At 31.0% G+C, this 72089-nt stretch overlaps 4 protein-coding genes across 4 annotated transcripts; all 4 read right to left on the bottom strand.

Moving 5' to 3' along the window:
* Nucleotides 1–4111: 4111 nt before the first annotated feature.
* Nucleotides 4112–6621, bottom strand: LOC114370375 (glutaredoxin-C5, chloroplastic-like). The gene is made up of 4 exons (XM_028327697.1): nucleotides 6233–6621; nucleotides 5913–5987; nucleotides 4867–4893; nucleotides 4112–4580 (listed from the first exon to the last, which is right to left on the bottom strand). Exons 1-4 carry the CDS (start codon nucleotides 6552–6554, stop codon nucleotides 4504–4506), a joined length of 501 nt encoding a protein of 166 aa, XP_028183498.1. The 5' UTR covers nucleotides 6555–6621; the 3' UTR covers nucleotides 4112–4503.
* Nucleotides 6622–14429: 7808 nt separating this feature from the next.
* Nucleotides 14430–16798, bottom strand: LOC114370372 (probable indole-3-pyruvate monooxygenase YUCCA5). Its single transcript, XM_028327692.1, has 3 exons — nucleotides 16010–16798; nucleotides 15327–15698; nucleotides 14430–14998 (listed from the first exon to the last, which is right to left on the bottom strand). The coding sequence occupies exons 1-3, from the start codon at nucleotides 16679–16681 to the stop codon at nucleotides 14771–14773; spliced, it is 1272 nt and encodes a 423-aa protein (XP_028183493.1). The 5' UTR covers nucleotides 16682–16798; the 3' UTR covers nucleotides 14430–14770.
* Nucleotides 16799–33361: 16563 nt separating this feature from the next.
* Nucleotides 33362–35166, bottom strand: LOC114370242. The gene is made up of 2 exons (XM_028327538.1): nucleotides 35013–35166; nucleotides 33362–34731 (listed from the first exon to the last, which is right to left on the bottom strand). Exons 1-2 carry the CDS (start codon nucleotides 35164–35166, stop codon nucleotides 33362–33364), a joined length of 1524 nt encoding a protein of 507 aa, XP_028183339.1.
* Nucleotides 35167–44069: 8903 nt separating this feature from the next.
* On the bottom strand, nucleotides 44070–62293 carry LOC114370370 (myosin-6-like). Its single transcript, XM_028327688.1, has 39 exons — nucleotides 61947–62293; nucleotides 59402–59530; nucleotides 58980–59123; nucleotides 58737–58882; nucleotides 58498–58660; nucleotides 58278–58336; nucleotides 58024–58183; nucleotides 57502–57651; nucleotides 57264–57400; nucleotides 57012–57158; nucleotides 56795–56896; nucleotides 56401–56458; nucleotides 56161–56262; nucleotides 54967–55004; nucleotides 54689–54815; nucleotides 54382–54552; nucleotides 54161–54292; nucleotides 53935–54044; nucleotides 53792–53852; nucleotides 53043–53220; nucleotides 52740–52945; nucleotides 52386–52505; nucleotides 50883–50981; nucleotides 50403–50615; nucleotides 50118–50257; nucleotides 49842–49956; nucleotides 49711–49755; nucleotides 49540–49623; nucleotides 49287–49457; nucleotides 48131–48286; nucleotides 47854–48042; nucleotides 47506–47631; nucleotides 47251–47321; nucleotides 46851–46950; nucleotides 46641–46697; nucleotides 45698–45754; nucleotides 45062–45142; nucleotides 44894–44976; nucleotides 44070–44651 (listed from the first exon to the last, which is right to left on the bottom strand). The coding sequence occupies exons 1-39, from the start codon at nucleotides 61947–61949 to the stop codon at nucleotides 44537–44539; spliced, it is 4545 nt and encodes a 1514-aa protein (XP_028183489.1). The 5' UTR covers nucleotides 61950–62293; the 3' UTR covers nucleotides 44070–44536.
* Between the last annotated feature and the right edge of the window lie 9796 nt (nucleotides 62294–72089).

Raw genomic sequence — 72089 nt, 5'->3', positions numbered from 1 at the left:
ATCAGATGTCTTTTGATTAAATTGAAATTAGCGTGTTAATTTTAAAAATGGTTATTTGGTAACCATGGAATTGAATCAAATATATATGCAAATTGTATTTAAAATTCTTCAACAAATATAAAATAACCCATCAAATATAATCAATAATCAATAATTAACATTGATTTATGACTATCTATAGTAACTACGGAATTCTTACTGTAAAAAAAACTACGGAATTCTTCCATCAAATATAAACATAAATGTTAAAAAAAAATTTGCTTAAATTGAAATTAACATTGATTTTAAAAACTGATATTTGGTATCCACATTGAATCAAATAAAAATGTAAATTGAATCTTAACTTCAATAAAATATAAAATGCCCTTATGTTCCAATGTCACATCCTATCAAAACATTGTGTCTCAACGTCCTTAGCACAAGGTTCATTAAAGCAATTCACCTAGTCATTTGCTCCCTCGAACACAGAGTTCAAGATCATCACAGGATCCAAACACAAATAACCCACAGGGAGTGACTTATTACATTCCTAATTAATGGAGAGAACAAGATAACATGTAGGTATAAATATCTTATAAACAAAATAAAACTTACTCAAACATAACTCACGTCATTTCACCATTTTGCCGCCCAACATCACATCACAACACAACACATCTCATTCATTTTCACAACATTCACGTACTCAAGGATTAAAACACAATATCACCAAGTCAATCAATCAATATCGATCAATACACAAGCGTTATGCAACAGTTATGCTAAGACTCAATCATATATGCAATGTGGTACCATGTGAGTGAAAAACCATGTCGGGCGCCTAGGAGTACATGACAAGACAAACCACACACTAGTAAATCAGGTCACTCTCACTAGGTAAAATCATAAGGAGACCAGTCAGGATCACAGTGTTTTGCAAAAATGCTCCAACTATATGGAATCAACATAGGCTTAAAGGAGCACTCAAACCTGATGACCCCCAAGACCTACACTCCTAAGAGTCCGTCAGGGTCTCTCCCTCCTGATTCAGGTCCAACCCAGAAAACATTTTAACATACAGACTCTATCTATGAACTGTACAAAACACACCACTTTTCGATTGTTCTCAAAATAGTTTATCTCGTCGCCCGTAAAAGGACTTAGTATTAACTCGTTGCCCTTAAAGGGACTTAGCATTAACTCGTCACCCTTAAAGGGTCTTATAGTCGTGCGATTGTATAATTCATAGTTCACAACTCAATGCACATATATATCTCAATCACATACATACTCAATTTATCACATACACTCGATCTCAATCACAATGGTATAATCTCAATTTAACACGTTATCACACCTCATGAATCATATACACTTTACCTATGAACTATGCAATACACACGATTACTCAATTGTTTTTAAAATCATTTTAACTCGTCGGGTTCCAACAGTGAATCTCATCACAATACTCGTCGCCCTTAAAGGGTCTTACAATTGTGTGATTGCACAGTTCATAGCTTACAACTCAATACACACATCTCATCTCAATACACATGTATTTCATCATTCATCACATGTTCAATTTATCACATACTCACAATTTGAATCATCATTTCATAATCTTAACATAGCAATTTATACAAAAGATTTATCACAACATGGGGAGTAAAATCCTTCAAATAGTTTTTCACAATTATATCAAAATCATGGGTCAAAACACAAAAACATCAAGAGCACTCAAGTTTATCAATCAATTCTCATCAGAACCTCAATTGGTACGTAAAAAACAACAATATTGTATTTATAATCATAAAGGAAAAATTGTAATTCAATAAACATCTCAAAATAAACCCCAATTTAATTCTCAAAGATCCCTACACATGTTCATTCTAATCCCAAATGCGATAAACGCATCCCTTACTTCTAAACAGACTCACGTGTCTTCCAACAATGATAGCGGGATCTCTAGCAAGTTCCTGAGATTCCTCAATTTTTTTCTCTGATTGCTCTGATAGAGTTCCCAAACGTTAGAGAGAAAGAGAAGGGTTTGAAGCCTCCATTTTATATTCTCTTTGTGAGATTCTGTTTCCTCTCTCCATGGATATTATTTTGCAAATTCCAACGGTGAAGGTGTGCAAAATTGAATCATGAATCACATATTAAAATTTTACGGCAATCCAACGGTTAAAGAATTCGGGATCATAATTTTACTGAGACAGTTTTGGGTTTCTAAGGGAAAAGAAAAGGCTACGATGCGAAGTGTATTTATCTCAGCTCCGACATGATTTTGAAATTCCCAACGGTGAGAATGCTAGGAATTGGGTTGCAAACCTGATGCTTAAATTTCACGATGATCCAACAGTGAATGAGTCTTAAATCGTCGTTTTTCTGAGACAGGTTTGGTGGTCTGTGAGAAAAAGAGAGGGTTTTGGAAAGAAAAGGAAGAAAAACGAAAATGAAGGAAAGAGGAGGCATCGTCGGTGTGAAAACTGACTTAACACGTCTCTACTTATACCTAGGGTATTTACAACTTATTATTTACTCTATTTATTTATTTTTATTATTTTATAAAAATAAATTATATTTTATTCCCTATCAAATGAATAAATAAAATACTCTCTTTATTTTTAAAATCATTATTTTAATTAATAAAATTATTTATCCTTATTTATTTAATTATAAAAACCTTATCATTTTTTTAAAACTCTATTTATTTATAAATATAATTCTTTTTAAATTAATTTATGAAAAATGAGATGTTACACTGTGATTTCCGGCCCAAACCTGTAGCCCATTTATTTTCTGTAATTAGAAGTTATTGTTATTTTGAAAATAGAAAAAATGAAGAAAAAAATTAATTTTAGAGGTTAATCACGCTTGGGTTATGAAAAGAGAAAACAAGAGCTGTGATGAGTTATGTGACGAAAAAAGGAAATAAAAATGTCTAAGTATAAACATTAGGATGTTTAAATTGAAGTAAAAATGTGCATTTTTCTTGAGTATTGTCATAGCAATTAACAATGAATGAGGTACATGTATAGCATTCTAGACGTGGACTCATCCAATCCAAAACCAAACACTTGCACCTCCTTGAAGTTTAACAAAATTTCACTTTCCTTCCCTTTTTAATCCTACACAACTACACAAACCTCCTTTAATTTATATAACAACATAATCCTTTCCAATAACACGGACTTCCCTTGATTTTTTTACAGAGTTTTATAGATCTTGGAAGGTCAAAGTAATGTAAAAAAGAGAGAGAGGATATCATGTGCAATTTTATTAAACCTTGAGGCTTGTGAGTGTAATTTGTCCAAAATATAAATAGTCCTCATTTGACCTAGAGCCACTAAAGCATAGCTAAACATGTCAACAAGAAGATCAAAGAAAAAATAATAATAAAATAAATAAATAATAAAATTAAAAACAAATCATAAAAGTTTAATGGAATGTCCACTATAGGAAACAAAACCAGAAAAATAAAATGAAGAAACAGGGCTGAACTTTTTGCTTTGTGGGGGAGGGGGTATGTATGAGAGTTCAACCTTCAGAACTAGAAAAAAAACACTAGCTCTTCTAAACTTGGACATAAACTTGGGATGGATAGCCTTGTTTTTTGGAGTCAATGAAGATGTTGGTGTTAATGTGTTAGTTGTGGATGATTTCCCTCGCTTGTTTACTTGGATTCAGAAACTCAAGGAGCACCCCACTGTCAAAACAAACTTTCCAAGTCATCAAGAGTTTGATTATTACAAGCAAAACAGGGAGACTATTGGTCCATCCAAAATAGAATGGATAATGGCCAGAACTGATATCTGTATGATATAGTAGTAGCATTTTTTAGGCTTTTAGTAAACTTCCTCGAGCTAGGATAATTGGATTACATAATGTTCTTGTATCAATGATGCAACTTCACATATCACCTTATTTTTCAAGTTAAATTTACAAGCTAGAGATAGATGGAGTCAATAAGCCAATAGTTGCTTCAGTGTCTCTTTCAAGAAAATTAAGAGATCTATGGTTCACAATTCTGATAAAATTGGAAAATTCTGATTCCACCCAATAATAATTTTTTGCGGGCTCAGTCTCAAACTAGCAATTACAAGCAAGTGAATTCTTGATTGATTGGAAATACAACATATGAACTTCGAAGAATGATTTAGATTGTGCCTTATTGTATTATGAATTAATTGTACTTTGGCTTGAGCATGACAATGGTGCCAATGCATCTAAAGCAAATGGCCAAGTAGAATCATTACCCAACTAAGAAGAAAAATAGAAATACATAAAATACAATTATTCCAGGTACAATCCTAAGTTGCAACTTTAGTTCTGTAAACCATTCAACTGCATATTTGTAACCATAAGTTCCTGACTAAACGCCAATGTTTGAAGTTATCAGTGCGCTCTGGTTTCTTTCAACCAGCATTTGTGAATAACAATAACATTGAGAGAACTGCATTGACCTACAAAGTAACAAATTGGTAAGGGGATCAGGTTCCCTTTAGAATGCCAGTCAACAGCTTAGCTCTCAGTTTTTTTAGCATTCGCTTCTGATAGCAAAGGTTCTAGTTCTCCTTTCCGGTACAGCTTCAGTGTATCTGCAGGAGTAAAAAAACAAATGTTAGCCAAAAGGAGAAAACAAAGAAATTGCACTTTTAGATTTTTATTAAACTGTAGGGTCAAACTTCTTGAAACTTTCTAAGCTCATATATGCAGACAATTTACATCTGCAGTCATAGATATTGTGAAATAAATGTAAAATGGTAATTGATAAGAATGCAAAATTAAATATCACAGAGGAAAAAAAAAAAATCTTTGAACTGTGGAGACATCCTTACTCGGACAATCAATAATATAAATGACAATAAAAGAAGAATAATATACCTGTACAGCCGCCAATGTGTTTGCCACCTGCAACGAAGAACAATTTTAGGATTGGCTATAAACTGTCATTCAAACGATTAACTTAAAAGCAAGGTAATAGAATGTAGTGCTTTATAGTAGACAGTCTAAGGATGCAATACATTGTTCAGGCATGAAAATAAATGAAATAGTATATCGGGACCTTCTTGCTTTCAGGTATTGTGAATGGTCAATGTGGCATAGTTTTCAAGTTGGGTTACAAAGCTTATGGTTGAATGCATCGGAGTTTCAAATGTAGCGTTCTTCACAGAAAGGGCCTCGGAGTTAGATGGAAAAACTGGATATCTGACTGTCTCTCAAATTGTGTAATGTGTGCACACAATAACCTTCTGTAGAAGATTTGTAACAAACCTACAATTAGGGGGGATTGGGCTAGAGAAATTTGGGTGTCTGGATAGACTACTCCTTCTGGCACTAAGTTGTCTAAACTTTAGATATGTATGGTTTAGATGAAAATGGATGTGACCCCAGCTTAATCTGAGTTTATCTAATGGTAATCTCTGGAAGTTGAGATTCAACTTCAAGTAACTAATGGTCTAATGCTAATCTTGGGGAGTTTATCTTTCTAGGTTAGAATCCTTTTAGATTTTCTTATTTCTATTAGTTTGGGTGACAACAGTCATTTCAAATTTGCGGAGGATAATTGGGTTGGAAATGTCTCCTTCTTGGAGGTTTTCCTCAGGGTCCCCACAAAAACTGAGAATTCCTGTTTAGTAAAAACTTGGATCATAGAGAAACTGTAGGATGAAATGAACAATTATAGTAAGATTTCATTCTTGAACAAAAATCGAGGTTTCAGGATGTACTAAGGGGAAATGATCCAGAGGGAAGGGCAAGTCAAATAAGTGGCTTATCAACAGAAAAAATAAATATCCACCAGTCAGGCAGCTTCTCTTAGCATCCAATCCACCAAACAGTAACAAGGAACCAATATTGTAGATGGTGATGGCATAGTATGATTAAGTATTAATAATGCATCCAAGATGGTACAACTACTTAGAACTTACCAATAAATACATTTGGCACAGTGTGTTGCCCTGTGATCCTTTCCAATACCTTCTGCAACTGTGGCCCTTGAGGACCTAACATTTAAGATACAAACCAAATAAACAAATGATAAGTGTAGAATGATTTCCCCCTTAATATAGTACCATAAAGCAACAACTAAACATCAAGAGAGATTTGGCAACCAACATCTGAGCTTTTTTATTTGAATTGCCCAATGTGAAGAAGAGAAAATCAGGAATAGACATAGTAAATAATATAAGTTAGGGTTTGAGAGTACTGATTAATAATTGAAGAAAGAGAGTTGAATTGGAATACCCACCCATTTCGTCTAATTCGAATACGAGAGGGTCGACGCCGAGTTTTTTGAAGAGGATTTTGACCTCGGAAGAATAGGTGCACCAGGTTTTGGAATAAACGACGACTGGGTTCTCAGCTACGGTCTTCTTGATGGTGTCTTCGAGGCGAGACCCGAAAGAGGATGAGGAAGAGGCTCGAACTAATACCGAGGTGGGAGAGACATTGATGCGGGAAATGGGGAAGAGTTTGGTGATACAACAAGAGGATGAAGAAGAAGATAACTTTAGAGAAGGTTTCAAGTTTGAGAGAGGAAGAGCAACAATGTTACCCAATGCCAATGCCATTCTTCTCTTCTTGATTCTGCTCAGTTCCACTTCTTTGGTGTATATGCCTATGCCACGCTATCCCCGTCCTTACTTTTTGCCACACTTATCATTTCTTTTTTCTTTTTTCACACTCTCCTTCTTTCTTTCTTTTTTTTTTATACTATTTTCTTTTCTCCCTAATTTAAGTATTTATAAATTATAAATATGATTTTAGTTTACACGAGTTCGTCTTTAGGACCAAAATTATAAAAAAGAAACTTACATAAACTAAAAAAAAATAGTAAAGTAGTCAATTTTTTTTTAAAAAAAAGATAAAATCTATTTTAGTCCCTAAAAGTGAGACATGATTATGGATTGGTCTCACAAACTTAATGGTACAATCAATTTATTGCATTTTTTTGTGTATTTAGTAACTAAAATTTTCAAGAGATGTAGCTTAGTTGAATGAACATGATGCGTAAGATATTATAAAATCTTGACTCTGTCTTGGTTATTGTATTTAGAAAGTAAATTTATATCTCAGAATAAGCTTTATAAAATGCAATGAGAGGTATGTGATACAATAGTGAGAATACAAAATATAAATACCCACATTATCTTCGATCAAATGAATATTTACTATTTACCCTTAAAAAAACATAAACTTACAAAAAAACTAAAAATAAACATATAACATTAAAGTTGAAAAACACAAACTTATAATAACTAAATTCATATCTACTTTTATAATTTATCTGCTCCTATATTCTCATTTTTTTAATTAGACGTATTTTATATTTTTTCTTAAATATATTTCACATACTATTTTTGTAATTAAAGAAATATTTTATAACCATTTCAAATATACTTAAAGTTTTTAATTATTTATCTATTTCAATTAAAAAATAATCTTATATTATCATTTAATTTTTATTATAATTTTTAATTATAGAAAATAAACATTTATTCTATTTCTATATAATATGCATGTTAAAATATCAATACCGTGTCACTATGTAAAAGTTTCTATTATGGGAGAAACATTTGTTCACCTAGTTGGTTGGGTAGTGTAGGAAGGAAGTATGAATTGCATTGGATGCAGTTTGTGTCTATGTGAAACATTTCCATAAACAGAGGCATCATCCATCCAAATGTAAACATAGGGTAAATCCAAAGCATAATAAGAGTGTATATGCATTGGAAATTTAGGGTATTATTTAACTTTTCTGCAACTCTACGCTAGTATGGAGGGGTTTTTTGCTATTGTATTAACTTAAGTACCCTTTCTTTTCTCCAAGCAAAGTGTTGATGTTTCATTGACTTTCCTAAATATTATTGTAGTGGCGTATACTAACCACGAATATGGCCGTGGATTTAGATAGTACTAGTTTATTTCACGTTTACCACTTTATATAACTTGTAATTTTAAAGGTATATTTTAAAAAACAGAGTATTAAATTAAACACGTAAAAAGATGATCAAATCAAACTAAAATAATAAATTAGAGAATAAAAAATTAATTTAACCTTAAGATTTCCAACTCCCCATACTCCCAATTTCGTTTCATTTCTTCTTCTCCTCACACCCTATCACTCTAGCTTTCTTATGCCACCAATTGTCACCAAAGTCATCACAGTAAAGTAATTTTTTTAGCATTTTGATTTAACAAATTTATGATTTTGTTATGTCAAAATATATTATGAAATTATAATTTTATTGTGTACTTTATCCAACAAAAACATAATATTATTGTGTTAAGAGACACAATATCATTACACAATAAAAACATATTTTCGTTTGGATAAAATACACAATAGAAACACATTTTCTTTGTGTATTGATTTTGCAACCCCTTCAACACAATAATTCGTTGTGTTTTGGCTAACTGAAACGGGCTTCCATCTGGGGTATTTATCAAACAAACCATGGGATGGAAAAAGCCGAAATCCAGATGCAAATAGCAACTTTTCAAGATACTTAAACGAATTTTTCTTGTTGCACCTCACAAATTTCTTCATACACCCAGTAGTGAGAGGAAAAAACCAAAAATATCCTTAACATATAGCTTATACAGATTGAAAATCCATAAGACCTAGACAATGTTGGAATTAAAGAATAAATGAATGGTGTATATGAGATTTACTGGGTGCAAGAAGAAAATCCCCTAACAAGCCAGAACAACCCCCAAATTTCAGAAGAAACCCAAAGCCCATGTCTATGCAAACCTCTAAAAAGCCCAACACAAATTGCTTTCTAACCCACAACAACACTGACCCATCAACATTGCCTTTCACACAACATCAGGATTTTCTTTTGATGCACAGTTATAGTGTCTCACAATATTGTTCAGTAAGGGTACAAAAGTTTTATCTTTGATGATATTAAATATAAATTTAAGAAGAAAAAAAAAATATCTTGAGCATACTTCAGTATTTATTTTCATGAAAATATATACGTTTAGCATAATTCCGGAATTGCATTTCCAGTATGCAACATGCATAATTCCAGAAATGCTTTTCTGGAAGTGAATTTTTTTTATACATTCTGAAAATGAATTTTTGGAATTATGTTAGCATAGTTCTGGAATTGCATTTCCGAAATGTAACATGCATATACATCAAGGGCATTTTTGTCCATTCATCTTGTTTTAAAATTCTAATGGGTGCAGGAAGCAATTGCATATAAATCAATGTATCTTTTGGACTTCCTCATCCATAGTACATCATGCATGTTGTAGCATAAAAGCCGACACATGCTAAATCTAAGGGTCCATTGTAGCTTGCATCTTCCACAAGCTATTTTGATCCAACAAAGAGACACCAATTCTCTCTCCTCTTTGTTTTATAGTATATCCTTGTCTTGTTACCATCCAAGGATCGCTCTTATGAGATCCACTCTTGCCACTAGCTTTTGTTTGGTACGCAAAAAAAGAAAAGAAAAGTGTAAAGTCCAAATGAACTTTTGAGGTACATTGTCCAAATGAACTTGGACATGATATACTTGGGCAAGAACCAACATGACCCCAAAAGATTAAACTTGTGGATAAGAGGTCATTCATATGCATACATCACAAGTAACTCCTCCTATTATTTTTATATGTCCAATCTAGACTTCTTTCGTCCAAATTGTCATGCATTCACCTTTCACCCACTCAAATATGAACAATCCTAACAGGCCACAACTATGGTCTAGACCTGTATAGTCATTTCAAACGAGTTGGTGTTTCACATGCCACTGTTTTGGTGCTATCAATTCTTTGTTTGTTCTTTTGAGAATTTCCTTGTGATACCATTAATGCTGTCCCGAGAAAAAGGTTAAGTGATGAGGTTGATTGTCCATGGAACAAATTAAAAGTGATCAAGGTGCTGGTCCTCATAATGGACAACAAACTGAGATTATTGTTGGTCAACCAAAAATGCAAGTAGCTAGCTCACTAAGTAATTGCTACATCCATTGGATTTTTATATATATTTTTGGTTTCCTAAGGCAATTATGTTCGAGGTATGATCGAATCGTAAATGTAAGTCCCCCTGCAGCAGGGATTCAAATCATGGTTTGCCATGGCTACATCCGTTGGATTAATCATCATTTTTCTCCCTCTTATATATTTTCCCAAACTATAACATCCATAGTCACATTCAAAGTTGTTATGTTGTAGCTTTTTCTCTACAACGGCTTGATTATTTCAATTTTCAACAATTTGAAATGGGTTTAAATGTCAGTCTTGTGTCCTTGTCAACCAAGGCACATCTCATAGCTGGTTGGTTTTGGAATCAGATTTCAATTTTGCATTCAATCATGAATTCTCTGCTTGTGTATGGTCCACTCTTGCGCAACTTCATTGGAGATAACACTTCATAGTGATGGCAATGTGGTATCATTGTCCTCTAGTGAACAAGAGGGTGGAATGACAACTAGGCCTGCTTGACTGGAGGTGGCAGCCTTGGGATCAAGAGTATGGCTATTGTCTACCCAACATGCCATGAGACCATGTCTTTGTTGCTTACAGTGTCTCTGATATTTAAGGATGTTTGGTTTGATCTGTCACATGAGGTAAGTAGAACAAGTCACACTCATACTCTAGCTACTGACCACTTCCATCTGACAAAAAACATGTCGTCGTCTCAATTTATCTTTCGGTTGTAATTGTGGAAGAGATCATACGAAGGCAATCGAAAGTATGGTTTGAGTGGTGAAAATCAACTCATGGAAACATTCTTGATTTGGTACCAAAAAATAAAAGAGCATTCTCGATGTACATATTCTCAGTATATCATATATTTGAAAACCTTTCTAATTAACAATATGCATATTGTGGATGTTGTTATAAGTTTGCTGCCATTTAGTTGTAGAAAAAGTTGCAATGCACAATGCTACCGATAACAAGGGCATATATACTAGTGTAATGGAGCAATAGGTAGGTGAGCATAATCATTCATATTTTTGGCAATAACTTCATAGAAAACACTTCAATATATTATTCGAGTAGTAATCATGAGAAGAATGGATCAAATAGTTTCTTTATATTAGTAATTAAAAGTGTGCTACAAAGAACGTCTTCCAGCAAAACCAAATAAGTATAAGTAGTACTTCAACAGTACTAAAGAGTACATGACATGAATGTAGACGAACAATTACTTAAAAATTGTAGATGATATTGTGCTGCAATGTTCTTTCATGAAGTATACTACATAGATCATCAAAGTTGTGTAAGAAATTGATTTTTCTAATACATATAGTCCTCACTCCGCAGTCCCTTACCCATAAGGGTATGTTTTTCGTGGATTTTCTTAGGTCCACCTGCTCAAATCCATAGTGGACATTAGCATGTGAAGAGAACAAGTTTTGTTTCTCACATTAGCAGCTAGTATAATCTGAGTAAGCAGGTGAATGATGGGCCCTTGTGGTGAAGAATAATAGTGATCATCCCATGTGTGTATTTTAAATGCTATTATCAGTGAATGTCTCTAATGAGAAGAGGTCAGAAAACATGTAATAAAGCCAATAGAAACAAGACAAATTGGAGCTGTTAAATGCAGCCGGGTTTGGAGAAAACTGAAAGTCTAACTGATTTGGGGGGTTGGTGAGGTGAAGAATTTGGATGGGCCATTCAGTTCAAAATCTCACATAAATTATTTTTTGAATAAGTTAGCATGGGCACTCATATGGGCTGTTTCTGCTTGTTGAGTCCAGTTTGAGAAGGTGAACTAGGTCATATATAAGCACTGTCAAGCTTCTACACTCAAGAGTGAAGATTCTGTTTGTGGGGACAAATACTGGTAGTATTTTAGTGTCTAAACATAGTAACCGTTAGTCGAGGCTAATCTTACACATTTATGTATGTGCCCGTGGTCCATGCCAATGTAATTTGTTATGTTGTGATGTCAATGTTGGTTTCTAACATATTCTCTAATGAGTTCATGACCAAAATTGTCCAAGGAAACTTACTCAAGTTTCAATTAATTTATCAACATTTTAATATTTGGCAAAATCGTAATTTCTTAGTTGGATTCTCTAGGTAGGTTGACAACATTTTCTAGATGATTTTGAACTAAGTGAGAGAGATAGGTTTCATTTGATGTTTATAGAATAAAAAATAAGTCTTGGGAGTGTTTTGTCACTTCTTGTAATTGAACTGTCAAGTGAATTCTTAACAAGCATGGGCAGCGCAGGGAGTCCTTGTGCATGAAGGACCCTTGGCTCCCAATTAATGGTATTATTTCTCTTTGGCCTTTTTAGACAAAATTTTGGAACTCTGTCCTTGTTAACAGCGTGGATATGTGAGTGTTAATCACTTAAAAGCATAATTATTCATTTGATTAGTATAATGGTTCTTATCTGTTCCACTTTTGGTATTTTAAGATCTTAAAAACCGGACATAAATACCTTTTCTTTGATTGATTGATGCAACACCAGCTTAGTTTCTAAAGGCTCATATTTTTCCAAAAATAAATAAGTTTCTAAAGGCTTAGGTCCAGTAGAATCCTAAAGGTAATTCTAATGCCCCTTCCTCAATAGTTGCTAACTTTGGTTTAATAAGAAAGTGGAGTTATTAAATTGGTATACTCAATTTCTCTCCCATGTCATTTTTCTTTTTATCACTTTCTTTATTTTCTATCATATCATTTGTCACATCTTTTATTTTTCTTTTTCTTTATTTTTTTCTCTCAATCTCTCTCTTCTTTTATTCATACACTCCAAAATTAAAATTGAGATGTATGTTTAACTTTTATAAAAAATTAATGCTAGGTATAAGTACAATCCTTTATAGAAGTAATGCTGCTTAAATTGGAACAAGGCCATGTAGCAAAGATAGGAAAAGACATAAGATGAGTCCCAATCAAGTGTCTTTGTTTCCTTGATACAGGTGCATTGTTCGAGAGAGACCAGGGTCTTAATCTACTTTTTTATTTGTTTGGTCTAGGTGGATAGTAAGAGAGAAAAATCAATGTTTTAACGATACAGTGCTTATAAAGTTGCTCTAATAAGATAGGATCCTTCAATAGCGCCTTGAAGGTAAGGAAGTTTTTGATGAAATGCATGATTGGGGAGAATTATTAGACCCTTTTGTGAAATGCATGATTGTGGAAGGTTTCGATGAAAATATAGCAATGAGTATGACCAGGTTCGAGGAAGTTTCAAGACAAAAATATTTATAGGACATAAGGTCTTGTACAAATTAAAGCAATCCTTAACATCCCATCCTTAATATCCCAGTAAGCTCAAATTTATAGCTGGTTTTTAAGTCCAGTTCAAAATCCTTCAAGTTGATGGGTTTTGATCTTGGAAAAAGCTACTTTGATTTTACAAAATTTTGCTCCAGAACCTGGAATGTGAAAAACTTGTTTGATTAGTGAAAAAAAAAACCCACATAAATCTCATCAAACTGCTCCTATTGAAAGTTGTACTCTTGAATTTTAAATTCGATAACGAGCCTTAAGATTAATTAATATTTATTTAATAAAAATTAAACAACTCGCTCTTTTCATATGACTTAATAATTAGGTCCTAAATTATGTGAACTGGATTCTAGTAAGGAATTATGCTTTACAGAAATGATTTGGGTGCAATTTATATTAAGGGTTTGATTCTTCTAATTAAGCTTTGAGCATGTGCAGTGCAACAATTGTTTGAATAACTTCATAGTTCTATATGTGGGTCAAACCCAATATATCAATGTATCTGTTTTATAAGAGTATTGTTAATGTTATGTAGCCATCTTGAAATTGGCTTTAATTTCTAAGGAAGAGAGAGAAAGAGAGAAGTGATGGGGGCGATGGAGTTGAGCCCTACAAGTTGTCACAAACATCACACCATTGAAGTTGTTGTCCACTAATTATAGGATATATAATCTCTCTACTATTTAGAGAAAAGACAACGTAAGTTAGAACATCTTATTCTCCAATGTGTTTATATCAACATGATAAATAACTTTACATCACATGAAGATCCATCATAAGATACTCAACCCGGGATTAGGAAATTTGCATCAATTTGTTGGCTAGCTGCTTTAGATCTACTCCCAACAAGTTGAGAAAGTCTATCGTGAAAATCTTCAGTTAGATTAATCCTAGTCCCAATCTTATCGGAGAAAGTCTAATCGATGGAAGCAAAGAAGGAAAGGACTCAAAAATCTAAGATGAAGCCTAAAAATGGAAACTTTTTTCAGTGCCCTTTTTCTCCTTTTCTTTTCATCAAGTTTTTTGGGGTTTCCATATTTGAGCAATAAATGTTGGCTACGACCAAATTTGAGCTCAACAACCCTTATATTCGTCCTTGTTGACAAAGTTTGTGAGTGAAAGAAAAAAAAAACTTTCACTTCTTATCACCAACATAAGCTTCTTTGCTAAAAGAAATGAGTAAACAGACAAAAATTGCCTATAAATCTTGAGAAAATATATTGAAGACAAGGTAGAGATTGAAATGAAATTGAAATTGTGTCATTTAACTTGATCAACGAAATATGGTTACATGTATAAGCCGTATGAATATAGGAAAACGAATCCTAAACAATAAAAAGCCTCATCATCCTTGGTTTCCTAAAGAAAAAGGCCCAAAAAACAAGTCAAAAACTTGGGCCATGGGAGAGGGCTATGGCCTATATTTCTCTGCTATTCGTTATTCGTGTATTTTTCATTTTGTTTTCTGTATTCTTACAAAAGATATTGTTACTTTGTTTATACACCAACAAATTCCTAGCTAAAAGAAACAGCACTGCTTGTATATTGTTGTATGTGATTTTGAGTTAGAGTGATTTAGAACTGAGAAATGCAACGTCTATGACAAGCATTGGTGCGTTGTTTCTTTTGCCTAGTCTCTTGTTTCCAAACTTGGCCAATATCCTGAGCAATTTTCATAGCATCAGATGAGGCACCAGAGAGCCCTCTCCTTGTGAACCCAACAGCATAAAGTCCACCATTTCCTTTCCAACCATTAGGGAATGGAGATTTTGGGAATCCATTTTTGGAGAAAAATTCACCTTCCTGCATATAACATAACCAAAATCACATTATTTTGCTGCCCCATTAACCAAAAAATAAAATAAAATAAAATACTACCAGTTACTATTCAAAAAGGGTCCAAAACAAAGAAGCTTCTAAAAAAATATATTGGGGTTGGAAAAAAGGACAAAACAAATCTGCCCCAAAAAGTTTTCATGACTGATAATCTTCTATAGCCATGAATATAAATATATAATAGTAATGATCATAAGACAAAAAAATCTATTTTCTATTGACACTAGTGACTAGACAATAGACATTGGACACTTTTCTTTCTTTGTAAGAATAGAAAGTAGAAACAATTTCTCACCTGAAGCCAAGAAGGGACATTGCTACGGTACCCGGTTGCAAGCACAACTGCATCAACATCTTGCTTTTCACCATTAACAAACTCAACGCAGCCATTGGTGAACCTCTTAATCTCTGGCACAACTTTGATATCACCGGATCTAATTTTCTCCAAGGTACCAATGTCCAAAACAGGGGTCTTCCCCTTTGTGTTCTTCAGCAACAATGGACCCTCCGAAGGCCTTTTGAGCCCGAATCTCTCCATGTTACCCAGCACCAACCATGCCAGCACCAATAGAATCTTGTCAACCAACCAAAGTGGCACCCATTGCAGCATCAAAACCGCCAATTCGAACGTTGACTTCCCAAACACCTCTCTAGGCAACACATGAACCTGTCCAACCAAAAACAGAACAACACCATTTAATCACCACCCTCAAAATTCCTCTCTCTCTCTCTCTCTCTCTCTCTAATATTAAAAACATTAAAAAAATGTAGGAAAAAAACTTATAAGCAGTTAAGTGTTTCTGACTATACTTTCCTATCAGAATTGAAGTTTCACTCGATGACACGCATAATAAGGTGAAACTTCAATTCTGATTAGGAAAACAACACCAAAAACACTTCAAAGTAAGTCATCTGCTCACTACAGAGGATTCAGATCTTTATATGAAAAGAAAAGAAAGAAACATGTTAGAAACTTACCGAGCTACGAACAACCATGGAAGGAGAAGCATTGTGGTTACACAAGTCAAGCGAGAGCTCCATGCCAGAGTTGCCACAACCAACAACAACTACTTTCTTCCCCTTGAAGCTTTCTCCAGACTTGTACTCACAGGCATGGATAACATCACCTTTGAATTCACCAAGCCCTTCAATCTCAGGGATCACACACTCCGCATTCTCGCCGGTGGCCACCACGAGCCACCGGCAAATGTACTCAAACTCGCTCTTCGCGGCGCCACACGTGGCAACGGTCTTCACCCTCCACAGCCCGCTGGTCTCATCGTACCTAGCACACTGGACACACTCGTTGAAACGTGGGTTGATCTCGAATTTTTGAGCATAGGATTCGAGGTAGTCTATGAAGTGTTTCTTGGTGGGGTATTCGGGGAAGTCTTTGGGGAATGGAAGGTTAGGGAGCTGGCAGAACTGTTTTGGAAGGTGGAGTTTTAATCTGTCGTAGGCGCGTTTTTGCCATAGGGAAGCTATGCATTCTGCTCTTTCGAGAACCATGAAGGGTACCCCTTGTTGTTTCAGGCATGCTGCTGTGGCTAGCCCTGAAGGACCTGCTCCTACTATAACTGGACCGTTCACCCAAATGCAACGTTTTGAGAACATGTCCTCATAGTCAACTAGGCGAAACAAGTTCTCCATTTTCCCACTTGTTTTTCTGAGTTTAATTGGCCTTTTGGGTTTGCTGAGAAAGATTGTTTGAAAGAAGCAGTTTTGGAAGTTGAGAGAGAGAGAGAGAAAGAGTTGGTTTTTTTGAGGTTTGAGTTTGGATTGAAGGGAGAGAGGGGGGTTGGAGGGGCTTAAATAGAAGATTTGGAAAACCATGTAAATGACTGTGATATTGGTCCATGTCTAAGGGTTCGATTTGTGTAAAATACACTTTTGTTGAAGATGAAATGAAAGTTTTAAATATGATTAAATTTTGATTAAGAATTAATCGATAGTCACTATAAATTGAAGCTTATAAAAATACTTCAAGTGTTATTAGGGAGTCTAAGACAGTGCTATTAAATAAATAAATAATTGGAAACGAGAAGTGCTTGTGAATGAAGTGGAGAGTTAATGCGTTTTTCTCTTTCTTGTTATCATGTCACTTGTTTTTTTTTTTTTTGGTAAGTGAATATTTTATGACATTATAGAATGTGACATTATTATATTAGATCATATTAAGTTATGCATAAAATATTGTGCTAAGATTAGCATATAATTTGGTGAGAATTTATTCTATCCTTGGAAAGTTTTCTTTCATCATCACAACAAAGGGCTTATATATATAATTTTTTTTCGCGGTGTGCAAAATAATTAATTAGGTAGCAATTGCGACGCAGATAGAGGCATGGGATTTTGATGCACTCAATGTCCCAGCATGACATCTGTTACATACCGGCAATAATCAATAACGATCTTCTTACTGAGAATTGGGGTGGACAGGGGTCGTTGTTTAAACCACAAAAAACAGAAGGGTCAATTTGCAAGGATAAGGATAACTAACCACTAAACTGTAATGACTAATGTTATGTATTAGGATTCAATTACAGAATTTGCAGTTGTCTCAACAATAAAAGGTTTCATATTGAAAGTATGGAATATCGGTGTGGAATTTATAAGGCTTTTAACTGTTTAACTACAATGATTAGCTTTTGTGATATTATTTCTCAAGGTTCTTATCAATAGATGTCAAATCTTTTTTTCATGTCTCTTAGGCAGGGTTTACTACAGAGTTCCACATTGAAAATAAGGAATTCTGGTGTGTGCTTTATGAAGTTTTGAATTCTCTAATTATATTGGCTAACTTTAGTAACGAGGGTTTTCCAAAATTCTTATCACTGCCCTTTAGGCAAGATTTATTATGAGATTCTTTTGATAAGGAACGCATATAAAATTGAACAAGCTAAATAATAAATTTAAAATATATTTCTGAAATGACATAAACTGAATAAAAAAATGTTTTTTAAAAACAATTATATTCATAATGATATGAATGGAAAAAGGAAAAGATAAATATGATTAACACAAATAAATCTAAAAGACCAAATTAAAAAGCATCCGAGGCTGACAAATAAATAAAATGAAGAGAGAATAACAATAATGAATCATTAATATGCCTCAAAGTCCTATTGGGAAGCTAAAAATTCTAATTATGATGATTATAAAAATATTAATATCTAGTTATATGAGATTCAAAAAAAAGTGAAATAAGTTTTTTTTATCATATTATAGGTTTAAAATATCTTCTAGTTTTCTTATGAATAATTTCTACTAAAATATCTAGTTGATCACCTTAATGAAAGTGTCTCTAATAATATTTTTTTTATTCACTAAACTCAAATACGAAATATTACTTAAAAGATTTGAGTTCAAAATTCAGTTGAACTACTGTAATGTTGGTAAAGTAAAATAAGTTTAAAACATGAAGAAAAAAAAAACTCTAATGCAATTTGTTGATTAGTTGGCAGGCAGAAATTAAGTTGATGATGTGGATAATTCAAAGTGAGCTGAAATAGAGAAGAGAAATTTAGATTCCATCTTCTTGTTACGTGGTGTAGTATAGGCTTTATTTGAATAAATGTTTTCAATAAGCACTTGCAGAAAAATAAAATATAAAGATGAAATTAATTAATTTTTTCATAAGTTAAAATTAATTCATGCATATGTTAAAATCAGCTCTTAGAAAAGCTAATTGAGAGATATTTTATAAATTAGCTTGTACATCAGTGAATTTTAACTTATAGAAATAACTTATTTAATTTTAATTTCTTATTTTTCTCTTATTATTACTTATTAAAAAATTTATGAAAATAGGAGCATGGTCAGGTCAGAAAAACCTCAATTTTTATCAAATAATCACATTTTGTTACTCAAATAATAAATCTACCTAGAATCAACTTGCTCTAAGAGGCTCATGTGAGGATGTGACGCAAGTGTGGTAGGCCCCAAAATAATTGGTATGCGAGTTGTAGGGTTGTTTATTTAGGCCCACAAAGCCCATTCTGCCAACCCAATTTTCACACCACGGGGGGTGCCATGTGTCAGTCCCACGTTGGCCAACTTTATTTGTTCATTAACTTCCATACTTGCTTTCTACCTTCCAACCAAATACAAAAACAAAACTCTCCCTAACCCACTTTTAGAAACCTTTAACTAAATAATCTACAATATACAAATATATAATACAAAATCTTATAACTCATTATTATTAGTTTATTATTACCAATAGTGTAAGAGGCTCGTTAAATCCCATTGCAATAAAATTAGATATTGCTTCAATACGATCAAAGAAAAAGAAATTCTAGCTACAAATAGTACTACAATATCAAGCTAATATATAGTCCTTCAGTTTGGACCATTAGCTTCAGAACACGATCAAATTATCTTATAGCAAAGTAGCACGATCGTTTCACCTTCTTGTACTTTGATTGGAAGGGCATGTGAATCTACAAAGTTAGTGTGATTTGGTTTACTTCATTGGTATGTGGAGGGCTAAGAAATTATTGAAGCATACATAATCCTAATTATGTACTTTAACATGCATGATAATGAATAATGATAAAGGATACCAAATTAATTAGGTACGGCTTAATAGTCTTCTTTGATGAATTGATAATGACTTTTTCTAGGTGTTATTTAAGTCGATCCCAAGTCGACCACAAAAATATATATACATGCACTACTACTACTACTTTAATTTGTGACTCTACATATGAATTCCTTGGTTTGAAAATTCACGTTGTACCCCACTTACCCCACTTTAGAAGTGGTTAAAATTTCATGGAAGGAGGGAAGCATGTGCATGAGGCCTCGAACTTCATAGGAGTCTCTCCTTTTCATGAAAATATTGTAATCTACGAGCTTGGCGTTTCTCTAAAGGTTGTGTGTGCGTATTATTAAATTTGATTTGGAATGGATGAATGAATATGAATGATAGTATTGCATAGCTAGCAACTATCATTCCAATCTTGCTCCATAGTAGTACTGTATCGTTTCAAATGCTCCAAAAAGCAATCCTCCAAATGCTTACACCACAAAGATATATGAGAGAGGAATACACTTAGATATATGTTCCTTTTAGCTAGTCATGTCCCATATTCTTGATATGATAGGATATATGTGATTGATTTCTCTTATCTTTAAGCTTCCCCCACCAGCCTTGCACTGCTCCACAGCCAGCTTGGGAATCACCCCCAATATTTCACTTAAGACCTTTTCTGCTTTTAGGATGATAATTCAAATTAAAATTTCAAATACTACTTTTTCCTCATGTGTGCAGCAAATTATTAATGTCGGCGATAATTATTGGCTTGATACTTTTTAACAAACAACTATATCATCAACTAAACAAACACGTTTTGGAGCATATGTGTGCGTTAGGATTGACTGATAGATGATAGATAATCCAATAAAGTGGACCTAATAATGAGTTTGAGTAGTCTATATAAATTTTATGTTAAAACTTCGTTGTTGTTATTATACATAAAGAAGAATTAACTGATAGACAATAAAAACTAGAGTTAATGTTATACTAAGCAATTGTTTTAAATATTTACAAGAACTTTATCTTTCATAATAAATAATTTTACTTGATCAAACAACATTACTTCCCATGAAAAATATGTAATAAGAAATTATTGCATTAGTGATAAAAAAAAATTATTACTAACAATAATTTTTGTCATTAATACTAGTATCACTAAAATTTCAGTGATGAATTTTTAAAAATTACATGTAAATTACCAACAATAATTGATACAAGTAGTAAGTGATAGTGACTTAAGTTTCTTAACATAATGATTCAAGATTTGAATCCCGATTGATTTTTAGGTATAGAATAAACATATTAGGAGATAAATACATATTTTTTATATATAATGTGTGTGAGCTAGGTAACTCTTATACTTGTTATCTAATATATTTATTTATCTTGATAAAAATTGTTATTTTTTAAAACTTATATTGCCATTTTTTTTTTGTTTTTAAAATCTTACTATCCCATTACTTTCTTTAATTTTATTTTTATTCGAAAAAAATTGAAATGTGTTTTTTTAAGAAATATAAGAATTATTTTTCTAACAATAAAATAAATATATGATCATGTTTGTATTTTTTATTTTTAATTTATATATAATAGAAATGTAAATACACATGTGTAACAATGTCTATATTTTCACTAATGTATAAATTGTTATTTTTTTAAACTTGCATTCTCTATTAAAAAAAATGTTGCATAGAACATAACATAGTACATGATGAATATTAATTTCAAAGAATTTAAATATTCTTCCCCTTTTACCTCTCAAGCAAAATAGTATATATTTTGATTGACAAAAAGATGATAGATGAAATAGATTAAAATAAAGTGAGATAATTTGAAGAAAAAAATAGTAAAAATCATAGTTTTTTGATTGAAGAAAAATAAGAAATAAAATAAAATTAAAATTACAAACATAAAAAAAATACTCATATACCCTTAGTATAAGAGATCAAGCTTTTTTCAAAAACAAATCAACAAGGTTATAAGGGTAAAAATATCTCTAGCACACACCTTTTTTTCATGCAAGACCCACCTAATAAGGGATGGTTGTTTTTGCTTGATCAATTCCACACAAATTAATTCCCTAGTAAGTCACTCCTACCAAATTGGTTGTTTACAATCCGTTGTTGCTCATCCACGTTATTTTCACGCTGACAAATAGACACTTAGAGAAGAGGGAGAATTGGAAAAAAAATTATAATTGAAATTATAATTAAGGAGAAGAGGAAGAGAGTGGAGAGGAATGTTGCTGGAAAATCTCAATTCATATTTCACATATCATTTTAAATTTTATATCATACATAATTAAATACAATTAGGCACCAATCTACATAGAACATTGGGGAGCAATTGCTCCCACTAACTTTTTAGTTTTTATTATATAATAGATATATATAATTATTAATTATTTTTATAAATTAAAATATAATAAAATAAGTCTATTCATATTATCATTTTTTAAATGTATATTTTACATATTATATTTATAATAATAAAAGATTCTCTCTCCTTTATTTTAAATTATCTTCTTTTATCTTACATACACTTATATATAATATTAATTTTTTTTAATTGTCTATCTTTTCAATCTTCTTTTATCTTCATCTTCCAATTAAATATCGACATTATTTTTCAAAATAAATTATCAATAATTAAAAATAATCTTAATTGATAATTTAAGTTCTTTATAGTATATTCATAATATAAATTATATAACAATAAATATTTATTATCTATGATCTATAAACTAAAATACTTATTTATATATATAAATATTATCCCACAACTAAATTTCCTCGTTGGATCTGAATACAATGTCCTTGAAAAGTTCATTTTAACTTGAGATTTTAATTACTTGATTTTAAACATCTCATAACGTGTATCATTTTTCTTTCTACTATATTAGATCACTATCATACCAAGCTAGATTTTCCCTTTTCCTTTCTCTCTCTATCAGTAAGAGTTATTTAGACTGGAGGTGTCCACTAATCATTTCTGTTCTTTGTTTGACATAAAAAAAATGTAAAACAATGTTGTTTTTAACCAACGTTCAGTTGATCAAGTGTCACTAGAAGAACTATTGTTTTTAATTAGTGGCAACAACTCCTCTCTCTACATATTAACTTTATTCAGTACAATATAATTAATATGGCCCTGCCTATATGGAATACTACTATTAAACTATATAGTTGTATTTAACGTTGTACTATATTGAGTTTCAGTCACGCGCAACTAAAGAAAAGTTCGAGAAAGACGAAATCATGCATAGCTAGCTTCTATGAAGCTTAACTCTCTGCATTCAACTTCACCTTAACATATATGGAATATATGATTATGGCCGTGCCACTACGATTTAAGTTTATAATTTATTGGCCTCCATTACGATACGTTTAATCTTAATTATTGCAGAATATCTTTCCAAAAACAAAACTAGATTTAATATAACTATTAAGGTCTTTCGTTTTGATTGAATGCGCGTCATAATGCTATAATTTGGACTAGTCTGATTAAGATAGGAATATTAGCTAGTTTGTAATAATCGGTAAAATTAACTGAAAAAATTAGTTAGAAATTAAAAAAATAGTTGAAAGCTGGATATTGATAGTTGAAAACCTAATTTATTAAATTATAAGTGTTTAATAAAATTAGCTATTGAAATAATTAAAAAATATAAAATAATTAAAAATAATAAAATTATGATTTATCTAAAAATAATATATAGGAAATTTAATAAATATATTGATGATAAAATATAAAAATTAAAAACTAGAAGTTGACATTTTAAAAAACATTATTCTAATTAATGTTTCAAAAACATTAGAGACTACTAAAAAACTTATTTATTAAATAATTAAATAAATTTTTCAGTTAATATAAAAAAATAAAAAACTAACCAAAATATGTTTTTGAATATAACTTATATATTTACTATATCTGCCATCTAATTGAAAAAGTACGAGAGCTAACAATTTTGTCAAAAAGACAAATTCTGCATATAAATTTAAAAAACTTAATGAGTTGAAAACATAAAAATATGTCTAATTATTAAAATATCCATCTAAAACATTGAATCATTGCCCTTATAAAATATTAAATTTAGTTCTTATATTTCTTCAAATACTCAAATTTTGATCCTTATATAAAGGAAAACATTAGCTTCAAAATTTTAAATTTAGATATTTTTAAAGGAATTTATAATATATACACACTTATTTTTTTAGTTGAAATACGTTAATAAGTTATATCACAAACTATTTAAATATAATCTCTAATTACAACCTGCAAACATTCTTAAACTAAAGAATAAATGAATGTAAATTAGCAAATCTCATTTTTAAAAATACATAGATAATAAATATTAATTTGAAAAATATAAAACAATAATTCAGAAATTTTTGTGGACTGAAAACACGATTTACCCTTTGTTAAAAATGTGGTAACATTTTGAAAGAGACTTCAAAACCAGCTGGAATTGACATCATCGAATCAAACATGTACAGCTATAATCTGTCCTTATATATGAACAGTAGAAACTAAAAATTCAAACCTTAGTTAGATACATGGATATCATTTGAATCTGTTTTCAATTCAGTGTCTGTCTTTTGCTTTCTTGCTCCCCTAATTGCTTTCATCACATATTCGTAGGTAGGGTCATCTAAGGCCACAAGTTTCTTCTTGGTCAACTAAAGAATATAAATCTCCATTTTTAGCTTTTTCTTTTTGGTATATTAGGAAATTAATATATAATAGTAATACTTTTTTTTCTAACGAGAAATATACTCGAGACTTTTTATTTAATACACAATTAATCATCTTCTACTCGATCAGATCACTTTTTATAAAGTGATATTTTTAATTGTGATTCTATATTCAAACAGGAGATTAAATCTTAAATTTTGATTAAGAAATGCAAATATCAAATAACTTGTGTTATCAATTTTTAATTATATAATAATAATAATAATACTTTAATTATAAAAGTTCGAAAAACATATTAAAAATTTTAGTGTTAGGTTCAGCTCATGATTAACAATTAAAGGGTCCCAACAGATTGCGAGAAGGTTTCATGGAAGTAATTAAGGAACTCTCTCTATATATCTCCAACTTCTACATGCATTGCATAGTATAATCAATTGACGCCTACTGATGACACCCCACATCAAATGTTTTTATACCCTATTCATGATTATTTAGGGCATGTATATATAAAATTGTACCCAGATACACCCAATCATTAAAACAACATTCACACGTTGAATGCTTTTCGCTTCCTATCATCACTTGAATTACCAATCCATGCTTTAATTTGTATTAATATATCAAAAAATTATGCATCAGGGGCCGCGTTTGGCAACGCATTTAACCCACAAAGAACGAAAAAATATACATTCCAATGCAAAAATGTTAAAAACAACTGGGTAGTTATTATCCGTTGCGTCCAATTTAACGCCTGCACAAACACACATATATACATATATATTAAAGTCATTATTAGTTTTTTTAAACAATGTGTGTTTAGCGTGAAATATTGATCAATTTTATCAATTACTGTTATAAAGTTAACCGCCTATAATTTTATAGAGATCTTTCTTTTTATCACATTTTCTCTTTTCACAAAATTTAAATTCGCCACCTTTCTTGAAAATTTTTATTCCATTTCCATTTATATAAACATAATGTTTTTGGTGGTCATTTTGACTTTTAATGTTTTTTTAAAATTAAAATCATTTTTTAGTTTTAGACTAAATTTTAATTTTGATTTCCTTTAAGTTTTATGTGATTTTTTTTTTCTAATTTTTTCTGCGATTTTAGTTTTCAAGTTTTACAAAATTTACACATTTGATTTAATCTTCAATATTGCATACTTTCATTTCTTTTGTTTTTTTTACATTTTAAGTAATTAATTATTTCCATAATATAATATCTAGTCTAACCCTTTTTCTCTTAAAAGAAAAAAAAAACTTAATGTGATTTAATGGATGTAGTTAAAGAGTACTTCTAACTTAATTCTAAACAAGATATTAATTTTGTTTTAATTTTCATAATTTATAATTTTTTTCTTCCTTTTTTTCCTTTTATTATTTTAATTAATAATAAATGTGAACCTAAGAAGAGAAAAAACAAATTTATATAAGCCAGTTAGTTTTCATCAATTTAGTCCCATAATTTCCTCAAACTAAGCTCTACCCTTTATCCTATATCAAAAGTGAATTGGTCAATAGTATCAAATTACAAAGGCAAAGTATGATACACTTCAAATTTGAATTCGAATAGGCCAAAGCAAAACGGGAGACTTGTTGCAACTAGTGACTCTTATCACATGTTGACCAGTGCTTTTTTAAAAATCATATTTAATATATATAGAAATATTATTAACAATTTACTAAAAAAATTTTAAAAATAAGCTAGTGAATTCAAACGATGTCTAATAATATATGGTCGATAATATACGGAGGTTATTATAATTTAATTATATATGAAACAATATGATGCTGCAAAGACAAAACTACACCGACTTTTCTTTGGAATATTTTCTGGCATGTGTTTGGATTTTCTCCGGTATATGAGAGAACATAATCTTATTAAATATGATTGGTATTAAAATATAGGTGATAAATTCTCGGGTTAGATTTTTATCTTGCCAAGCATTATGAGACGGAATCATCTTAGTCAAAATTAGTGTAGCATTGCTTAGCCATTAATATGCCACGACACACACATACAGAGGCTACTCTTTATTATTTTAATTTGAATTTTTTCTTTTACATTATGGATATATTTATTTTTCATTTTCTAAAAAAGAGAGTTATCACTTACCATTTCATTTTCATTACTTCATAAACGGCATTCCTTTTTAAAATATTTCTTACACAACATTGCCGATTATTAACCAGACAATTGTAAGATGCTTCATACTGTGTAGATAATAGCTTCTTTTTTTTTATAACCATAAGTGTAAGTTTTCTCCCATCGCATCAAGTCTATTTGTTGGATAAAGTGATTTAGTTGTCATTACATATCCAAGTCGAGAATTAAACCATAAATCTTTATTAAGGAATTGAAGTGTCGAATCAATTTGTATCAACAATCTTCTGTGTATAAATAATAATTGATAAAAAAAAATCATATGTAGACTCTATATATATAGTCAGTAATTGGATTAGTCAACAATGGTTTACCTTTACCTTTACTTTGTAAAACAACTATTCAGTTAAATGTTATTTCTTTTAACAGTTTTTTTGTTATAACTGTTTAGCTGTTAGTTGGTAGAAATAGAAGCTATTAATAGCTGTATAAAATAGTTTATATACTAATGATATAATTTTATACCATTATTTGATAAAAAAAAAAAGTCTTGGTGCAGCGATAAAGTTGTGTCTTGGTGACTTGTTAGTCATGGGTTCGAATTCGGAAACAGCCTCGAAGAGCCTCTGGGCAATGAGGCAATGAGGTACGAAGTTAAATTTGATAAAAAAAAGTACTAGTATAATTTTACATTGTTATTTTTAACCACAAACTGTTTTTTTGGGAATCACAAATTGTTGTGTAAATTAAATTTGTGATTTTTATAATATTATTTTAAAATTTACATAACTGATAATTTTTAATTAGTTAACAGTATACAAAATAAAGCTGAGAAATTATAAATAGTCACTAATAACACATAATTATTTATTCAAAAGGAAAATTATATACACTAATAACACATAATTATTAAAATTACTTATAAAATAGTCACTATTTTAAATTATATACACTAATAACACATAATTATAAATAGTCACTATTTTAAATTTTATAATTTTGTTTTTTATTTTTTTAAAGATAATTATTAAATTACTTATATATAAAAGGAAAATTTTCAAAAGAAAAGTATTTTTTTTTCATGACACGCTGCTTCACGGATTAATATAGTTTACATTTGTTTATTTATTCTAAATAATATATTTAATAACATTAAATCATTAGTTTTTTAAAAAAATACTAAGTGGAATTTCATGATTCTTTTAATTAGGGGAATTGATAACAGTACAGTTTATTATAAAATAAAGTTTCAGACAAAATAGATTTTTTGTTATAGATGTGGTAAACTAATTATTATATACTGTTTTTTATGGTATATTGTATACTTAAATCCAATCCCTACTAGTGACTTTATTTGGTGTGGTCACAAAATATAGATTAACAAACTGGAGTATATAATTTCATTAAACACCAGGATTACGCTTGTCGATAATCGAACTTATGGATGACGGTGTTACTAAATTTAAAACTAAAACGAGTATTAGGTGATATATGGATTAGGCAACATGGTGGTTTCATTAATTAATCCTACCTTTGAAGCAATGAAATTTTTAAATTGAATGAACACGAATCCCAACAGTAATGTTCGATTAATGATACATGGGTAAAACAGTTTGAACTAACTTAGAAGTCAAGTTCCTAAATTAATTGTTAGTTACCTAAATACTAGTATCATGTTAAAGGGCATTGCACCTGGCTCAACCATGGCTTTGCATGTGGCAGACCATGCCCTTATTTTATGCAAGCCAAATTCCTCTCTTAAAATAGACATGAATTGATTTTTTTAAACGAATAATTTCCTCCTCTTCCCTTCATCCTGCATGCCCCGACTCAGAGATCCTCTAGCTATGGAAAACCTCAAAACCATCACCACGTTCTTCGCATAGATTTAAGATGAGGTTTAATTATAAAATTTAGATTACTTTGAGTTGACATGGTGTACCTAGTGGTCCTCAAAGTAATTAATTTCACATTTATCTATAAAATGTGTTTCACAAAATACACAAGTCTTATCCCCAAAACACACACACACACAAGTAACATTAATATATTCTGTTTGTTATGAAAGATGAGAGAATTTAATTTTTATTATTTAATTATAGATGAAAGGTGAATATTTTAAATGTTAATTATATAAAAATTTAAGCCGGTTATTTATAATTAAGTTATTATATATATATATATATATATATATATATATATATATATATATATATATATATATATATACTACTGCATGAATTTCTACCTAAAAAGTAATTAATATAATTTTTTTAAGAGATGATTATTAATATGCATGGGTTTAGAATTTGTGACCAAATAATGTGTACTATATCCATAGTTTAGTTCAAAAGATCCTAACACAAAAAATATATAGTAAATACAAAATTAATTATGAAATCGTCACTTAATTAAATTAATTTTTTAAATAGTCACTTTTTTTAATAAACATCACATATATAACTCCAGGATAAATTAAGATATATTTTATCCTTCACCATACACATAAAATCTATAGTTTAAACTTATTCCTCTATTTATATATTCTTCTTATAACATAATGATATTGGACAATGTAACTTATTTTTAATAAAACTAAAGTATAGTTTTTTAATTTTAAAATAAATTGAATAAAGAAAAGTATCTAATTAGTTGAAGTGTTGGATAGTTGCATGAGCAAGTTTAAACCATATAGTAGTACTATAATTAATTAAGCTTTCCATATTATTGGGAGCAGTGATATCGATTAAGTTTAATATAGTTTATTGTTTATCTGAAATGAAAGAGAGTGACAGCTTCTTGGTACAAATTAGGTGAATTCTATTCTGAACATGTGCAATATATTTCAAAGAACGATGTATATAGAAGCTACCTGCACTGGCTGTTAACTAGTTTAAGGCCTCATTTTCACTGGTTCATACACTACTTTCCTTGGTTGTGGTAAGAATTTTATACTGTTTATTCCAAGATATTTTCAAGTGTGAAAACCGAGACAAAGATCAAGATGAGGTGTTTGTGACTTTGTGTGCTGTAGAATCCCCAGGCTTTCTTGGCTGAGTTTTCGAAATGCCAAAGGTTTACGTGGGCGCTTTAAGTGCAAGTGATTCATGCACGTATCACTTTCCAATTTTCATGCACATACTCTTCATTGATCCTTAAGAACAAGCAACATGAATTCCCATCTCTCTATATATGTATTATTATTTTGTTGGGTTTATTCTGTAATGATATATTTATTTTCAAATGAAAAGGGACTACTCTCACTGAAAAATGGATTTAAAAATATTAATTCGTGCATAGTTACATTGCATACATAACACCTTTTTAATGAATATCCTTTCATAAAATTCATCATTAAATATATAAATTATATTTAAATTTTTTTATTAATGTAAATCAATAATATACGTTAAGATAAAAGTTATATGAGCTTTTAAAGTATGTAAAATTATAATTATTTAGTTACCATTATTATTTAACTATATATTAAAATTTGATACACATAAATATGATCATGGATAATTACAAATTAAAACGGTATGAGAATTTCAAATCTTACATTAATTTCTTAAAATAAAACTCAACAGCTTATGTTTCTATTATCAAGTTTTCCTTAAAAAAAGAGTATTATTCAGTGATTGACATTGTGATCACTACACGATAAATTTCGGTCAATAAACTAGTCAAACTGATGGCTAAATAATGATAGTTACACTGTATATAGGCTATGTTTAGGAAAACTAGTTGAAAAATTGGTTAGAAACTAGAAAACTAGCTGGAAGTTGAAAAGTTAACTTATTAGATTAGAAGTGTTTGATAAAATTAGTGATTGAAGTAACTAAAAAATATAAAATGACATAAAAATAATAATATCATGATTTATTTTAAAAAGATAATAAGAAAAATAAATAAATATATTGAGAATAAAAGTTAAAGAAAATATAAAAAGCTAGAAGCTAACGTTTTAAAAAACTCTATTAATTTCAAGTAGTGTTTCAAAAAATACGAAAAGTTAAAAAATAACTGAAATGTCTTGTCAAATATAACTCTAGTCTCTAACTCTTTTAGTCGTATTTAGCTACCGATATATTTAATCGCAAACCATGAGTGTCTCATTGTTAATTATCACTTTTGATGTCTTTGATTAAGGGACAAACTAGTAACTCAAACAAATAAGTCTCCACATCATAAATGAAAATAAACATTAAAAAATTAAAATTATTTTGTGACTAAGAATTCAATGGAAATTGCTACTAATTTATATTAGAAATAAAATTCTAGCAACTTTTTTGCATTTTTTTGACGGTCTATAAATATGGATTATGTAATATATTTATATTAGCAGTCAGGATCTGGTCTCAGTTTCAGTTGCTAACATATGTTTTGATTTAACCATATGTTTAAATTATATGATTAAGATTTGCTTTTATCACGCTCTCATATCTTGCCATATATATAGAGAGGAAGGGTTAAATATATGATGTAACTTTGACAACTATTACATTATTCTATAACTTTTAAGTGAACAATATTATTTTCATAAAATTTATTGTTGAATTAAAAGTTTCTTTCACATAGATCACATACATATATATAAAATTTCATATTAATCCAAAATTATTTGATACCTCGTTCATATAGATTAAAATCGACGTAATATAAATATTTTAAAATATACTAAAATATAAATTATTTGATTACCTTCTTGTTATTGTTGCTTAATATTGACAAAATTTGATACAACGATCTTAGTGATATGTAGATATAATTCAATGATTGGATCAATAAAAATCACATTATATATCAAGTTATAAAAATTATGTAATAATTATCAAAATCACACTAGTGTAATTTGATCTCTCCATATATATATATATATATATATATATGAAAAAATAAGTGAGAAAAACATATGTTCACATTTCAGTTCAAATTTAAAATATACAACCGAGCTATATTTTTATCAGATGATACATCAATGATTCATTTCAGTTATATTCTTTTATAAAAATCTCAACTAGAAACACTTAATTTATGAATCATATAAAAATTAATGTGTGGGAATGTAAACACTGCACAACATTATATGGCATCAATACTCAACAATAATCAACATTTTCCCTTAATTTAGATTTGTGTGCCTTGCAAACAGAGTTTAGTTTACTTTACTTTAAGACATGTGAACTATTCCATCTTAAAATGCTTCAAAACTCAAAACCATTAATGCTCCCAAAGTCAAGTTCATACCTCTAGATTGTTCCTATACTTACTAGTCTCGTCGTCCTTATAGGTGTGTTTCACAATTAGGTACAACACAAACATTAAAGAGATCGTTCAACTAGAGTGTTCACATGTTTCAGGATCGGCTTAATAGTGAGTGAGAGTGGCGCAAAACAAATTTTTAAAAAATAATAACTACTTTAAATGAAAGAGTTATATGTTGGATCATTTTGTCAATATATGTGATATATATTTTTTATTTTATAGAAACCAATAACAAATATTTTTTTGTTAGTAGGTCTAAAACATAAATTTTAGTTATTTTATCCTTAGACCAACCTTGATATGTATGTGTCATTTATAAATTCGATTTGAATCAAACTAACCCAAATCACTTTGGATTAGATTTTTTAAGTATTTGTATCAAATTCAATCCAATTTGTTCAAAATCACTCATGTATTGCTTAGGTTACAGGTTTTAATTTTTAAACCCAATGAACTTGTGAACCTAACCACCACCACCACCATCATCATCATCATCATTATTACTCCCTCCGTTTCAAAATACATGTCCATTTTGGAGAAATTTTTTGTTTCAAAATACATGTCCATTTGATAGTTTAAGGATGCATTTTGACTATTTTGCCCTTGCCTACTAATTAATTGGATTCTAGTTTTTTGTCCACAATAATTAATTCCCATTTGTCTCTATCTATTGGTGGGGAGGTATATCAAGGAACGAAACAGTGAATTTAGGAATGAAAGCTCGAGGAGCGGAACAATGAGAAGATAAGGAGTTCGTAGCCCTCCAACTCTCCCAAGAACTACTCCTTGACTCTCTAACTTTTTGTGTGTACCAAGGTTGTTAAATGATGGACTACTTATAAAAATGGCAAATTTATATGTAATTACAACTACAAAAAAAAAATGGAAAACAAAGGAAAGTCTGTGAAAGTTGAAGATTTGCAAAATGAAAGAGTTGAAGACTCTTTCGACAGCATACAATATGAAAGAGTTGAAGACTCTTTTGATGGGTTACAAAGTGACACAAACATAGCCTTGCAAGAGGATAAAATGCAAAAACATGGAGATTGTGTAGAAGCATCTTCAAAAGCAACAAAGGATTTTGACTTAAATATAAAGGCAGATTGTGGATTTGATTTGAATGAATATCCAGTAGAAGAAGAAGAAGGAGGAGGAGGAGGAGGAGGAGGAGGAGGAGACGGAGACGGAGACGGAGAAGAAGAGGTTGATGGAGAAGGAGAGGGAGAGGTTGAGGGAGAAGGAGAAGGAGAGGGAGAGGTTGAGGGAGAAGGAGAGGGAGAGGTTGAGGGAGAAGGAGAAAATGTGGTTAACAAGATGTTGAAAATTTATCTTCCTAATCTTAACTGAAACTTTGTCAATTTAAATTCATGAATTCAATGGAAGTGATTTAGAAGATTTTGTTGTATTGCAAAAAAATATAAAAATGTACTATGAAATCCTTTCTAATGTTTTACGTACTGTCAAATCCTTACTTAGTGTTTTATATACTGTCTGGGAGTGGTACTTACGTGAGAGGGAGAATATCTAGGCTAAGTATTGCTCATAGTCTTATGGCACTGTTCTACTTCTATGGATACTCAATAACAGTTATAGTTATAGTCTTGATGTATAAGTATTGCTCATATGTCAGAATAAAATATTGGACTTTCTTATAAATCAAAGCATAATACTAGTATTTGGAATAAAATATGAATGTGATTACAACCCAACCATAATAGGTACTGTTAATTGTTGTTTAAGTAATCCAAAGTTTCTTGCACTAATATTGGGTCACACTTCAATTGAATGGGTAGTTGTTCTTCTGTTTCTAATTTTTCCTTCTGCATATGCTGAGATGTATATCTATTGGAACCTTTGGCTTTCATTGTCTCTATCATGCATAACTGCAATGAGAGAAATATGAAAATGGACTTCACCACACAATAGTTTTCAAACGACTTCACCACTGCATTGACAAGTTCATCAATAGTTTTAGGTGCTTCCTTGTAATGCAATGACTGTATAGCACTGAAAAATCCGAGGTCCAAGACATTAAAATCCGGAGAATTAGGAGGTTGACACATTAAACGGATGTCAAATTCATCTTGTGTGGCTGCCTGAACAAACTCAGGATCATCAGGATTAATATGAGTTCTTGCATTATCTTGTTGAATGAATATCGTTGACCCCAATTCGTCTCTTGGCCACACTTCCTTTGTAGCTGGAAGCACTTTCTCAATAAAAACTGACCTTATGAGGTCTCTATTTATCGAAGTTATTGCTTTTGTCTCCATTGTTCCCGCCACTCTGTTAACACTTGTCCTTTTAGCCGGTTCTTGAGTGACAAACGGGAAAATTCCAATTTTCCCTGAAAAAGTTACATTTTTTTCCGAGTCAAATCTTGGTCGAGCTACAGCAGTTAAAAACATAACTTTTGGAACAAAATTTTTACTTTTACAACTACGATGTGGTTTATCCTCGTCTGGGAGCAAATAGTATCTCTCAGATTTCTTCGTCATGTAGAACCATTTTTCATCAATGTGAATAATATTGTACATACTTTGGAACATTGGATCATGCGGTATACCTTCAAGCATCGACAAACAAAATTCCAACCGCAATCTTTTACCTTCCTCTGTCAGTTGTGGCTTTATGGCACTCGAATGACGCTTTATTGCACCTGATTGTATAAGCCTATACATTGCACTTGTATTTGTTTTCATGGCAACAGCTAAAGTTCGAACAGTTGTTCTTTGGCTCAAAGGGATTTCACGAAGTTGACTCAAATCAATTTCAACTCTCTTGCGACCACTATTTTTTGTCTTCTTATGAGACACATCATGAGTCTCACTTTCTTTTGCTCTTTTCCAAATACGGTCGATAGTTTTCCTACAAACTGAAAATGATGAAGCTACTGACTCTTTCACCCCTTGAGGTAATTTTCCATCAACACTTTTTTGCAGTAGTAGCTGATAAATGGTAATGCGCTCTTCATTACTCAACATTTTAACCTTTCTTTGCATTTGGAGTTGTTCCTCATCATTGTTTTGGGGCTGCTCCTCTTGAATATTTTCGTGACTTTCATTCTGAACTTCATGGACTTCTTCTGAATCAGCTTCAAAAGTTACATGAGTTACATATAATAATCATGATAAAGGTAAATACTCATAACAAAAAAAATCTCTACAAAATAAATATAACAAAAAATCTATGAAATCTAAGAATACCATCAATAACTGTAATATCATCATATAAACTGGAGCATTAGAGTACAATTATATTTAGGCTAATTCTATATACTTGGAGTACTATATATGTAGAGTATCTCAAAGCAATTATATGTAGCAAATTTTTTACGTATAACAAAAAAGAATTTAAGAAAATGAGAGTACATACCAGTTATGTGAGTGTTGCTTTCTTCTCCTGTAGCAAAGTTTTCTTCCTCACCATTTAAATCATGTAGTTCTTGATTTAAATCAAACAATGGCTCTTCATTTAAATCAAACAATGGTTCTTCATTTAAATCAAATGGAAAAGCATTGAGATCCATAGCAAAATTTTGTTCTTCATTAATAATATAAATTTGATAAATGAGTACCTAACTCTTATATATACTGAAATTATAAGTGTTTTTGAAAAAATGGTGGGAAATACAAATTTTAATTTAACTTTGGTGGTAAACATTTTAAGATTAGAGTATAATTAATAATGGAGGGAAGTTTTTTCAATTGAGTTTTAAAAAACTTTGATAACCGAACTATGCCAATTGAGCTTTTCAATACCGAAGCAAAAATAATGTCATTTAGTAGTATTGGTATTGCCAGTATGTATTGGTATTGTAATTTGATTAACTTTAATTAATTTTGGTATTGGGAGTAATTATGAGGTGGGATAAATAAATATAAAATGGAGAAAATAAAGGACAAGGGTAAAATAGGAACTTTTGTGTCAAATTAGCCTGTCCTTGGTTACCGCAATTTCTCAAAAATGGACATGTATTTTGAAACGGAGGGAGTATTAATAAGAACAAATTACAATAATATTTTCAAACTTAAAGGGATTAATGTATGGAAATTAAAAATTTATTAGTGATAACACATTTGAAAATATTGTATTTATTTGTATCTGTTGGGTAATCAACACTCTCATAAATAAAATTATCCACACACACGGGAGAACACAACAAAGATTACACACAAGATTGTAATGCATCTCAAATAGTATATCACTCTACAAACCCGAGTACCTCACTCAATGATTACAAAAATGAACACTTTCACACAAAAATAATTTTATCTCAACAAAGTGACTTTATTTCACAATCTCTCTTCTCACACACACTCTATTCATGTGTTATTTCTCCACTAAATCTCTTCTCTATTTATAGTGAAATTGTCACCAACTATAATAAATAAGTTCTCTTGGAAGTTGAAACAAAAAAAATTTCAATGCATTCATTCAAATAAAGTTCATCTAGTAAAATGTAATCTTCTATTTTGCATTCAAATCACCTTAACCTTAATGATAAAAAAATTAATTCTCAATATGCATGTACCTTATCTTTTGACTTGAAACTCTATAGTATATGATGAGTGTGGTGCCAACTCATCCTTAGTTGCATTTTTTAGTTTCAACAAATAGTAATTACCTGAAAATATAAGATGAGTTTGTGGGTTGAGAGACACTTTTGGATTATTGAAATTAATTACTTGTTTTAAATAATAACTATGCACCGGCAAGTTTCAAACTTTATTTATTAGTATACTTAAGACATGAAATTCAATTTATCTCAGTATCATAAGTTTCTAATTATTCATTTTGGTTTTCCTTCGTGATTTAATAAAAAAAAATTGAAGCCAAAGAAATTTCATTAAAAATTGATTTTATAAATAAAGATAATATCACATGAAGATCAAAGTAATTTTTATGATCTATTTTTTTTCTTATTTTAACTTTAATTTTAGAAAAATAGTTTAAAATAAATTTTAATGTTCAGACCCAATTGACCCAACTCATAATTTTGATTAGATTAAGTTACTGGTTAAATCAAATTCGAACTAATATGAACTATGAACACTCCTATTTAAACCTCAACATATAATAAAGATAAAATAAAAAAAATAAGTAGAAAGAAATAAAGTAAAAGAATAATATGTTAAACAATAATATGTTAAACTCATGTTAGATGGCCAATTAACTAATTTTGATTATTGGTGGAAAAGTTAACAATCAAGTTCGAGTTTTTATTATAAAATTATGTTAAATATTTAGAGAAAAAAAATTGTTATCTATATTAATTCTAATTATTTGAGCAAAATTCTGTCCGAAAAAAAATGCTTATGATCTACAATGAGATAGAATATTATATATTAGTTTTCTTATCAACTTTTTACCTTTAATCACTTTAGAGGGATCAAAATCCATTATAATTATATGATATTTTTTGGTGAAGCTAATTTCACCCCGACTAAAAATATCCTTGAATTCCATCATTGCCTTGAGAGATAAGCTAAAATCTTAATTTGTTCACTAATGGTCGGTATTATGGTCCAACGGACGTCAAATATTAGTGATTATCATGCTAGTTCTATCATAACAGTTATAATTTTCTAATTAAGCCATTGAATGTTACAAGTATTCATTACTTACATTGCACACGACATAACTCATCCACGACAAAGTCGCATCTTTGATAACAACAAAGATACACCCACTAAATAAGAAAATATAACTATTCGAATAAGTTAAATTTGACCAAGTTCATAGTTAATAATTAGAACTTAGAAGCTGCCCATATATACCATTATTTAATTTGCTACTATATTAACTGCATTAAAGGGGATAATCTGTGGAGTCGATTTAATATGCTAAAATATATAGCATTCCTAACTAACAAAATAACTATCATAACGGCAAAGTTGCTAAACAACTACCTAGCCAGGAAGAAAGAAAAAAACAATATCTTTTTGTATAATTTAATTTTACACAGTTCAACCAACTAAGAAGAAGGGAATAGAATATGTTTAGAACATGACCAGCAGTTTGGCAAAAGCAAACGAAGAACATGATTGAAGGATTAGATGCTTATATGAATCATCATTAATTACATCATACGAAACCAGTTTGACCATGTATATATTTATGAGATAAACCACCAAATGGGGGCCCGAAGAAACACATGAGACCACGTGGAACGTCTTCTTCAATTACAAATTGGAATATTTAGACTTTAAGTGAGACCTTTAAAATTATATATATATATATATATATATATATATATATATATATATATATATATATATATATATATATAGATATAATTTAAAATTTGATATATATACCAAACTTACATGTGCAGTAGATAATTCTGACCATCATAAAAAATCTTGAATTTCACCCTCTAGCATACCATATACTTCATTATATATAATATTATTTAGAAGTGTTCATGGTTAGGATAATTCGCATAATTGAAGCGACATGATCCAGTTTAAATATTTTGATACAAATTATGTTAATTGTGATGCAGAATCTTATTCAACTCGTCTAAATTTGATTTTCTTAATTTGTATATATACTTTTAACCATCCTTTGGCATCATTGAGACTAATTCATATATCATTACTAGTTCAGCTAGCTCTGAGTTGCTAACAAATTTTCAAATCACAAACCCTACTTATTGTTACCATTATTATCTTCTTTTTTCTTTTTTGACACCGAAAGATAACTTTACAAAATAAACTCAAGAAGGACAAAGAATACCCAAAGATACCAAATTACAAATGAAATCAAGCTAGCTACTAGTTCTTCAATCCTGACACGGTTCAGTTAAAACAACCTTAGCTAGCTATAGGGCAAGATCTAATTCACTGTTTTTTGTCCTTGATGGGGAAGGCTGGTATTTATATAAATGTTTGACTTTTGGAAACTATTACAAAAGAGGTAGCTACACTCTTCAATTCTTAAGTATATTTTTTTTAATCTTAAATAAAAAAATGCGAAATGCCAAGTCATAATGTGGGAATTTTGGGGTCAATAATTGCCACAATGGTAAGGTAAGCAACAAAGTAGTAAGCACATAGTCACAGACACACACACGCATCGATCGAAATGAATGGCACAGCTGAAGAGAAGGAAGAAGGGAATTTTGAGCAGATGCAATGCATGGTTTGATCTCCAATGTATAATTTGATGCTTGATCGAGGAATTTCTTGATCTAATTAATGAGTTGGTTTATTACCAGAAGAACATGTGGGATTTATTTCTTACTGAAAAACCAGTCATCAGTGTCAGGGTGTGTACTGAACCCACAATTAAAAGAGCTTATCCACCGTGGCCAAATACAACTGAATAATAATGCAATTTGGCTTAAAAAGAATTGATTGTTTGATTTGATTGTAGATCTGCCGCAATTATTTTGTTTCACCTACAAAATGTCTGTATGTGTAACTTACAATCAAATTTTAAAAAAGTACGTGAATATGCTCTTAAATCATACAGATAGATAGAATTTTTAAGGATATATAGATAGATATGTATCATCAAATCAAATGCATAAATTAATTGGTATGAAATTATTTTTATTATCATCAGTGTCGAATATGTAATTATATTAAATATTTAAAAAAGAAAATTCTAATTAATTGTCTAAATAGGTGGAGTGATTTGATATAATTCAAACATAATTATTTTTCCTATATAAAGAATATATAATTCATGTTTTACTTGTACATTTATATAAAACTTACATAAGAAAAATATAGTAACCATGTGCTTGGTTACACGTCTATCATGTTTTCCCTAAAGCTTTGTTTTTCAGTTTCTACATTTTTTATGATTGGAATGTGACTTTTTAGTGTCCAAACACATACTAAATGCTGATTCACATTCTCATTCTTTGATGTAGGTTGTGTTATATATGGGATTAATTTTCTCTTGGGTATAAAGTCACAACTCACATTTGAGATTTTAGTGGGTCGACCCAATATGAAAATAGATTAATTAGAACCATGACTTTGAAAAAAAAAATTGCATAATTAATAAAAATATCAAAAACTAGTTCAATAGAAACTTTCCACACCGTATTTTCACTTACTAGTTTTTTTTTTTCTTTTGGGGGGTGGCAGGCTGAAATAATTTCCTCTCATGGTCACACACGCTGGCAGATATTGACTGTCAGATTCTCAAATATAAATTGCTTTCGGTTTAAAATGCAATGGACCCTTCAAAATCATTGTTCTTAATTAGTTTAGTATACGGTGCAGCTAACCGTTCCACGAATTTGGTAATAAAAGAAAATTTAAAGTAATCAACCAAATAAATTTGATAACAATGCGTACCAGCTCTGCAAGGATGAGAATTTCTTGTGCATTTCTAGTCAAACTTAAAATGGAAACATGTACACTTCCTCAACTCTTAGCTACAAATTTTGATTAAATACGATCAAATTTATATATGTGAAGTTATATATATGAGATAGGGATGTATCATGCATATCTTATTCTGGGAACTCCTGTCGATGGAGGACATTTTTTTGGAGCCATGTGCAATTGAAAGTAACCACTTTGGATTTTCCCTTTGAGTCCTCGTCGTATTAATGTCACAAACAAGACAAAGCCAAGGGTATAGATTGAATATCACATAATTGTGACAAGGAATTTCATGAAAGTGATTGCTAAGACTACCTAGTTAGCTAGTTGATGATAGCTATATTCGGCTGGCAATTTACATGATTGAAATTCGTAAATTCATTACTGCCAATATCTATTTTCATTAAATTAGGGTTTATCACAGTGTGTTTGCACTTAATTAAGTAGGCTTAATGGTGTTTATTAATCAAGTTTCTAAGAGGACCAAAATTTTTGGTAATGTACATACTTGCCTTCAATGATTAAGGTTGTGAAATAAAGATATAAAATTGTTGTGGTAATTGAAAATGAAAACTTAAGGTTGAATGAAGGTTAAAAATAAATATATAAGATTGTTCTAATAGTTTAAATTTTTTCACTAACAAAATTTATATAACAAAATTAATAAATTGTCAATAAAAAAAATGTTATTGTCGAACTTTATTCTTCTTATTTTTCTCCATTTTCCTTTAACATTTTTGCATGGATTATATTTATATAATATTTTTTACAATACTTTTTTGTTTGTATCTCTTTCATGGCATCATCAAATTATGTTATCACACACTTTTAGGTCCTTTCTCTTCTTATTTTTCTCTTTATTGGATAAAAAAATTATAAAAGTACTACAATTTCTTTTTGCGTGTTAATACGCCGCTTTGTATCCGTGTGGAGAGTTGAAACTTCCACAATTGATGGTCCATAGTGAGAAACTTCTTTAACTGAATGTGGAAAAACTTGTACTATTACCTACAAAAACGTCCTTCAATTTGCCTTTGCCGACTGACATGGAAGACTAACATTAACTAATCAACGAAATTTTCTTATTTATCACTAAAGATAAATAAATAAAGCTAGTTTTGGGGAAACAAAGCAAAAGGAGTTTGGTCTCGATGTCATTTTCTTATACAATCTGGAAAAGGGAAAAATGCATCATTTAAAAAACCTGAAATATATACAGCTTGCAACTTATACTATCATTTCTTGTATGGATATTTGGCTGATAAAAAAAATGTTATATGGATACATTGAAAATAAAGCGTATATTGGAAAGATTATCATGTAGGAGTATATAACTTCCTTTTATTCAATTGTTAAGAGAAGATTGCTCCAATTCCTGCTGCATTTACTTAATTAAAACTAGACATGTACTTCCTCTATATTTAAAATCCAATATAGAACAATCTCCTAACATTTGAAAAACAACTACAACTCGAGTATTCATTAACAAGAACAATAATAAAGCATTATTAGACTATCATCTATATATATCACCGAGTACGTAAATTAATTGATATGGAATTATTCCAACTGAATCAGAGATCTTCACTCATAACGATCTTTCTTACTCAACTCAAATAAAATTATTTCTGATAAAAGATAAATGTACCAAAAGAATATTCGGGGATAAGGAAATACCCTCCCCAAAATTGAAATCCCTCGAATTAATGCTGCATTTATTGAGTTATATTATTCATATATAGTATTTTTTTCTCTATTTTTCTTTATCACATATCACTTATTTTACCTACACTTTTCTCTTTTTCCCCAAAATGTAAAAAATGAAGTACAACTAGCACTTCTCTTATTTCCTGCTGCTTCCAATTAAAATGGGTCCAACAGTACCAATCTAATGAATGCAGATATGATCAATGTGAAATTGTGATGAATACTATCAGCATTTTCACAACTACATGAGGTTGTACGATATGGAGAGAGAAAGGAAGATGTTATTATCATTTGTGCAGCTAGATTAAGATGAGGACCTTGAGGCCTCACGCCACAGGGAAATGGACCAGCAAAATTAAATTGCATATTGATCAGGTGACCCTTGTGGAGTTATACTTCTCAATTTCCATTGCATGGCATGGACCAGAAAGAATTATAACTTTGGACAAAGACTCTTCTCTCAATCTTTCTTGCCACACAAAGCATATCCATATTTACATCCAAATCCAAAAATACGGTGAATTCAGTTTTATTAGAATTTTCAATTGCCTGGACCCAATTTTTTTTAAAAAAATGCCACTTGCATATTTTCAATTTGTGCCTATAATTCTGAACCTTAAGTTCCCATCAAATTGAAATTAGTGAGGTTGCAATGGCATGGCATGAAATTTAGCCATAAGATGGTCCAATATAGTACCAGTCTACCATTTAGGGCTATCCTTGCATTTTGGTCCCACAATCCATATTCTGGAGGTTGGGCTGCTTGGGTTTCACCCTTTGTGTGCTGTGAAACTATAGGCATCAGGAGCCATGTGAATTCCTTTTGGGTTTGGCTGAAAAATGTTCCAAATCCTCAAGAGCAGACTTTGATTTTTATTTTCAAGTGCCCATCAGAGGCAATTTATTGTATCAGAAATTTCTACAGCTGCATTAATATTGTAAGAGTTTCATTTAGTCTTACGCTTACATTTAATGATATATTGTCACATTATTTGAAGAATTTGACTGCATATGACAATGAGGGGTCAAAATCATTAGATATTGCGTCAACGTATTCTTATTTATAAGCATATTTTTCTTTTATGCTGAAATATATTAAAATTAAATTTATATTGTACTAATCCGCGTAGACTTTAAAATTCGTTTTCGTCGGCACAATGCTCCATGGTTCATGAAATATGAGACGCGTTTTCCCCCCACGTTCTTAGGAATGTTTCAATCTTTTATTTTTCAAGTGCATGTTACAGGCAATTTATTGTAGCAAAGGAGTTTCATAAACTGCAACAGAATTGTAACTCCCGTTGACTTGCAAGTTGCAATGTGTTTTATGAGATGATATTTGTTTCATGGACATGAGACAGATTTTTTAACCCTTCAATTCCACAATAATAACTCAATGGTCATTTTTAAAAAATTATTTTTTTCGCTTTTCAAATAACTTCTCAAATCCTAAAAAAAAAATAGTTTAATAAATATGTATTAATAATTATATCAATCATAAATCATATTCGGTACAACATTTAAAATAATTATTATAAAATCAATAATTTTATCGTATAAGATAGTTTCTAATTGGATAAATTTTACATGTTTTATGCATATACCAAATCACAAATTAGTTTTCAACTTATATTCAACCATAATTAGGATGTCATAGGATGAAACCCTAATTGCCATTCAATTTTGCAGTCCCATTGGAGGGCCATTAGAACTCTAAGATGACTCTTGATGAGGCTCTGCTTACAAATAGAATCCAAGATGATAGCTCTTCACTTCATTCACAATCAATATAAGAAAGGCTAGAAGTTTGAGAGTTTAAAATAATTGCCCCCAACTAATCCTATTAGGACATTGCATCAATTAAACTAAAATAATTTTATTTTAAATTTATCACTTTTAATATTTCATTTTAAATAAACATTCAATCTAAAGTCAGTTTTCAAGTTTGAGTCTCCAAACTTGATAGTTTAACCATATGCAAACTCAAGACAACAAAATAAAGAGGATCAAACTCATATACCATTTGGGTCAATTTACACTAATGATCCGAGTGAGGTACTAAATTTGATTCCCTTATGCAAGGTCTCAAATTTGAATCTTGTGGATGAAAAAAAAAACATAATTGAAAGAGAACTCTACTAAAAATGATCAGTCAATTTTTCCGATAGACATGAGTCATCAACAAACAAAAACATCCGTACGAATCAAGTAATAAAACTCCTTGAAGAACTTTATTTAGTTTGTACCGGCAATAATTGATATTTGCGGTTCAAGAATTACACGGTGATAACAACAGTCTTCCCTCTTAAACTAGTGAGCACTGTTAGGCCATGTTGCACTTAAAGGGGTGAGGGTGAGAGAAAAAAAACTAGAGTTCAGACTCGAGAATATGAAAAAACTATTCATTATATATCAATGTTCATTCTTGATCCTTTACATTGTAAAAAATAATGAGGGGAAAGTGAGCTTGGAACCCCCAAACAAAATTATAAGCAGCTCAGCTTCACTTTCTAACGGTTTTCTGATCAGATTGACCAGGACAACAAAAATGGACATACAAGGCAAGCTCACTAATCCTAAAAAATATCCCTGCCCCTCTTTAAAAATGACGACTTTACAATTGAATGCCAACTAAAGAATGAAAAAATAATTTTACATCAGGGCGATGACTATGCAGGGATAAGACAAACAAGATGTAGGGTGGTAAACCAAAAACAAAAATAATAAGTAGAAAGAAAAAGAATAAAAATAAAAATGGATTTACAACCATTGACAAGGACCAACAACTGATTTTGTTGCTTCCCTATATGACTATGATAAACACATACACTAAGCTTCCCTTGCCTACTCATTTAAAAATCGGAAGGCGGGATTCTCAAGCAGCTCATCCGCTGGTTTCATGTCGGAGAAATCCTTCTCTTGCAGTGATGTAGAGAAGTCATCTACTGAGAAGGGGATGCTGTAAAAAGAAGTAAAGGTTTGTAAACATGATCGAAGAATTGTACTAAAAATTGACCAAGAATTGATAGATCACATAAATTAAGCTGCATCAACCCTTTGCACATGTTAAACAACAGAGAAATTACGTATATCAACTTTTCTCTATCTCTTATGGTGACAGATAATATTTCCACTCTCTGGTTCCAGAGCTCAAAAGTTATGTTATGCTATTAAAGCACCAATAAAGGCAAGCACTCTCACCTGGAACTGTCATCCAACAAGAAAGAATCACTCTGAGCATTATTAGAGTCCTCAGCCATAAGTACTCTCATGCTTGAAAGGACCTGAAGGAAGATTTGAGCATGTTATCAAGTATTTGCCATGTTATTAGAGAAAATATGGTGGGGGAAAAGAAAAAAAGAAACTTACATCTGGCGATACACTTCGAGTATTGTAGTTAGCATCCCAGTAAAGTGTACATATTCTGTATAGCTGCTGGACACTCATGATCTGATGCAGGAGGGGGGTGGGGACACAAGGGAAAAAGGTATGAGAGAGACATATACACTCTGAAAGACATGCTTAACTGTTTATGCTGAGTGAGTGCGAAATCAAGAGATTATGCATTTATGACCATTTATATACAACTTATTTGGTTTGAAAAATTGTTTTTTGATTTAATTTTAAATTTTTTCACTATCTCTAATACAAATCTTTGAAAACAGAAAACAAAATAAAAACAAGATAACACTTTTATAATTAAAATTGAAAACAAGATATTTTCTCAAACTAAACAGGCCCTAAATCTCCTAATATCCTTCCAACCATCCTGAGGACTAACTAGAAACATAAATTAATTTGAATTTCAGTCCTAGAAGTAACCTCGTACAATTTCCAAGTTTCAGTTATGATAAACAATCAAGGCAATCTCCTCAACTACTAATTGCAGAAACATGAATTCATAATGTAAATACAAAGATAGGACATTATGAATATTAACAAATTAATGACAATGAGATGTGTACCCCATAACACACAGAAAGATTGAGATGGATAGATACTTACTGGGCATAAATCATTAATGATTTCATCATAGGAAATCCTATACTTCTGATGAATAACCTGTATATATAAAAAATACATTAATTATACCAAAAGATGTAATTAAAGACATTGGATTTTGGTCACATCATATAATAAATTAAGAAAAATAGAATAATTCGTCACATTATTTTATTCAATTATGACATTTATCATTATAATTAAGACAACCCCCAAAGAGGCAACAATTAAGGTGGATATTTCCAACATTCAGAAGGGTAGAAGCTATAACAAAGCTAAACTTACCAAGCAATAAAAGATGCATATTTACAACAAATACTAACCATCACATAAATCATTGAGGCTTTATGCTATCTAGGAAAATAAAAGCTGATCACATTATCATCTTCTACATTGGGAGGCTAAAAATGTCCCATCATAGAGTATGACATTACGTTTATCTTTTGAAATCAATACCAATGACGCAGTTGCTTATGAACTATTATTTTCCAGGGTTTTTAATTTGCTATTGTCCAGTCTACTAAAGAAGATTGCATGAATGTTATAAGCTTGAGAATTATCAAAGTAGGCTTGATCAATGTGTTGCCAAATCCTTTCTCAAAGCTATCCATGTTTGTAGTAATTTAGGAAGCCGTTTAAGTTCAAAATATGATCAACCGAGTTTTACAGAAATTTGTTTGAGCCTATTTTCTTCTAAACCCAATAAATAATGCATTTTTCTGTAAAAGACATCAAATGACAAAAAGTAAATTCCTTCACCAAATGAGGATATGGGGATTCATCCTATATGACATAACCTAATCATGAAATTCTCAGATTTTAAATAATTTTGGTAAGAGAAAACAAAACATGGTGCATAAAAACCAACATTGATTATAAAAGTTATGATGAAAACAGCAACAAGGGAAGATAAATAGTGCTACATCATCAAATAACACACACTTACCAAGAATCCAACAGCTTGCCTTATGTGCTTAAGCTCATCCCAAGATGAACCTGCATACTGCAAACCCAAGCAAATAGGTCATGTATATGTATACACCAGTCCAAAAGCCAAAGATCAGACATAGGTCATCACCATATTTTATTACAGCCTAAGCAATATATGCTCTAACGGAAAATCTATCACAATAATGCCATCAACACAATAAATTACCTCCTCCTTTGCTTGGCAGCACCACAACTCCAATTCTGCTAAACCAGCTTTCACATATTCCCCATTGCTGAATGTGCAACAATCACGACGCAGAAGAAGACTAGCAATAATTTAATGAAAAAAGAATGTTAACCTTTAAGATTGTTAGGAATCTTGTAAATATGAATATATTGTGTAGGAAAATATTGTAATTGGGGATAATGAGCTGTATAATTATGTGACTACTATCCATTGTATTTGTGACTCTAACTATAAATAAGAGCCTCTGCCGTATAGTAAAGACACAGGGATTCATTCACATCACATGACCTTTCATTCTTCATCCTCTCAACTAAGATAAAACTGCAATGATGCAAAAAAATTCTTTTGTTATTAAAGCATGTGTACAAAAACTACTTACCTATTGAAGAGTTGAACATTAATATATGAGAATGTTTGAGTGAAGATCTTTTGGATAAGGACTGGAGGTACCTGAAACCCAAAACATTTTATCATGCAATGTACATTGGATTATTAGATTCTGCTGTTTATTTAGGGATTCTAGGAGTGTCCTAAATCATCATGTTTAACCATTTTTTCAAAAATAGCATTAATAAGGCTAATAGGAAAGTAATTGCTTAATATTCAAAAGTTAACAAGACATAGTATTTCTTACAAAGTTCTCTTTCAGAGTACAGAGGAGAGTGTTCAGGGATTCTATAATACTCTGCCAATGACCCATGGGAGAATCTTTACCAAAGGATCTGCCAGATCGTAGCACTCCCTTAGATGTTCTTGGTGCCTGTATATCAGCATTAAGATTTGCATGAGGAACAGAACCAAAAATATATGACTAAAAGGAGAATAGAGCCACAGAATTCTTTTAGAAATTTGGAAAATATATCTAGAAAGGAGATAGTATATAGATATTAGGGAATAGCTATGAGAACCATATGGGATTTATCAAATTCCATAATGATAAAGTCACTAAAATTAAACAATTGCCAACTGCATTTCAACAAACCTGTATACATAACGAAAGCATTGATGCCAATTCTTTCTTCAAGTTGTCCCGAAGGATACCGTATATTTTCTCCACATAGGCTGTGAGCTGTTGCTTGAAAAGCAAAGCAGGATATTTAGCTTCTACCTTGCGTACAATATCCAATGATGGGGTAGGAAGGTTGGCAGAAGAAGGGGATGAACGGAAACCCTGAAATTAAGCCATCAAATAAATTAGGGCAACTTTTTAAGTGTGAAAGAGATATCAGATTACAAAGAATGTAAGGAATATTCAATACCATAGTCATTCTTCCAAATAGGGATGTCGGATTTGGCGGTTTCTTTACAGGAGTTGCATCAGCTGCACCACCAGATTTTAGACTTTGCTGGAGCAAAAACAATAGTGCAGACAAATTTGACAGCCAATAGGCCATAAGATCATTGTCATCTTGATTCTGGAAAGTAAGGAAGAAGAAAAACAAAATGTTATAAGTGCTCCAATACTTTCTTTACATTACCAGAAAAAGAACCATAACTATAGAATATCACATGAAATTAAAATCACATCATTTAAGATCACAGAAGCTACAAAATAATTCATTGTTTAACATATGTTTATGCAAATGGGTGTAAGCTCTTGAAGAAAAATGGAAGGATAACTATAACAATTAAACCATGAACTGACCCAGGGCAAAAGCAACATTCAAATATGCAATTGCATTCATATTGCTTTTAACATATATCAAATAGAAAATATATTCATGCTCTTGAATTTGGACTAGGCCTAACTAAACCCCAAAAGTTAGCTAAAGAGGTGAGGATTGCCCAAGCCTTTATAAGTTATACTCATGCTATACCTATAGTTGATGTGGGATCCCAACACACCCCTTACACCTAGGATTGGATGCCTAGAGAGTGGAGATTGTAATACTGTTTTTTTTTTCATTATTATTGCACTAGGAAAGTCACCAAACCAAGTAGATCGCACTAGGAAAGTCGTGGGGTCATGTAGATTTTTGGACAATTGAGGGTGGCTCAATATCGAATGTATGATAGGCTTTGATACCATCTTGATTTTGAGATAAGCTTAACTCAAACTCCAAAAGCTGGCTCATGAGGTGAGGATTTCCCAAACCTTTACAAGTTCCACTTTGGCCATATCTATAGTCAATGTGGGATCTCAACGCATGCAACAAGAATTGAACTAAACCAAACATACCACACACACTCAACTTTAATACAGATGCTATCAACAGATAATGAACATTACATTAGACTACATATCCAATATTTTTAGAAAATACCAAATTACAATAACCAGTGCAATTATGGCATGGAGCATCACAAGGATTGGTAGAGGCTCTAATATTATATGAAGGATCAATTTTCCTAAAAACAAAAGCTTAAGCTATTAGGTGAAGGTTCAATCCAATAATTTTAAAGTAAAGAAGTCACCTCAATTGCAGAACCAATCATCTGGATAAGACGATCAAATACACTTGTTCTTTCAGCCTCAAATGATTTCCAGTGGAGAAGACATTTGTAAATGGTAAATGCAGCAACAGGCTTTCCATGATGGAAACCAATATTTTTCATAACACAGTTGACAAGTGCATCAACATTCTCCTACAGTGGAAAAAGAGTTAAAAATTGTGAACATATTTGCATGAATAAAAGATATATTAAATGACAATTTTTAAGCACATACATGTTGACGTTCAATGAAGGATCTCCTTAATTTGCCATCAGATTCTGTACCAAACTTCTTCACAGGTGTGACACTCTGTGCTTCCTGCAAACACAACTTTTAAATTTCACTAAACACAAAAGATGGCTTATTATGGAAAGGTACATAAAGTGTACAAAGCAATGTACTTACAGCATTGTTCTGATCTTCCAGCACATGGTGACCATTTTCCAACTTCTGCAGATAAAAATATAAAAATTCCAAAAGATTTAGACTTACATACAGAGCATGAAGACCTACATACTTTAGCAAGTATAATTTACCTCAGATATGTGGGTAGAAAGGTGCTCTGACATTGTTTTTGAAGATGAGTTTAGCAGAGACTGTTGCCGAAGAACCTGGTTTTCAGTTTCCATATCTGAGAATTTCTCTTCAAGCCTATTAATATCAATCAAAATAAAAAATGGTCATGCTGGTTCAGAATCCTATAATTAGACACTATAGATGATTGCTGTTCAAAGACTGGAAACAGTAATAGTTCAAATGATATGAATTAAACAAGTATAAGATATCAAAGAAGCTTTGATCACAAACAAAACCTTTGCATAGTAGTCTTCAACTGGATTATTTTTGATTCAGCATCCAAAGCCTGCTTCAACCTTTCTTCACTAATTTTGTTTGCCTCTTCATATCTTTTTTCTGTTTCATCAATTTTCTTTTCCAATGAACTCACCAAGGTCTGCAATGGACACTCCAGGAAGCTCAAAATTAATAGTAAGAAATGGCCACCTATCTTACCAAAAATGTGAGAGTACTCGAAGTATACCAAATATAAAGACTTTATTTCAGTGCAGATGAGATATTTATGCCCAAAATCAGCTCACCTTGAGTTTCTCATTTTCACTAGTGAGCTTCTCCAACAAAGCATGGTCAACAACAGGAACCTCCTGTATGACAGGCGCTCTCTCAGCTTCTCTTTTTGCAGCCTCACGCTCCTTTTGAACTAACAACTTGGTTTCTTTAAACTGAAGTTGCATCGCTTGCAAAGCAGATTGCAGTTTTTCATTTTCTTGTGTTTTTGATTCTTCAATGTTGATCTACATTTGTTAATAGAGATTTAAGAAGGTTGCAAGGAAAGATACTAAATAGTGTGTGTATGTGTGTAGAAAAGGTATCTTTTCATCAGAGCTAACAGATTGCACTACAATATTTAAAATAAGTGTTGTTACAGAGCTAACAGATTGTACTACAATATTTAATTCAAATTAATTGGTGTGCTTGACACAATGCAGGAAATTTTCCAGTTGGCCACAGTAAAAATATTGTAGATAGCAGCTAGCACTGTCAAAATAATAGTCATTTACCCTCAGCCGTTTTTCCAGCTGCAACCTCAATGTAAGGTCTTCAACTTGCTTTTCAAGCTTATTTTTGGCAGCTTGGAGAGCTCCAGTTTCTCTTGCAGCCTGAAATTAATAAAAACAAATTCTCAATTAGTGAATAACATGATAAAAATAACTGAATAGCTAGCAATAATAACATGTAATACATTAAGAACTTTAAAAGAATTCTCTTTCTGACCAAAATAATAGCATACCTACATAGTTCCTTGATTCTGACCAAAATGCACAAATAAATGACTCTTTACAATTATGATTTTCAGGCTAGTAATTTAGAAGGTTTAATGATCCCAGATAGTTGTACTCCTAATGTAAGTTTTCATAAGATAAGAAAATGTCATACTAAAGTAAACCAAAAGTGTACTCCTAATCCACCCTTTCTTAAAACAATGTTATACTCAAGTAAACCAAAAAAAATTTACAACTGGGACTGCCGGGTTATGCAGTCTGGTTTGCAAATATTTATTAGAGCTGAGAATATGTAGAATTGACTAAAGATAGAAGAGGTCTAGTTTAGAGTATGATGCTTTATCACTAAAGGTGAAGTGCATGGCAAGACAAGGAAAAGAAAAATATTTAAAGGTGAAGAACTGTGTATTCATGAGTAGATGAGGAATTTTCAAATAATAATATTACTGAATTTTGGTTCTTGCTTCCAATTGTGTTTGTAAGGGGTTCGCAGTTATATCTTAAAGTCTACCACATTCTATGAGAAACAGTCTGGTGCAAACTGTTTATTTCCTTCTTGGTTTTAACACTAAGACCCCATAATAAGTTCAAAGCATCCTTGGATCTCCATGAAAACATTTTAATAAAGTTTCATGGCTTTTAATTAGAAACACAAAACAGAAAAATGCATCAAATACAAAACTAGCATACAATAACCCGCAAGGTTTTTGCATATATAGAGCTTTGAGATATCTCTACTAGGCAACAAATTTGACGGAGCATTTTGTTCGCAACATTTTAGTTTGTGTAGGAACACTTTTCTAAGGTATCTGTTTCAAATAATGGAGGTAGAGGTTATCGGTATCGCAAATATGAAGGGTCAAAAAATGAGAGATAGCAACAGTTACTCCAGGGCCAAATAGCACATGAGTGAAAATATAGGTAGTTTTTGTTATGGAATCAAAAAGAAAATATCACAGAAGAGTATAATCACAGTACTTGTTCCCAGTGAAAATGTTGCCAGCTGCAACTGAGATTTAATGCAAACTAATAAAGTTTAAGTGTGGTGATATTCATGCAGTGCTACAATGTGTATGGGTGAGTTTTAAATAAGGGGAACCTTACTACAGTTCTTGTGAAATAAGGGGCACTGCTAGGTATATAAGCTTGACAGTTTTTTCCTTAAGATATTTCAGTCTTATTTATCAGTAATATTTATAACTTACCATATTATTGAAAAGATAAAAACATTTAATTGATTAATTCAAAGGCTCTTTTATAGGTGGGGAGGGGAAGTTTTACCATCTTTAGCTTTCGTAATTCTAACCGAGCAACTTTTCCTCTCCATGCACATTGTGTTGCAATTGCTGCCTTCTTTAAGTTTGTAAAATGATGTTGTGCCAGGTATTTCCGGCAGTGGCTCTGCAATACACAAAATAATCACAGTTGCAAGCATAAATTACCATGAACCAAAAATATATTTGAAAAAAAAGACCAAGCTCATCAACAATGATTTTGTATAGGATATATGGACTTTGGAGTTGGACAATAAGAATTCTCAAAATATTTTCACAGATACCCAGAAAAATTCATGTTTATAAGAAATTTTTTTATATAAGACATACTACAGTGATGTATTTTCAAAATATTCTCTACCTGAATGACAATAGCAGCACGAGTTTGCTTCCTGAAGCGTAGCTCACTACGAGCAGCCATCCCTCGCATACCAGTCTGAATAGAAACAGCTGAGCTATACAATTCTTTATATGCCTTCCTAGCAACATGCATGCGGAAATACCTCTGAATCATCAGACTAGAAGCCTCCCGCCGCAATCCCTCATAAACTTGCTGAGCAAGTTGTCCTGCAATCACCATCAAAAAACTCGTGAAACTTCCCAAATTTCAGTTTTTCCCTTAATACAACTTGTGGGCTAATATTTCAAGGAAACTAGTAGATACCTCTGCATGCAGCTTGAATCTGTATAGCAGACAAACGTATCAAGAAAAAACTACGGCGGGCCAAATAAGTACGAACTTTCCTCTGAATAATGCTTGCTGACTTTCCTAAGACCTCACTTCTACGAGTATCTAGATCTGCCATTTGACCAGCTCGAAGAAACACTTTTGTTTTACCAATCTGCAGCAATAAAGAGAACCAGTAAAATAAACCACAAAACAGAATAAAGTCTTGTATAGAAAATCTGCAGTTACCTCATGTAACAGTAAACATTCGTGGTAGTGAGCACAGATGAGGATAAATAGCAATTTGAGTTCATTACACCCTTGACAAAGATATAAAATAGTTCTCATTCCCAAACCAAAACTATACTTGCAAGATTACTGCCCACAGAATGGTAGTGAAAGGAGAAAGAAGGAAGAAAAGGAAAGGCCATTGCAGGTCCCAACAAAAACTCCAAAGCAGTAACAAAATAGACCCAAATAACTTACATGTTATAAGTTTCCAATAAGTGTAAAACATTATTGGAACTTGGGGGAATATAGATTAGGAACTTTTGCCAATACTCAGGTCAAGGAAGATTTCTGAGTACATAGCAATTTTCTTATCCAAGTGATTCTAAGTATATAGATTAAAAAATATTATTCCCCATTTCAAAAAAAAAAAAATATCCTAAACTCCATTGATCAAACTCAAATTGAAGAGTACGTCTCTAAAAGAATTAAAGGTTTGATCACATGATAATAGTTACCTGATAGCCCTTAAGTCCAACCTTCTCCAGAATCTTCTTGCAAGTAGTGACCTCATCAGAACTAATTAAAACATGAAATAAATCAGGGTTTTTAGAATATTTTAACTAATAGGCCTGAAAATGAAGATTAACAACTTAGATACCTCCCGTCCAAAGCTTCAGGTGCAAGAAGTCCAAATCGATCTGCAAATTCATCAAAAGTTTTCCTAGTGGGATACCCGGCACAGCTTATCCTAATTGCCTCCATAACTCCCTACAATTGAATATACTATGTAATCACAATATACTCACACAGCTACAGGTTAAAACTTCAACTACAGTACCAACTGCATGGTCCAAAAACAGGGAGGGGGGGGAAGCAAGTCTTACCCCACATCGCAGTTGCTGCAAAACATTTTTATTCTCAAAAATTGCTGGCTTAAGAAGATTATTGGGTTTAACACAGCGAATGTAGTGTGGCTCAGTGGCACTGAGAGTTTCAAGTAGTGCTTGCAATTGTTGCTGCAGGAAATATGAAGGATTACAAAACTACAGAGGTTAAGAAAGAAAACAAAATCACTTCTTTAAATAATGGAGAATAAAAAAACAACCTTAAACCGGGAACCTATTGAAGAGAACTTCGATTGTTTGGACGATTCCTCAGGTGAAGGGGGGAACAAACCAGACACAAAAGGGCATTTGGAAACATAAAGAAGTGCCTGGTGTTCTGCAACAACATAATCTTTGTTCTTGTCCAGGAACAATTCAGTTTGATATGTGACCTAAAATTGACACACATTAGGCATGTGTTTTCCAAAGTATAAATTAATCACATCAAGCATTCTGGTCTTATGTTACGCCAAGTAACTACCCTAAGAATTATATATGCAGAAACAAAGTACTAATATTCAAACTTACATCACCCGCATAATGGCAAATTGTGAAGTCACTACGTGCCAATTTGGGTTTGCTGAACCTTTTATGGTTTTTGAATGTCTGATACAGCTTTTGGGCAAAAGTTTCATGTGTTGATCTAGGAAACATACTGCGGAACACATACACATATAGCTATCAAGCATCAACATAAATAGTATAAAAAAATTTATGGCAGAATAAAATGAATGAATCAAGCCAGCAGTATTGAGATATTAAGAGCCACAATACCAATTCAAAGGTACAGTGCAAAGTATACTTACCAAGCTTCATCAAGAAGAGCAATAATGCCACCAGGTTTCTGAAAATTATACAACAAAAAATTGATAAATAATAAATCCAGTAATGACAAATAAGGCACAAAAACCATTATGTTATCAGCCTGCAAAGAATAATGGCAAAATCATTAATAACACCTTGACAAAGTAGTAACATCAATTCGTCTCCACAAAATTTGCTAATATAATTTCAACTTTCAAGGTATTCATATTTCCTTTCCCTTTTATATCAAACTTCTTATCAAAACCTAGTCTCTTAATAGACATAAATTGACAATTTTAACATTATCATTTTGAACTATCAAAGAGAAATGAATCAAATCCTTTTATGTCTATCATTTGACATCAGGCAAATATTCGCAGCTTGAGTTTGAATTGATCACATAAATCACATCAACTGTGAATTTTAAAATATTCCCTCCATTTTGAACATATATGGGAAGAATAGATTGAAAACTAGGTTTACCTTCCTTGTGAAACTAATTTGCGCAACATCCATAAAGGTATGAAGGGAACATCGAATTACTCAAACTTGGTCCTCAACTCAAATCCCTTGTTCCCCACCCATCAAAACACTTGACATGAAGCATACTTTCTTGAAAGCACCTACATTTAGTTTTCCACTAAAATGAAACTCCAACTACCTTTTATCCCTTATCTTCTATATCATATGGCAAAATGTCAGTCTTAAAAATAACAATTTTATCCTTAAAAGGGAAATGTAGTTATAGTGAGTAGTTGTTTAAAATTTTATACCTCCTCAAAAAGTAAGATGTTATTGTCAGTGCGTAATTATTTGAAATTTTTAAATTCTTATGCTGCCCTCTTTTTTATTTAAAAAAATGATAGGCATGCTAGTGCATGCCAAGACTTAGTTTTATGGTGAAAAGGAAGCTACAGAATCATTTAAGTCACCATCATCAAGTGATCAAGGAAAATATTTTTGGTGCCACAACATTCCTCTACCACAAAGGCACAAACCAGCTTGCAAGCTACTACTTTTATCTACAGCCACACATATTACAGTGGGCTTGAGAACCTACCAAATTTATAACCATCACCATTCACATTTAATTCATACTTTTCAACAGAAAGGAACATCTTATATAAAATATTGGTACAAGAGATAAAAGCCAATCAACAGAATAATTGTGGAGTGACTGAGTGAGAATGGAAAACCTTTTCAATGAGATCCAGAACATCTTTATTATCAACAAACTCAATGTAACTCCAATCAATCTCCTCTTTTTTGTATTCTTCTTGCTCCATTTTGAAAACATGCTGCAGATCAAGTATTTTAAGTATCACGAGCATGTGTAAAATCAGTAAATATAATAAGTATCCTCATGTCCGTTTCAAATATACAAGCAAGAGATGGCAGCAATCATCAAGGATATAATTTTTCTTTTAAGAACAAACCTGATTAAAATGTTGCTGAAGCTTTTCATTGGTCAAATTGATACAAAATTGCTCAAAACTGCAGCGTACGAAGAACAACCAGGTATTAATAAAATATCTGTAAACTACCACTACTGACAAGGCAACAAAATTTCATCAGAATTCAGTTTAATCAGAAATATGCTTAGGATCATTTTAAGGGGATGAAGTGGACCAATTCATAATGGAGTGCTTTGAAATGGAGTGGAACAATATGATGAAAGAACGCCCCTCTCCATTGTTTGGAAATCACAATGGTAATCAATGGCATGGAATGGGTTACAAATTTAACTTCCAATACTACCCTTTCTAGGATGTTCACTCAATGAGATCAACCCAAGTTAATTACAGAACAAAAGGTATACCAGCAATGCACCTGTTAGTCTTGAAACTCTCAAAACCATAAATATCCAGCACACCAATTAAGGACTTTGAGTCAGGGTCCTGACCAATTGAATTATTAATTTTATCCACCAGCCTGCAAAAGATGACAAATTTACAGAAGTGAAACTATGAGCAAATTGACCAAATTTGCTAGTGAATCTATCTTAAGGTTCAAACTTTATCTTCAAGAAATCCACTCACAGGCTTACCAATCAAACAGCCTCGTGTAGACAATCTTAGCCAAAGCATCTCGGCTGAGTGCAGCAGCTTCTGGATCCAGCCATTTTGTTATAGTTTCATCTCGAGTAACAATTACACGCTTACAAAGAGAATCTTCAAGTGCCTTTGCATCACACCTAAATAAAATTATAAACCAAGGATGTCACATGGAAAGGATATGAAATGCAAGTCTTACAAAGAGTTTATATTTTAACAAATGCAAGCTTGCAAAGTTTACTCACATGAAAAGTTCGGCAGCAGTTCGTAGATGAAACCAAGATTTTTCATCTTTGGGCACAGATGAGTCCATTTCTTGCCCTTTTGTGAATTCAATGTTGCCAAGATGCAAAATTGCAGCAACCACTCGAAATATTGCTTCCTGGACAGTGACGGAGGGGGAAACAAAAAATCAAAGCACTGAAGCACAGACCATAGTTTAAGATTCTATGCACGAACTTACAGAAACTCCCAATAAAATACCTGCTCCTCAGAACTTATTCCAACAACGTCCATTGCTCTCCTCGTATCCCGATATTCTTTTAGCTCATCAACCCCTTCCAACTCAAAGCAATTTGTTTGATTCAGATAATGAAATGTTCTAGGATTTCCTAATTTGTACTTCTGAATATCCTGCCAAAAATAAATAAGGTCAAGAAAATGAAGAAAATAGAATCCAAAGAAGTTAAGCACAAACTTAATATTAACATTTAACAAGTAACACCAACACACATTATAATTAAGCCAAAAAGGATGCATCACACACCAAACAATAGGAGCTTGAAAAAATATAAAAAGGTGACAAGGAAAAGAAACTAATATTCTACCAAACCACTATATAAGTTCCATTGTCAGACAGTTTAATGATAAGTTGCTCAAATTTATAATTCAATCCAGAAAAAAATTATTGTAGGCATAAACAAATGCTCTATATATTAATAAATTGATTCTTTCAAATCTTTCTCTCAATCTAATCTTGACTCTACGCAAAAGGCATCCAATTACCTCCGGAGGTGCACCACAGAGCATATAGAAACAGTGATAGTTCCTCTCTGGATCTGACAACTGACAAACACGTGATCTTTCCAGCAGATAAGTTCTGATAGCAGCCCCAGAAATCCTTCCCTTCTGGTCAAATTGAATCTCCACAAACTTACCAAAACGACTGCAGAAGTCACAAGTGACCAAATAGCAGAAATAAGACAGTAGCAAAATTTTGCAATACAACTAAAGGAGGGTGGAATACTATAACTTCTCACCTTGAATTATTGTTTCTAACAGTCTTTGCATTGCCAAAGGCTTCTAAAACGGGATTGGACTGTCAAGTGGAAAAAGGGGGGGGGGGGGAATACGGGCTAAGTGAATACAAGCTAAGGTTTTAATAAATTTAAAACTGGCAAAGGTAAGAAACAATGAATAAACTTATGGTAGCCAACCAGCTGGCTGAAAAACAAATCTATAAAGGATTAACTCCCTTACCTCCAGGACTTTCTGCTCAACAGATCTACCTTCAGAAGCATTATTAGCTCTCCCTCCCATGTAAGCAAGATAGCGCATGAGTAACTTGGTGCTTTCTGTTTTCCCAGCCCCACTTTCACCACTAACCAATATTGACTGGCTGATTCCCTCATTAATCATGAGTCTGAATCCGTAATAATTTATATGGTCAGACTTGCAATTTAATTAAATGAACTGTTTGCACAAAAGAATGAAATTACCTATATGCTGCATCTGCAACAGCAAAAGGATGTGGACTTAGCTCACCAAAACCTGCTCCTTTATATTGTGCCATCATATGGCTGTCATATAAATGAGGAAGCTTTATGAAAGGATTCACAGCAATCAATATATTCCCGGTGTAAGTCTGTAAGGAAAATTTGGTATGAGCTCATGTCAAGTAAGTATAAAAACATTAAGATACAAGGGAGACTATCCGGAGAGGTGGCATCTGAAATACACACATAAATTTCATTGATATCATATCTTGATCTCAGATTATCCAGGACACCAGGTTCATGTAGATAAGCAAGTTTTGTCATATCATCCACTCCACATGGGGGGGCTTCGGTATCTTTATGATAAACACTAGAAGCTTTAACAACAACCTGCAAATTTCAAGACAAAGGCAATGATTCACAATGTTAAAAGGTCAGACTGTTCCAAGTTTTGACTTCTGAGTTGACTTAAAAAATTTATATCTAGTACACCGACCTACAAGATACTGCAAGCACTAAGCTATCCTATCTTTTTTCTGCTTCTCTTAAAAATTCCCACCAGTCATTCATGTTTAAAGCACTCAAAGCAAAACTGATATATTTACAGGACAAGCAAATGGTGAAGAATGGGATTGAATTTTGATAATTATTATACAAAGAATTCTCACCGTCTTCCCTGAAGTGCAAAGGACTTTGATTTCTTCTCCCTTAACCTCCAGGACCTCACCATCTATCCAAGCTATTTGAGAATCCTCCACCCAAACACGGGAACCAATTATAGGATTGGCAGTGGCAGCCTACAAAGCAGAGAGTGTCACAAGTTAAACCAACAGAATTCATTTCCTCTATAACAAAATGTATGCATAATCAGGCAACTAGAGAGAAATTCATAAACAAAAGGAAAATGGTAAAATACTGTTCTAAATCCCACAAAAGAAATTGAAATATCTCTAAATATATTTGGTTGTATGGCAAGGTTATTTTCGTGCTAGACAACCAAGAGTAAGTCTATCTCCCCACATATGCACACTATAAAAGCAATGAAAAATGTTTGCTTATTTTTCGCAGAAAACATAACTTTACTTTAAATAACCTAACATGATTCGCTTTGGCTCACGTAGCAAGCACTAAGTCCTGCAATTTTCATCTGGTTGAAAGCATCAATAGACACCCCATAATCAGAAAATGGTTCAATGCTATTGCTATAGATTCATAAAACATGTTTGAAAAGACAGATAGAATTCTAGTTCTTCCATCTTAACATCTGAAGCACAGGTACTCCTAAAATCAACACGTATTGAGTACGTACCCCACACCCAATATGCGTTGGGTACTCATGGGGACTCCTAAGTCAAGTGCCAGAGAAGAGTTTGGACAATTTGATTCCTTACGAGATAGATGAAACTCCTTTCACAATCATCATCATCTTCTTGTTCAAGAATTTAATCTCCTTATATAAGTTATGTTTATTTGTCTTCTTTCATCATTTATACAATTTGGTTGTGTTTATGTAGAATTCTATTTTCTTATTAATATTCCTGTATCCTATATTTTTAAAAATTCTTGTATCCCATACCCCTATCTCTACCCATATTCGTATCTGTGCAACATAGATCTTAACTCATCTGGATGCTATACATTTCCTTTCGTAAAATGGCATCTGTTGAAAATATTAACCATCAATCTTTTTTCATGTAAAATAATCAATTCAATGAAGGAGAAAACTCAAAGTCTCTTAATTTAAATTTTCCTGAACTCACAGCTATGGAATGAAAAGCCAGTGGCAACAAGAATTAGAAGACAACATATGAAAATATCCAGTACTTAAGTCCACTCTGGTAACCACAATGTAAAAGAAGAAATAAGTAAAATAAAATCCACACAGTTAAGCTTCACAGAAAACAATGGAGGCAACATCAATTATAAATAAATTATAGAGAAAATGTCCATAACTCCATTTTGGTCTCCAAAATCCAAAGATATACATGACAACACATTGGTCCTCCATTTATCACAAACATCAAATTGGTCCTCCAGTGATAATTGAATGCCGCTAGTTTTGTCTTTCAAGAACCAATTTGATGTCACAATGACCAATTTGATCTATTTAAAAATGAAGGGACAACCTATTGATTGTTTGACACAAATTTTGTCGGAAGACCAAATGGACATTTACTCTACATTATATTAATTTGAACAAAGGCACACCTATAGAAAAATAACCAACATAAGCAATGGAAATATGCAAAGACTACTATCAACAATTAAAAATTATTTTAAAAAATAGATCACAGAAAAATTCTTACCAAGAGGAATAATTAAGAAATTAAGTGCCACATATAGTCACAAGCATAAGAAAGAAGGATTAAATCAGTCCTCCTCGGCCATAGAAAATTTGCATATACCAATTAATTCTGTTACCCCTGAAGTTCAGCACCAGCATTTTAAAGAGTTAGACCTAAGTCGCCTGACTTTTTTAATCTTTTCTTTTTTTTTGGTGAGGAGGGGGACAGCTCCATTATAATTCAGAACCAAATTCAAATGCAAAAAAAAAAAAAATGGTTCTTTGCTTTGAAAATTCATCTAAATCAACCAGTTATGTGCCAACACAACCACAACAAATTTATGAAATTGTACTCCACGGTCCATAGCCTAAGGTTCCTGTCTCAAGAAACAGAACTATAGATTTGTATCTAGCTCAATCACAATATTATACCCTTAAGATTATATAAACAGGTAAATGATTAAATCAATTTCTGCCCCCGCCCCCTCTAAAAATAAAAAAAAAACAACAAAAGTAAATTAATGTTAATGATCTTCTGAAACGATTGTTTCCTTCCACTACCAAAAAAACAAAAAATCTTTTGAAACGATGTGGCGAAAATTTGAACTCCCTGTTTCTTCTAAGTTTTAACAGTTTAGTCAAATAGCAGAAAAACACCATCCACTATAATCGGAGTCCCTACAATGTCGCTCAGTAATAACAAAACGGTTGCATATTATCAGAACAGAGATATCAAAAACAATCACATGAACAGAAGGAAAAATCCCAATCCTGCTTCTATGTAATAACATATCAGCTCCCAAAAAAAAAAATCTAAAAAAAGCAAAATCTTGAACAAAGAGAAATTTCGACAACGAACACAGACACGTGACTTCGAATTGACTCGACGGTGACCCAAAAAAGAAAACAGAGGAGCGAGAAATTGATACCATTTGCGATAAGATTGATCGGATCGAAAATCTCGTGGCGGTTCCGGATCTAGCAGGCTGCGCTACAGCTCCAGTGAAAAAATCGAAAGATCTTCGGAATTGAGAATGATGAAATCCAAGGTGTGAACTGGAACGCTGTATCTACCGAGTGAAAAAACTATGATTATCTATTATTATTATTAAGTGTATAATAATATATATACTGATGAAATTGAATTGAAAAGCTTAAACCCTTCAACAACACCAAAACTTTTGAAGAAGAGGTTAAGCCCTTCGTGTTCTTGGTCTCTTCTTTTCTTCTTCTTTTCTTCTCTCTCTTTCTTCCACCATCTTTGTCTTCTGCTCTAAGTTTATTTCTTGTTATTATTATTATGAATATGATTATGGTTATTATTACATTAAGGTAAATAATCAAATTATTAACTTCTGTAAAAATGAAATTGCCAAATTGGTATTTTTTGACTTTTTCTTCATTCAGCATTAGCATAATAGCATGATGATTAATATATTAAATAAGACGTCTATTTTATTACACGGTGGAATCCCCGTAGTACCCCTCTTCGATTGCGTGAATTACGGGTGTGCCACACAGGATTTAAGAGTTAAGACAAGATTGAGATTATGAGATTCTTTGTTAGAAGTCTCTGTCAGCTAAAATAGTTAGCCTTCATTGTCATTATCTATACTTTTAATACACCAAACTTTTTATGACATTTTTTTTTTACTGAAAAACTTTTGATTACATGTCTTTTGAAAAAAAATAGTATTTTATTTTTTAATGATAAAATATATTTGTTTAAGTGATAAATAAAGTAATGAAACCTTTCCACTCGCCTAAGAGTAAAACAAATGAAATTTGAAAGAAAAAAAAAAGACAGTGAAATTGAAGTATGTAAGAAAATGATCAAGAAAATATCATGAATCCTACTACATTTGCGGCAGCAGAAAGTATTTGGTTTAATTGGAGAGCGAATTTTGAGAAAGAAAGTCGATTATAAAATAAATTTAAAATATTATATATTAAATTATTTGTTTCCATACTAAATTAAAATTTAAAATGATGACAATTTTATAAAAAATTTCTTTAAAAAAAATCCAAATAACACTTAATATGAAGAAATTCCAATTAATATATAAAATGAAATTTACATTCTGAAATTTTAAAATCTCTTATTCAAATACGACTTTGTAGAAATAGTAAATATTGTAGAATTCTTAAATTTTAGAGAATATAAAAAAATATTAATTGAAAAATTTAGGAGAATATTTGTTTATAACAAAGTTAAGTTAGATCGGTAAAAGTACAAGTATTTCAAAAAATCTAATTTTAAAAACCAAAAATGAATTTAATTGATGAATGATTATTTTATTGCTAATAAATTATTATTCAAATAATTAGATATTTTAATGCATTAATTTGAGCAGCAATTAGAAATAAAGGAAAGTAGAATATTTTATTGAAAAATAATCAAGGATTAATTTGATTTTACAAAAAGTTGTACTAAAATATATGACATAAAAAAAGAAAGACATGTGATTAAATGAGAAGAAATACTTATAATTATAAATTTCAATCCCATTCTTTAAAATGTGGTAACTTCTATATATAATTTCCTTCTCATGCAATCACACACATTCCTTTTTTTGTAATACATTTCTAATGTGTGTTTTTTTATAGAAAATCAAATTCTTATTGTCTTCTTTAATTAGTTATTCAATTATATGCAGTAAATAAAAGTTATTCGATTATATATATTTTTGGATTTTTTAATTATTTCAATTAATATTTGATTTTTTTCCATTTAAAGTTAAGTATGATAAAAAAAATTTCCAAACCATCATTAAAACAAATATTTCATTATACTTAATGTTAAATGAAAAAATGTTAAATAAATATTCATAAATCATCATATTTCATTCGCCAAAATTGGTATTTATAAATAATAGTACAATATACAAAGATATTATTTAATAATTTTATAAATATAAAAAATATTTAATTTAAGTGTTTTTATTAATATTTTTTTAATATTGAGGTATGGAATGAAGAAGAAAAAAGAAAAAGAAAAGTCAAAAGCTTTTCTAATTCATTTTTTATTTTCTTTAAAGTTTGTTTATTGAGTTTTCTTTGTTAAGAATTGTTGGATTATTTTTTCAGCATCGTATAATTTTCTTTTACACCCAACAATTGGAGTGAAATTCTCAAATTACTCTTCAGTTAAAACCCAAGTACACTCATCCCTCTTATACACCATTTATTGTTGATTCTCCTTGTTGTGCCTTGAGTCTCTCCCCTACGTTCATCTTTACCATTATGTGGTTGTCTAATTTGTTGTTCATCTCTAGCAAATCATCTTCTCAGTGGTCTCGCCTCCTGTTATCGTCGTCATGAGTAGTACTTATGTCTCTCCAACTATGTGTTTGTTTTATTTTTTTTACTGTTAAACCATGCGGATTGTGGATCATACAGATTGTCAATCCGTATAGTGCATACGAATTGTCAATCTGTATGTTTGTTAATTTAAAATATTTTATTTATTTAATAATTTTGTTTATTTAAAAATCAAACTATAAATTTTTTTGTTATTTAATTATATTATAAATAATTATTTTAATATTTTTGTATATTTGTATAAATATTATTACATTAATACTATTAAATATTTATATAAATAGTGATTTGAAGTATAAAAAATATAAAAATGAACTTCTTCATTCATTTATAAATAATTAAATATATACCAGTATTAAAATAGTTATTTATAAAATAATTAAATAGTCATTTATAAAAAAATAAAAATTAAATTACACTTTGATTTTGATCATATATTTTAGTTTGCTAGAAATAGTGATTTGAAGTATAAACATTTAAAAAATTAATTTTTACATTGATTTATGAATATATAAAAGCATTGAAATAGTTATTTATAAAATAATTAAATACTTATTTATGAATTATTAAATAGTAATCTATAAAATATTTAAAATAAAACTGTAGTTTGATTTTGATGATATATTTTAGTTTTCTAGATTAATCATTTAAAGTTAATTTAAATTTTATTTATTACGTTTGTTAAAATATACTGCACTTGATAATATAGTAGGGTTTTAGACAATTTATTAATTACATTTTAAATTATTTTTTGAAGAATAGAATGAAAATATTTTTGTTATAAAATATAAAACTCAAATATTATTTGAACAATAACATTAACTGTTATTATTGTTTAAATTTGTAGATTATGATTAGAACCAGAAGATTGCGTCGGGTTTTAAGAAGAGCCTTAGGTTGACAGGCTAGTGGTGACGAGGAAGAAGTTCCTCAGCATTAGCACGTAGACAACGGGCAGCTACATTGCAAATGCTCCTAACGAGCCTCACAAGGAGCCTCACGATCCAGATACGGAGAATGTAGGTGGTAATTCATAGGGTTTTCCAAGTAGGCGCCAGAATACATCAGTGTTAACAGATTATTTTGATTATGTGACAGCCAAAGTATGAGCAAGAAAGGTAGTTATTTGTTTAAATAAAACTTATGAAATAAGTATTTTTCATTTTAATTTATGTAAATAATTTTAATTATTTTGATAAATGTACTGAGTTGAAGTTGACCTCTCATGGGAAGAAGGTGGAGAAATTTAGAAGGTCTGCACTTGAGATTGAAGACATAGTAGTTGTTATAGGATTAAGTTCTCTGATTACATGTCCGTTGAAGACAGGTGACAAGGAACTTTTATTTGTTTTTGTGGAGAGATGGCACAAGGAAACTAGCAATTTCCATTTGTCTCTAGGAGAGCTGACTATAACCCTTGATGACGTGCCATCCTTATTACATTTACCCATTACAAGCGCCTTCCATGCCTTTGATGCAATTGATGTAGAGTAAGTTGTTGACTTGTTAGTTGAGTTGCTTGAAGTGAGTAGACAAGACGCAAAAGATGAGACTGAGTAATGTAGAAGGGCATATGTTTGCCTAGCCTGACTGTGAGATGTTTATCGTAGCAAATGTGATACAAGACATCGGACACTAGCAACTCAAGCATATTTGTTGCATCTTATAGGTTGTACACTATTTGCTAATAAAAGTGCCACACATATTAGTGTGGTATTCTTGGACGCATTTCATGATCTTACTCAATCTAAAAGGTTTTCATGGGGAGTGACTGTACTAGTCCATATGTATGGCAATCTAAATGTTGTGTCCAAGCATTTGACTAAACATCTTGCAGGATATATCACTTTCTTGCAGGTAATTATATTGATTTTTATCAATTATTTTTAAAAAAAAATTATATGTACTATTGAATAGAATTCTTATTGGTATTTTTAATGTGAGTAGTCTTGGATCTACAAGCATTTCCTTACAATTGCAAATATTATTGCTGATAAGGATTACTATGAGAGGAAACTACATGCTTGTCGCTGGAAGTGTGGGAAGACATTACCAGTGACGACTTATCATAGGCGTTTTGGATAGGCTAATGCTAGATGTTGTTTGTTGGATACTTATGATGATCATCGTGCTTTCAAAGAATTTGAGCTCATTTCACTATTTTCTGGACATATCAGATGAAGTTCATCTATTATTAGACACCAACTAGAAAGGGTATTGCGATAGTTTGGTTACCATTCCTTCATTCCCTACTGCTTCATCTTTATCCACAAAGGAGATGAACAATAAATGCCTTCAGTTTTCTCAATACCTTGCACCAGTTGAAGAGTTTTGTAGTTTTCCTGGTCAGTGTGTAGCATGCTACATGGAGTGGTTTTATAGGATATCTCACCAATTCATGAATCCGCCACAACTTAGGGAGCCTCCTAGACATCCACCCATGGTGCATGATGATACATATAATATACCAGATCCACTTGTGTTGCCCATTCACACAGTAGCTATGCCACAACCACCTGCACCTGTAGTTGTTGATGCAGACATACCTCAACATGCAGTGGTATAATGTATTTACAATTCGACTAATATATTTTTTTGTTACATATTCCAGGTAATTATATTGACATTGTTGTTAATGTTGTAGGTCGCTTGCCAAAAGATAGCAAAAAGCTTGGAACACATGATAAATATGAGGATGGTCACTGCTGGAACTGATGCATATGCTATAACTGAGCATTGTTTAACATTAGCCAAGGCTGTTATTAAACAAGGAAATGTTTATGTTCACTCAAGACGAAGGAAGGATACACAAGACAAAGATGGTGGTGGACAACGGTCTTGATAATAAGGATTGACTGAGTATTGTTTAATATTTGTATACATTATGACTGAGCATTGTTTCATATTTGTCTTATTTGATTGACTATGTATATAACTATGGTTAACATATGCGTTTATTTTGTAATTGACTATTGTGTTTGATCGAAAACAAACATTGTGTTCGTTATGCAAATATGATTAGAAAGTGTTACATGTATTGTCCATAGCATTACAACTATGTAAATTACAAACAAGTAAACAATAACAAAATGTCCAATCTTCTCTTAAATCAACATGTTGTGTGGTCAACCTTATGAAATTAGTATACTGGTGATTCAACTAATATAAGGAGTAGGTCACTATTTTTCTTGATAATAACAATATGTTGACCATAACAAAGCGGTTGGCGGCATGAGACAACCATCTCTTAGAAATACTTGTTGCAATGACAAGTAAATATTCAAATGTTTATAACACAAGGTATAATACAAAACTTAACGAACATCATTATCATTGCTATACCTGAATCTTTGTTAGTAACAATAACTTGAGGGACTGCATCACGTCTCATAAAAATACATCTAAACCATTCAAGAGCTCAGACAACATTGTTTATACGTTCTCCCTCCAAATAGACAAATGCAGTTGAAATTGTTGTCCTAGTAGATGTCACTCCAGCAATGTTAAGTAAAGACATCTTGTATTTGTTTGTTTTGTATTATCTATGAGAAATACCAAATTTCATGCATAGCTTAATTTCAGGCATTACTTAATTTCACTGCATTTGGATGTGTCTAAAATATATAACGTACAACATCTTCATCATTCAGTCTATATAAATGAATATATTGATCACGTTCAAGTAGCTTCATTAATTGTTACATTTCACTATTATTGTCTCTTATATAAAAATGGTAAGCATATCTTGCATTGTACCCTTGTTTCATTGTTGTACAATTGTTGGGATTATGCTCCTTTAATGTGAGAAAAAATATTTTTTGATTTGACCATTGACTTTGTCATATCACCAATAATAATCTTCAAATCCTTAGTTAATCAACCAACATATGGATGTCCAGTGAATGACTTAGCCAATGCATGATTATGAATCACACATATTAAGTTCACCATCCACCATTCACCTCCCAAGACTGGTTTCGCTTGCAGCTTAAAAGAACACTCACATTTTTTAGTGCTAGTCATCATTCACACTAAATCTTTCTTGTATGCTCTATATTTTTCATTCCTCTCAACCAATTAAAACAAATGAGGTCCTTCATCTCTGTCCAGTTGATGTGTCTGACCACATTATCACAACCACAACACCAATATCATACGCAATAGTACGAACTCATTGCAATACGTCCTCATGAGTAACAAACACTTATAAAAGGGATAATATATGTTTAGTCTTCTTAGGTCATTCATTTACTTACTTTAACAAAATAAAAAATCATATCAATACCTAAGAAATATTGAAAGCATCACGACAATCAATATTTTCAAACACATTAGGTTTCTCTCCATTGTCTTCATTCATATTAATTCTTCAAATATAATGCTCTTATATATCCATTGATTTTTGTTCATCTTACCAAACCATTAAAAAAAATCATTAACAAACTAACAACAACTAATGAAATTCCATGCGTGTAGCATATATGGATTGACATATAATAATTCATACCTCTATATACATATAACAATAATTTATCTCTTAATAAAATATTTGAATTGCTATTACTTTTAATTGATTCTAATTATTTATAAATAAATCTATTTATTTTTAAAAACTTTGATGTTGAAATTTATTTTAAAATCTTCTACACTAAACAAAAACATTTATGTAGATATATCAATAAATATGTTTTTTTAACATATACTGTGACACAATTTTATTATTTTTTTATTACATATTTTAATATATTACATTAAAATTAATAAGCATATATAATAATTTATATCTAGATTTTCATTTTTTATACACTTGAATAAACTATTTAATGTAATAATATTTATACAAATATATTAATAAATAACTAAATTTATTGAAAATGCATTTTTTTAATTTTTTTTATTTATACAGATTGACAATCCGTATGAACCATATAGATTATAAATTCGTATGTTTCTTACGGATTACTAATCCGTATATGAATTATCAATCTGTATGACAGATACAAATCATTCACAAATGTAAAAAACTAACCTCCTTTGTCATTGTCACTGTAATACCCACCAACTATCGCGACAATGCACCCCAACAAAAATAATCACAACAGAAGGAGGAGCTCAACCAGCAACTAATACAAGTGAATGATGTAAGAAGAAAAGGAAAAAGGAAGGAATGAATAAGAAGAAGTAAAGAAGGTAAAGTTTGATTTTTTTTAAAATATGTTAGATGTAAAAGAAAATTGAACACTATAGAAAGAATATCACAAAAAAAATTTCTGCTTCTTTTCTTAAATTTTTATTTGATCCGATTAATCCTAAAAAAAAGTCAAACATTATCTTAATATATATACAGAATTTGTGTTTTTATACATAACTTTTATTATACTTTCTTTAATATTCATTTTAAAATAACTTGTTTTTCTTTTTTGTTTCTCCAATTTTTTTTTCAAATGATTTGATATTATAGTAGGAGTATAAGGAGGTGTAAAGCAAAACTGGCATAAAGTTACAAACAAAACAGTATTATATAATTATTAAAACATGTGAGTATTTAAGAGTTATAATAGAAATTTAATATAAAAACCAAATAAAATAGACATTTTTGTTTATATAAAGGAAAAGGAAAAAAATGTTAAAATATATTTTTAATATTTATAGTTTACTTCAATTTTAATTATTAGCCCAGATATTTTAAATATTTTTAGTGCTTGTAATTTTGTTCTGTTTTTTCGACAGATGAATATTAAAAACAATGTTTAGTATCAGAACAAAATTAAAATAAAACTGTAAACTAAAAATTAAAATAATGTGTAGTTCGATTATATCATATTTGGGTATGGTCAAATCCATTTCTTCACCAGTTTATGTATCAAATCACGTAAAAGACACGAAAGCAAACAAAGATTTGTTTCAATTGAATTCTTAAACAAAGCCTTAAACAATTACGTACATCAAGCCTTAAACAAACTACTAAACTAGGATCAATTTTTTTAACCAAACTAAGTTCAAATTTTAAATTTGTTCTTATTTAAACAAATAAATCAAAGTTAAACGATCTTTTCTTTTAACAGATTAACTCACACATTAAATACTAAGTTTATCTCATTTGGATACCTGTGTATAACTACATTTCTGCTGGAGAGGGTAGAGAGTAGTTGTGAACGTGTGTCGAACGAGTCATTATTTTAATCTACGTGCATGCAATCATCAAATCATAACTAACATTTAAAACAAAAAATCGTTTGAGTCTTGCTTTTTCTTTATTAAAAAAAAAAAGGGAGAAGAAATGATGTTTCAGTCTAAGACAAGAAAAATATTCAAGCTCAAAAAATATTTATCCTCATCCGGGCAGAGATTCAAACAAATGCAAGATCTTATCTTACTTCATTCGATGAACTCCTGATTTAGATGATAAAAATAAAAGAATTTTTTTAATTAAAATAAAGTGTAAAATATATGAGTCTAAAAAAATACAAAAAAAATATTTTCAATATTATTTCTGTCGTCTTTATCAAATTCATTGTTAAGAAACTTATGTGAGCATGGCATAATGGTAATTCGAAGGAACTATGAGGGTATTGAGGAAAACCATGTGTAATTAATTTAAATAAACAATTATGTGACTAATTGGTGGATTGATTATATTAATGCTTAAACAAAAGAAAACGGTAATAATAAAAGCGTACTAAAAAAATAAAGAGACAACCCAATCACAATAGGCCACGTTCAAAGAAGTATATTCCGTAAAATTGTTCTAAACTCTTTAGGTGTCTGAGTGGGCCCACACCCATTAAATGGGACCCATAGAAAAAAAATTAAAAAGCAGAAATGAAAAAGTTCCACACGGGACAGCTCGTTATACACGGTTTCAAGATCTGCATCCAAACTGTATTGAATTTTTTTATTTTTTTAATTGTATTGAATTTCAAAGTTAAGTTCTGACAGACTTTAAACTTGAAAGTATCTTTGTATGAGGTTGTATTATTTCATAATTTTACCTTCTAGGAAAAAAATTAAAAAAATTTAATTGAGAATTTTTTTTTCTCAAGTAATTTTTTCTCTTCTTTTTCTTTTCAACCAAAAATAGAAAATGCATTGATATTCATGTTTTTTTTTTCTTTCCTTTCATTGAAACATACCATTAATATTTTAGAAAACATAGGTATTTCCTCTAGTCCTATTCAAAATGTGTAATGTTATTATGATTAACAATTTTTTTTCAACTATTTAACAAATTTATATATTTAAAAATCAAACTTAAAATTACCAATAATCGATTAAGGTCGGCTTAGCAATGACTAGTGACAAGTGAGGATTGAGATAGAAGCTTAAATTTGCAAACAAAAAAAAACTCAAAAACTTAAATTAATTGAAACAATTTCCCGCCAATCGGTTGATAACTCAGAATTTTATTATGATAGATCAGAAAATTATTTAAAACAAGTAAAGATCAAAACAAAACAAAACAAAAAAAATTGAGGATTTCGTGGTAGGGTATGGAAAATAATGGAAATGCGCTTTTGCCCTATGAATGTGATGAGTGATTATCGGAATGAAGTGTACCTTTTTTGGGACACAAGCTTTGCCAAAACGATGGCGTTAGGTCACCGCCTTGATATACGGAGGGCATTAGGTCATTTTTCTAATTTGGGTCTCATAACGGTCCACACCCTACCCTACCAGTTACAAAATGTAAAAGCCCAGAAGAAAGACATGGTTCAAGTTGCATTTTTATATATGCAGTTGATATATGGTAC

This window comes from Glycine soja, chromosome 10 (genome assembly GCF_004193775.1).
Source record: "Glycine soja cultivar W05 chromosome 10, ASM419377v2, whole genome shotgun sequence".
Classification (NCBI taxonomy): Eukaryota; Viridiplantae; Streptophyta; class Magnoliopsida; order Fabales; family Fabaceae; genus Glycine; species Glycine soja.
This window is presented reverse-complemented; position numbering and strand designations above follow the sequence as displayed.

Bases quoted from the DNA above. Each gene is read 5' to 3' on its own strand.
- LOC114370375 (XM_028327697.1), bottom strand. From the start codon at position 6,554: ATGGCATTGGCATTGGGTAACATTGTTGCTCTTCCTCTCTCAAACTTG. The intron at 5,988-6,232 runs GTGGGTATTCCA...CTTAAATGTTAG, and splicing joins ATTCGAATTAGACGAAATGG to GTCCTCAAGGGCCACAGTTG. The intron at 4,581-4,866 runs GTATATTATTCT...TTACTCCTGCAG, and splicing joins ACACATTGGCGGCTGTACAG to ATACACTGAAGCTGTACCGG.
- LOC114370372 (XM_028327692.1), bottom strand. From the start codon at position 16,681: ATGGAGAACTTGTTTCGCCTAGTTGACTATGAGGACATGTTCTCAAAA. The intron at 15,699-16,009 runs GTAAGTTTCTAA...TTGGTTGGACAG, and splicing joins CCATGGTTGTTCGTAGCTCG to GTTCATGTGTTGCCTAGAGA. The intron at 14,999-15,326 runs GTGAGAAATTGT...TGTTATATGCAG, and splicing joins ATGTCCCTTCTTGGCTTCAG to GAAGGTGAATTTTTCTCCAA.
- LOC114370242 (XM_028327538.1), bottom strand. From the start codon at position 35,166: ATGGATCTCAATGCTTTTCCATTTGATTTAAATGAAGAACCATTGTTT. The intron at 34,732-35,012 runs GTATGTACTCTC...TAACTTTTGAAG, and splicing joins AAGCAACACTCACATAACTG to CTGATTCAGAAGAAGTCCAT.
- LOC114370370 (XM_028327688.1), bottom strand. The intron at 57,652-58,023 runs GTAATTGGATGC...TATTTTTGGCAG, and splicing joins TCTGTGGTGCACCTCCGGAG to GATATTCAGAAGTACAAATT. The intron at 50,982-52,385 runs GTAAAACTTCCC...TATTAATTTCAG, and splicing joins AATTACGAAAGCTAAAGATG to GCTGCAAGAGAAACTGGAGC.